Source organism: Argiope bruennichi, chromosome 5 (assembly GCF_947563725.1).
Source record: "Argiope bruennichi chromosome 5, qqArgBrue1.1, whole genome shotgun sequence".
Taxonomy (NCBI): domain Eukaryota; kingdom Metazoa; phylum Arthropoda; class Arachnida; order Araneae; family Araneidae; genus Argiope; species Argiope bruennichi.
In genome coordinates, this window is record NC_079155.1 from 37,002,852 (window position 1) to 37,062,021 (window position 59,170).

Below are 59,170 nucleotides of genomic sequence, written 5' to 3' on the forward strand. Positions count from 1 at the left end.
AGATTTTAACTGGGTAATGCAATCTGTTCACTCTTTCCTTATATTATGTGCCATAATGGAATTCGAAATATCCAATAAATGTGCCAACCTAAACCGAATTGTAATTAAATAGTTTCGAGCGCTCTAGCTGTATCTAATATCCTGTTGATTGTTAATTTACCCGCATGGTTAACAATATTAAGTTATTGAGTGTCAAGTTTTACAGTATAGAATCAAACATACATTGCAGACTTTCCATTTGACTAATTGGATTGAAAATTTAATATATGAAGTGATCTAAATTAAACAGGAATCGAGGAACACAACTAAAATTTATACTCTCTATAATAGACGGTACCGTTTTCAAAAGAAAAAGTATTTTGACAGATAAGAATAAAATGGTGCTAGTAATTTACATAATTATTTTCCTCGCTAACTTAAAACAATTAACAAATGTGCTAAACTATGTAGTTTAGAAATTGAATTATTTGGAGGGTTCTAGTTGCGTCTTCTTACTTGCTGACTGCCTTGCATAGTTACACAATATAGTGAATTTCGTAGCATAGAAAAAAGAATATAGTATTCATTACAAACATTTCTCTTTGACTGATTGGAATGAAAATTAAATATAAAAGGTGATCCCAAATTAAACAAAAGACGTTTAGGCGCTTCCTATTCAAAACTTACAGGTTGGATAATAACTCCATTTTGTACACATGTACTCCAGAGTATGCGTTTTTGATTTTGAAAAAAGAAAAATATTGCATATTTTGGCCTATAGGACGATCGTGATACAAAAGTACTAATAATTTATATATTACTTTCCTCAATTTTCCATAAAATATGCTCTAATATAGAACTTAAAACATTAATTATGAGCCAAACAAAGTAATATTGAAATTAAATCGTTAAGTATTTGGTTCATTTTTATACTAACAGTGCCATCTCTCAAGCTGATATTTTCATACAGTTATACAATATAGCCTTTTCTCGAAGAGAGCTTCATAGTATAGAGAAGAGAATAAAAGGTATTTGACCAACTTTTCACTTCGAATAATTGGATCGAAAATTTAATATAAAAGTAATCAAAATTATACAGTAGATATGTAGGCTACTTTTTTACATAACCACATATTGAATTACAGCAAACTTTGAGCTTATAATCTCATCGATTATAAGCTCAAAGAGTATTAGCAATCAGAAGAAAAACATTTCATATTTTGACCAATATTAATAAAATGATGTTACAACACCAATTACTTGCATATCCTCATTTTTTTGTATATTAGTGTCTGAAAAGTGTTTTAAAACCTCCAATAAGTAGCCAGGCTATACTGTGTAGACATTTATCATTTGAAGAATTCTGTGTTTCCCCTTTAGCTGACAATCTCGCTTAGTTATACAATATAACGAATATTCATAACGAACTTTGATGTACAGCAAAGGTATTAAAGCAGGCTTGCGGACTCTTCCCTCCAATTGATTGAATAGAAAATTTAATGTATAAGGTAGTCCAAATTAAATCGTAACTATTTAGATGTCTCCAAACTCTACAAGTTGGATCAGAATCAAATTTTGCACGTACTGTAGTCTCCTTAGTGTGCGGTTCCTATTTCAAAAGAAAAATAATATTTCATAAAATGGATTTAAAACGGAGTTTGTAATAATTATATAAAGTAGTTCAGGTGCTTACAATAATTTGTATAAAATTCAAAGTATTCGAAATTCTATATAACGAGTGCAAGAAGTTTCTATTAAACAATAATTCTTAATTTCTGCATGATTTTTATAAAAGTTATCAACATTTTTGGAACAAATAGAAGAATACAGATAAATAAAAGAAAAAAATATTATTAATAAAGAAAATAATGTGAACGGCACAACAAAAAAGCATAATTAAAATCTTTGTAACATTATAAATTGTAATTATCTTACATGCCTATTAGTTATTAATTAAATGAAGTTATTAATTACTTTTATTAGTTATTAATTACTTTTCTACAGAATTAATTTTTTATCATTCTTCTAAAAATATTTTGGCAGTGGATGTACCCCCTAAGAATATATATCCATTGGGGGGGAGGGGCTAGAAGGGACTAGTAATAATAACCATTAAAATTCAACATTAATTTCCGCCTCCGAGATATCAAAACGAGATCAATTAGCTTAAGGTGTACGTACACACTTGAAACTTCGAAATTCGTTCCAAATATCGAATATCTTTTATTCCTTCAAAATGTTCTTTGATCCTTTAGCTTTTAAACGATACCAAGATGTTGCCAATATTCGGAATATTTCTCGAGTTACAATTATTTTTCTTGAGGTAATTTCACTAAAAACTCTAGTTTCGTTTTTTTTATAAACTCATTTTATGAAGAATGATATTTTTCCACTATGTTGCTTCATTCAAACCATCATCACTCAACAAGAAATGAACCAAATACAATTATTTATATATCAATATAATCTGTATGAAACAGTGGATGTTTTGTGCCTCAATCAAACTTATATTTATAGAAATAAATTTGTAATAACTATTTAAATATTAAAATTACAGAAAAAATCTCGCTTTTTCTATTCAAAATTAATGAAACAAATGTTAAAAAAACTATATATTTTTATAACTTGATTGAGGCAGACAACATGAAGACTCATATTAGGCATCATTTCCAACTAGAATTGCGTGTCTGTACAAATTAGAATTTAGGATATCATGTTTCAAAAAATATTCTAATTAGCTCATTAAATATTATTCAATTAATTAATAATTAATTTAATATGGTTTTTTCTCACTGAAATGAGTTTAAAACATATATTAATGACCTACTGTGAAAAAACTGGATTTTTAAAGTTAAAATTTTCAAAAAAATCTTCTAGTGTGTACGTACTCCTTAAATGGCACTCTTTCAGATTACTTTAGAAGATAATAATGTTGCAGTTATCCCCACATCAGCATCGTTACCTTCTTTTGATTTTTAAGTACAATATTTAAGCAGAACTCTGGCTCGGAGAATGTAACAGAAAACAAATGAATCCACCTATGCATATAAAAAGATATATAATTAGAAGATTAATAAAAAATATCCGAAATAAAAAAATATCAAAATAAATTTCAATCGAAAATATCTCAAGAAAGTATATACCGATTAAACTTGATTTGTAGCTTACTTGATTTGTTAAACTTGATTTGTAGCTTACTTCATTTATAGCTCTTAAGAGAGATGATCATCGAGATTAAGGAGGGTTCATGTAAAATATATATTTATTCCTATATTCTTAGTACCGGAATTCGAATACACGGCTCACCTTTAACCTATGAGAAAGTAAATTTCCTTAAAGGAAAGAACCAAAGTGTGTTTCTATTTCTTTCTGATAGATACGCCACGAAACTCATGAATTTCAAATTCATCAATATCTAGATCCATCGCGTTTATAGGTCTGTTTCTTATCTCTTCCTTTTTACTCGATCCCTTTGGTCTGAAAGTTTCCGAGTCATATTAAGTTTCTTTTTCCATGAAAGAATGTCTGAATATTCTGCTTTGAGTACGCCCTTAAGGATCCAAGTTTTCGGGATTTTTTGATCTCGTTGGATGTCTTTTTATAAAAAATACATTTATTTTGAATTTACTTTTTAAGAATCAAGAGCATTATAAAAGCTTTATCCTCAATTTTTGCCTTCTATAAAGTAGTCCTAAATCTCCTTCTAATGACCTGTCCTCTGCCAAAAAGTCAATTTGTGTAATGTATTATATCCCAGATTTAATGATAAGAAAGATAAGGCTATCCTAAATGATGTTTGCACCAGAGAATATTAGGATACTGTTGGGATAATTTATATTTATATACACTTGACTAAAGTTACACGACTAACCTTGTGAAAGCCAACCAATATTTCAATTGAATAAGCTTTAATGAAAAGGACTTTATAATGTTATTTTATACTTTTGCAATATCTTCTGAAGATAAAATAAATCCATGGTGCACCTTGGAAAGAGGGACAAAAAGCAAAACAAATACTTATTTAAAAAGATAAAATATTTATTTTACCACTTCATTAATAGCTAAATACAATAATTTTTATTATCGTTTATAATTAAGTTTTTGACAATAGATTATATTAATTATTTTTCTTTTTCTTAATAAAATATTTAGGAATTTTTTTTAACCAACAGGAATAATCTCCTCGAAACTTTATCCCATACTTTGTAATAAAGAACTTATCTTCCTTCCTCAGAATAAAATCTGTGACCTTGGATATAGTCGCATATTAATTGCATCTCATTGGTGAATGATAGTGCAACAATATAGATCTTTAACAGGAATCTACCATTTTTACTAATCTATCATTAGTTACTTGGAGAATGTTTGTGATTATTTCCTGAAACTTAGCAATAGTTATCAGAAACGAATTTGTGTTTTAAATATGTTGTTTCTATCCGATCTGAATCGAAATTTGATACGAAACTACAATTGTGATCACAAATTCGCATACTAAATTTCACAAATTCGCATACTAGATTTCACATATTTAAGTACTAAATTTACTAAATTTCACATATTTAAGTACTAAATTTACTAAATTTCACGTATTTAAGTACTAAATTTACTAAATTTCACATATTGTTTTCACATATTTCACATTTCACATATCACTGTTGCATTTGAGTTATCTCGTTTATATGCTTGTGAAATTATTAACCGACTGAAAATCAACCTCTTGGTGGATTTGATTTCAAATTTGATCAGATTTAAAGTATAGATCTATCTATCTTTAGATCTGATCTAAGATCTAAAGCTAGATAGTATCTACATACTATAGTACTACATACTACATACATTCGTATATTAGTATTCGTGAAAAATGCATTAAATACTTTTCATTTGTGCATACTATCTATATATAGATATATACTATAGATCTATTTATCTCTAAAGATAGATAGTATCTACATACTATAGTACTACATACTACATATTACATACATTCGTATATTAGTATTCGTGAAAAATGCATTAAATACTTTTCATTTGTGCATATTATCTATATATAGATCTATACTATAGATCTATTTATCTCTAAAGATAGATAGTATCTACATACTATCTATATATATAGACCAAAATTAGAAATAAATATTAAGTTAATAGCCAAAGAATCGAAAAGAAAGATTAAATGAATCCGGCCCGAAGACTTTCTCAAGGGTCACCCTCAGGCAAGGATTCAAACCAGGGATTTTTTCTGTGAGGAGTCTGACTTTCGTCCAACAAACTGACCCCTCGTGACCCGAAAATCCCAGAAAATTGAGGTTTTGGAGATCAATTAGTATCACAAGATTAAAACAAGTAAAAACACTAGCAAAAAAAAAACAACAGCAAATCAAACCACAAAATACATGAAAAAGAGCCTAAAAAGTAATATAAACACAAGGCAAAATACTTACAAGTTGAAAGTACAAATCTGAAGAAAACTACTTGAGGTTAAAACGAGCTATTGTAGATGCATTTCGTTAAACTAAACTAAAAATTAATTTTTCCACGTTTAAAGCTATATCCGCCTACCACGTTTCGTCATAATGCATCAAACTTGAAGCGCCATCTATTGAATTAAAACTCAAAGCTAACCAACCGGAGGAAGTCAGAAATTAAACAGACCCTCTCTTATCAAAACTTCTATATTGCAAAAGTTTTGGGGAAATTCGTTAATAGTTAAATTTTTAATGAGATTGTTTGTTGCTAAAATATAAGAGCTTTTATTATTGCAAATTTTTTTAATCCTGTTAAATTGTGAAAATATCAAATTTTTGAAAATTTTAGTTTAAATTAAATTTACTAAATTTCACATATTGTTTTCACATATTTCACATTTCACATATCACTGTTGCATTTGAGTTATCTCGTTTATATGCTTGTGAAATTATTAACCGACTGAAAATCAACCTCTTGGTGGATTTGATTTCAAATTTAATCAGATTTAAAGTATAGATCTATCTATCTTTAGATCTGATCTAAGATCTAAAGCTAGATAGTATCTACATACTATAGTACTACATACTACATACATTCGTATATTAGTATTCGTGAAAAATGCATTAAATACTTTTCATTTGTGCATACTATCTATATATAGATATATAATATAGATCTATTTATCTCTAAAGATAGATAGTATCTACATACTATAGTACTACATACTACATATTACATACATTCGTATATTAGTATTCGTGAAAAATGCATTAAATACTTTTCATTTGTGCATATTATCTATATATAGATCTATACTATAGATCTATTTATCTCTAAAGATAGATAGTATCTACATACTATCTATATATATAGATATATACTATAGATCTATCTATAGATAGATAGATAGATCTATAGTATAGATCTGTCTATCTCTACTTTAGATGATAAATCTCTGTAGTAAATGTTATGGGTCTAGCTTTCTTCGTATTGTAATTATCATGTTCACTTATAAATGGAGGGCCAATAAAACAGACTTCCACCGAACAGATGTTCCTCAAAATTTAATAAAACTCTTCAAATTAAGTTAAAGAACATATACCAAATTTTATCAGTCTAGCTCAAAACTTTTTTGAGGTTATTTTTTTAAAGACAGACAGACATAATTCCAAAATAGTATTTTTTAAAATCGGACCAATCTAAATAATAAAGATATAAAGATCTCGCCAAAATCCCAAGTTCGAATTTGACATTACATTCTCTATATTTATCATAAGAGAAAATGAAAATAAAATTTTCTTTGTGGGCGTTGTGAAACCGAATATTCTTAATTAGGTCATTAAATATTCTACAAATGTGACTCTGTTGCAATTTGATCTACTAAATTTTCTAATTTCGAGTTTATCATTCTATGAAAAAGACTTTAGAGCCATTTTAAAATACACAAAACAGAAAAACATTATAAATCGTTTGATGCCAGTTTCATTATCATATTATTGCACAATTTTAAAATTTTTATTTTCACTTCCACCCATGGTAATTTCCAAACCTTTTCAATGCTATCAATAATTGAAACATTATATATCAATAATTGCATATATTATCAGCTTATTCTTAATAATTTAAGGTGTTTGTTGTATGTTCCTCGATTTGGGTTGGACTTCGGGCGAAATGGCGGAATACCATCGACGAGAAAATCTATAGGAAACCAGATCCGCCTTTATTAAAAGCTTTGCTCACGTAATCTTAGATATTGGATTTGAGTCCGGAATTGAAAGTAACCAGAAACGGTTGTAAAAATTATCACGTCCCAACAGATTCCTGGGATCTTAAAATGAAAAGGGCGTCTAAATCGATATTTCAGAAAATTCATTATTTGTCTGAAGTTCTGACGCCACTCGAATACGGATTGACAAATAATATTGATTTTCCGATAAGATAAAAATTTCAAATATTTTATCATTCAAATGCATTAACACATCTTTGATTTCTAAATAATTAATAGTTTATAATTTCTTTGCCAATTTAATTAATAAAAAGCAATATAATAAAATATGCACTAACAAAAGTGTATATTTTATGTCTAGTTCAAGTTTTTATATATTAATGTGGTTTTAAAAAAACTACACTAATATCTATGCAGTTTTTAAAAAACTGGACTAATATACACATAGTTTAAGAAACTACACTTTTATTAGTGTATCCAACAACCGAAATTATAATTCAAAATTTGCAATATTTTAATTCTTTTTATGGATTTTAGATGGCTCTACTAACACAAAATGAAAACTTAATTAACTTATATTTAACTTCTGGAAATAATAAAATGGTGCATTGTCATCAGGGGTATACAATTGCACAAAATCATAAAATTATAGCACATGAGCAAATGAATGAACAAATTTCGTTTTCTAAACTTGCAATTTCATCTTTATGAAAACATTTCAATGCAAAAATGTTTCTTCTATATTTGATGAAGATGAATATAACACGAAGGAAGAAATTAATTCATCTGTAGAATTTGTCCTTTGTTCGTTTTAACATCAATGACAGAACCTGTCATATATTATTGCTTTAAAATCAGGCTTTCTGTAATATAAAATGTGTTTAATAAAGCATTCGCAGGAGGGACTGGCCGTTCCTAGACGTAGTTTCTTTGGAAATAGTATTGTAGCTTTATTTCATTTGGACTTTTATGAGGCATTTGGACCGGCGCGTTCTCTTGGGTCTTGTTGAGAATAAAACAGATCCCATTCTCCAATATTGGCGAGTGCCGCCTAAGTCTTTCTTTTGGGTGGGGTAGATTTGCAGAGAAGTCATCTTGTATCCTTAGCCTTGGACAGAATTTATTTATCCTATTATACAATTAATCAGAAAACTCACAAGTGTGGGACTCTGAAAATAAAATGTTGAGCACTTGTGGTTTCATAGTCTTACCCAAAGTAGAGATGTATAATCCACGATTTCTTAAATAACAAATAATATTGCTATTGTTATTTTTAAATATGCGTTCCAAATGTCTGTTATTTCAATCATATTATTAATTAAAAATTATTACCTAATATTAAATATAAAATTTATTAATTGTAATTAATACTTAATTTACTAATTTAATTAACATGTGATTGAATTAATTTATCTGTTTCAGCTTACTTCTTAAATTTTACTTTTTTTCTGAAAACTATTTATTTAATTTATTTATTAGAGTGAACCATTTTCTGGAAAAGATGCGTTAAAAATATATGTCATTTCTTTAAAATGTTTACTTTAGTCCTATATTCTACCGATAGATGGCACCAGCAGTAAACAGAGTACATGTAATCAAAGTCAATCATGTCACGAGCAATTAAAAATGATCTGTATGAAATAGCGCATCATCAAATACGAATATCGGTCACTCCCGTAAAGTGGAGCGGTGACTTCGCACTTTCCAGTGAAGCCTCGCACTTTCCGGTGAAATCACCGCTCCGATAAATTTCATTGATATGCAATTCAATGATACGATACGATAATTCCAATAACCGGTCCGTTCACTTTTCAATCCAATCACAGATTTCTTTCGAGAGCTTCCATTGGACAGATCGTATCGTTTCTTACTTTCCAGTAAAGTCACCGCTCCGGCAAATTTCAGTGATATCGTATCGATTGTTACTTTCTATCGTGATCCAAAACTGTAATCGAAATATCATCAGTAAGATCGTATCAAGGATTTGAATCACACCCCTCTTTGAAAAGTATTGATCACTTGTATTTGTGACTTTTTGATATTGGTTACGTAATAACCGCTCTGAAAATATTCGTCATCCCTAACCCAAAGTTCAAATTATTATGCAAGGATAGAAGGATGTTATAGAATATGGAAGAAATATTTGGGATGATCACTGCCGCTTGATAAGTTGTTACTTCTGTACACATAAGGCGTGTAACGATATTAAACACATTTTTCTTTGTATTCACATTATGGTTTTTCGATAATTATGGATAAAAATTTAAAAATAATACAGATAGATGATTCAAGTCTAAAACATTATCATGTTACAATGTTCTAACTACAATTCGAATCTCAATTTTTTTTTTTTTTTTTTTTTTTTCTTTCTAATGTTGTGAATTTTAGTTTTTGAATGGTCATCTTTTATTAAATCTTATAAATGATTTCTTTATATATCTTAAATTAAAAGGATAAAATTCAGTTAAAGACGAAATTGTTTAGTACTTCCATATGATATACCAACCGTTGTCCTTTTACGTTTGTCTTCCGTGTGAAATATATTTTTCATTCAAGCAAAATATGAAATCTTAAAAAATATTCTATCCTTCTCAGATCTTATCCTATCTTTTCTATCCTTTCTGATAAAATGCCTATTAATAATTAGAGCTTATTTCATTCAAGGAACCGATTGTAAAAGAGAATACTAGAAAAAGATAAAAGTTAATTTATGAAGCAACAATAATAAATTTTAGGTTCTATTATCTATTTTTAAATTATCCCTAATCAAGTTTGTAATTTGATATAGCAAGTTGTTCGACAACGACAGATAATACTCTTTTAACTATCCTCGATAGATAATTAGTCAATGAAGAGAAAATTTATCACTTCCGGGCATAATAGCATGAAAAAAATAAGATAAGTTATTTACGTTTAATTTATTTTTCCGTATTCTTTTCTGAGGAAAAGTATTCAAATCAAATGAACGTAGTAAATCTGCGAGTTTCACAATGAATGAAGGAAAAAGAAATATTAAAAGAAATTAAATGATGGAGATAAATTATCTAGAAATATTGTGAACGATGAAGAAAGTAATGTCTACATTATTTTCTTCTGATAATAAAGATTATTTCAAACATGAAGTAAATATGCAAATAATTATTTCTGGTTACAAAATGGATGACAAAAAAATCTTCTGACATCGCAGAATTCCTTATTATTTAAAAAAAAATTATTTATTTATTTGTCTTTAGCTTTTCTCGAATTTGTTGTGATTCCTTTAAATTTATTAAAATAAAAACTATTAAAAATTAAATATTATATTTTTTATTTATTAAAATAAAAACTATTAAAAATTAAATATTATATTTTTTATTTATTAAAATAAAAACTATTAAAAATTAAATATTATATTTTTTATTTATTAAAATAAAAACTATTTATTAAATTTTTAAATTTATTAAAATAAAAACTATTTATTAACTTTTTTTAATTTATTAAATTAAAAACTATTTATTAACATTTCGTAAACTGATTTATTTTGACTTGACAATATTTTAAAAAATACTTCATAAAATCATGTAAGTAGAATACTTCCGATATCCTTCACACACTCTCCTCTCTTAAAAAGAGAATTCCATACAACTCAAAAAGTATTTTCTACGAGAAGATTCTTCATCAATTTTATATGCTTTTGCTTTTAAAAAAAGTAGAAAGTTCAGTACGTCAAATCTTGATCTATAATATACCAAATTCTTCAATATTAAATTTCATCGCAAATCAGTACACCTGTATGCCTATTATTACAAGCACAAAATTAACCTCCCTCTTGCATCTTCGATTATGTAAAATATCAAATGATTTTTATTTCCAAAACTAAAAATGGTTCTTTAACAATTTAAAATACGCCTATTTGCTTCCCAACGCAGGTGATAAAGATGGACAGGAACACAATTTCTGTCTTGAAAGCATTAATTTTAAAGGTTTTCTATTGGATTTTTGTTAAGTTCGCTTCACGAAATGTCACAAAATGTTTTGATTTTTATGCGTTTACTTACCTGTAGTGACAACCCTTGTTAGATTGCATTATTATCTTTTCTGAGTTTTAATTTATTGATATTTCATTTTTTTAATTTATTAAAAATTTATTTAAAATTTCATTTTGTTATTTGATAAAAATTATGAATTTAGCAAATAGTTAAATTAATAGTTTTATTAACAAATTACAAAAATAATTATTACAAAATTAAATCGGAAGTAAAAATCCTGTTTCGGAGTTAATATTTTTAAAAAAAGCAATTTTTTGTTTTAATTTTAGCACTGCAAAAGGTATGCGATTGATTTCCTGAATGGTTTAACACGAAAATGAAATTAAGTTGAAAGTCATCACAAATATAAAAATATTGTTACGGATTGTGTATCAGTTAAACACAATTGTGGTCAGAGTGTGTATCAGTTTAACAAATTTGTTTACGGATTGTGTATCAGTTTAACTTTATTTAAATATAGTTAAAATTGTATGGAAATATAAGTGGCATTATTAAAAAATTAATGTTTTGATTTTTATGATTGAATAAAAATACTTTTTGTGTGACAGTATTTTCTAATGATATAAGTAAAAAAAAAAACCTTGCTTAATTTTCAATAAATTTTTCAATAATATTTTAATTTATTTTCCAACTAAGAAATGCTGAAAGAAATCTTATGTTTTAATTGAAATATGAATATACCAATTTTCATGAAGATCAGACAAAAACTGTAGATATATATAATACTATAAAATATGAAAGACCATACAAATCAATATTCATCTTTATATACAGGGTGTCTCAAAAACCTTGACCGAGGTTTTTATTCCTGAAATATTGATCACAGACATATGCTGTAAATTACAAAGTTGCTTAAAAAAAGATGTGAAATGTTATGAAATCGATTAAAATTTTCAGGGGAATAAACTTTAAAAAATACAAAAATTAAATTTTTATACAGACCCCGTACAAAAATAATTTCCATTGAGAAGTTGGAGATGGATCAATCACAAATTAAAATGCAAATGTTTGCAGTTTCAGTGCTGATGACGCGACGCAGGAATGCATCATAAGGAAATAAAATATGTTTTAAATTTTAGTTTTAAATACAAATTTTAAAATCAAAGTTTCCTGAAAAGTACTTTAACATTATATATCATGAATTACAGAATATAACTTAAAAATAGAACAGTCAATGAACTTGTAAAAATTTATGTAATCTTTCCTTTAAGTAATGTTTTCTTATGCAATCTTTCCTTTAAGTTATTATTTCTAGAAATTTTTAATACTTTTGAATCAATAAAAAGCAAAATTATTATTTATTTATTCAATCATTATTTTCATTGTTAATTTGTGTACGACCCCTAAAACATGAACATCTGACATGATTTTTCTTCTTTGCGAACTCATATCCAGGCATCGAAAAGTGGTTTAAGTCAGCATTTATGCAATTTCAAACCTTTGAGACTTTTTGTGATAATTGATGAATTTTTGTGCATAACCTTATTAAAGAATGGGGCACATTTTACTGACTGGGAATTTTTTTTGTACGGGGTCCGTATTAAAATTAAAATTTTGTAATTTTTAAAGTTTAATCCGCTGAAAATTGTAATCGATTTCGTAACATTTTACACCTTTTTTTACGCAACTTTCTAATTTACAATATATGTCTATGATCAATATTTAAGGAATAAAAGCCGCTATCAAGGTTTTTGAGACACCCTGTATACTAACCACATCCTGTGGCCGGATATTCGCCGGCCTGTATTCTTAAAATAACAATCAAACATCTACTTTTTTAAGTTTATATTGAATTACTAGGCTATTATTCAACTTAATCACATTTACTAAACCAATATTGCTTTCATATAATTTTTTAGTTGTTTATAGTTAATTATGAGTAAGATTTTGATGCTTCAGCATTATATGACGTAAGAAATCGCTTGAATTTATAATGTCTATACACTAAATATGCATGCCTCTTAGATATTGAATGACATCTCTAAGATGTCATTCGACATTCTGAATGTCGTATAATATAGTATAGATATCGTAAAATGATTAGGCTCAGTATGAGCTAATAGAGCAAAATATAATAGATTATTTTTGGCCATTTTGGAAATAATAGTTATAGTTTGTGTAATACTTTTTAATAAATATATAGGAAATATTTTAATCATTATTTTTAATAACAAAAAAGAGTTTCTATCAATGCCAATCATATGCCATCAATGGTTCTAACTCATATCAAATTAAACATATCCATTTCTTTTGAATCTTTACTTCTTAAATCTTGATCTCAAACAGCAATAATTATTCCAAACTAGTTTCTAACATCCAAACTCTCAGCATTTCACTACAATATTTATCAAAACCTACTTTAAGACTCCTAATAACAAACAAATCTGTTCTTAATATAATTGTGTTTCAGTTTCTTTAAGTTATTTACATGGATTAAACATTAAGCGAGGTATTTTTTTAAATCTAATATTGGATTAATATTTATGCTTGTTTAATATTTACATAATACTTGTTAATATTTATATAAAATTACATTTCTACTAAAGCGTGTGTGTAACTTAAAATAATTTTGCTCTTATTTTTTTACAGGAACTTTTACAGAAAGTTTGTTGATTATCTCCTGGACATCTAGATTTCAGCTCATATCACGCAGAATATTAAATTATTTTAAAAACTAGTCTGCATATTTTATGCTTTCTTTAATTTTTAAAGAACATTTTTTTTTCATTCAAGCAACAAAAAGCAGCATTAAATAAGCGTAAATATTCGTAGAGTATAATTCGTGGGGAATAACCTAGCAATTTTAATTAAATGTTTACTTGCCAAGATTTCATTGAATTCAAATTTCCATAATTTTCTGGATAGACTGCAAAATGATTTACTTTAATTTTTTCACTTCTTCCATCATAAGAAGAAGTTAATTCGTTGCTTTTTTTATTATTCTTAAATAATTTTTCAACAGAATCTTAATTTCCTTTCTTAAAAATTTGTTATGGAAATACATATAGCAACTGTCTGTACTTGTTTTTGGTCAGTAGGCAAAACTACGAGTCACACTTTAAAATTGCCTCTGTTAACAATATAAATGCAATGGATATGACACAAAATATAAACTTCTGGTAATTTCCATACTATAATATTCCTAGTGATCGAATCAAATATTTTGAATGCAAAAAGTCTTAATTTCATAAACAGTTGACAGGCAACGTATATTCAAAATATATAAAAATTCTAATAAAAATTTTGCATGGATTAATTTATTCTAAAAAGAATTTTGATTTCACATCATGTCTCCTTTCGCATTTGAAATAAAAATTTTTATTCGATTTAATTTTTAAGCAAATGTCTTTCATGTCTCGAACTTGAACTATAAAATATTAAAATAATTCGATTCTCAACAATGAATACAACACTTGACCCATTAAACTTCACCGAAGTCTTCAAGCTGATGGTTTTAAAAAATCGAACCTACAACTGGAGTTCAGCTCTAAACACGGCTTCGAGTATCTCAAACCGAGAATCAGTCATCATCGCATTCTATAGCCTCATAATTATTATCAGCATCTTTGGAAATCTATTGGTATGCAACATTGTGGCCCGAAATGCCAGAATGAGAAGCTCAACTTACATTTTTATAGCGAATTTAGCTCTCTCTGACTTCATGATGACTGTACTCAACATACCGTTTAACGTCGCAAGGATCCTTCTCAATGATTGGCCATTTGGAAGCTTTATGTGTTCCTTTGTACCGTTGGTGCAAGTCACGTCTGTGTATGTCTCCACTTTCACAATGACCTGCATAGCGGTTGATAGATACAGAATCATCAGCAAACCTTTGGAGCCAAGACTAAGAAGAACTCAGGTAAAATGTATTCCGTCATATAAATATTTTGACATGCTTATAGTTTATGCGTCATCGACTATTTATAAAATGCCGGCATTCTAAAGAATAACGTTTCATAGAATTCCGGGCATTTTTATGTAAAGTAAGAAATAAGAGAGTTATGTTATACTATTTTCAGACACAGTATATAATATTTTGCGTAGCAGGGTCCCATTATACAGAATACCTAACTTCACTCGCCTCTTGAATTCTTGAATTCAATTAAAAAATGAAAAAAAATAAGTTTAGGATTCACTTTAACTTCCTTTTTTTAATAATAGTTTACAATTTAAATCAAACAGATACATAATTTTTAGCTGAAATACTCTATGTAAAAGCATGTTTTTCAAAGAATTTTGTCTAATTTTTCAAGTAAAAATTAATTCAAGTATTACGTTAGAAAAGGATTAGAATTTTTGGAAGTGGCTGACCTTGACGTTTGGTCTCTGAAATATAATGGACTTTTGTTTTTAATCAGTAGCCTTGGTCTCAGAATTGTGCTGATCTTTTCTTTTCCCTTGATTTTTATTTTCGCTAGCAATCGTTATATATATATATATATATATATATATATATATATATATATATATATATATATATATATATATATATATATATATATATATATATATATATATATATATATATATATATATATAGCTATTTTATTTATTGTATAAATATAGTTAATTTTTATGATAAGTTCTTTGTATTGGAAGTAACGCGGAGAAATCTATTAAAATTATTCTAGAATTGCCTTGGATAGCGAACTTGAGCAAGCCTTGGGTCATGCTAAATTTACAATTCAATATAGTATTTTCGAAGGTATATACAGGTACAGTTGAACACTGCCTTTTAGAATCTTGACTATTGCTGAAAGATTTGTACTTATCAATAATTTAATCTCTAAATTGTTTTCTAATTCATTAGAGATAGTCATGTTCTCCCAATTAGAACAGTGCTTCAAATAAGATAAGGTATGTCAAGTTTTAAAGGCTATTTACTTTTTTAAAATTGCGTCTAATAATTTTTAACTTTGTTTTCAATTTGATTGAAATTTTTAAGAAAACAGAACATTCTACCATTTATTTCGTATTATAACTTATAATTTAAAATTATATTTTCTCCTTCTAAATTAATATAATATTTAATTTTTATCCTTTTATCATTACATCCATGAAAGTCATGCTATTTTATCTCATTTGTTATTATATTTATTTAAAATTCTCTGTCAATCTAGTGCGTGTTTTAATCACATGCTTAGCACAATTTAGTCAAAAATGACCTTTGCGCCTAAAACACAGCAAATCAACCAATCAAATAAGGTAAAATATTATTTATTATGTTGTTTGAGTCAATAAACCAATGACTTAAAAAGTCACGAAGTCCAAATTTTTATACAGTCCCTCTGTCTTGTTGCCATATTTAATAAAATATGCATTCTTGACAAAATAATATTTAAAAAAAAAAGCTCCACTTTTCTTTAATCAAATTTGATAATATTATAAAATTTTGAATTTCATTATTTCAAAGGATTGAAAGACGTTTTGAGCAAGTATGGAGCAATGATTGGAAGATCTATCTAAAGACTTTTCTTAGAATGGTATAAAGCCACTTCTAAAATAATGATATTCAGATATGCATAACTAAACTAACCGTTTTAATTGCATAAGAGCGGGGGGGCGGAGATTTTATTATTTAAAATGTTAATAATATATTTGTAAACATAAATATAGATGGAATTAATAGAGCTGGAATACTATATAAAAACACATTCTTCGTCATTTTTTTCAGCACTCCATTTATTAACACAAATAGCATAAAATATAACTTTGTACTTCAGTTAGAGATTTTTTTTCTAATTTGAAGCACATACCTATTTCTATTGATTTAGAAGTTAACTTTTGGGTAATGATTAGACATCATCTATATCTTTACACCAAAATTAATATTTTGTTGTGATAGTTATGCCTTTATAGTAAAGAATAATACAGTATCATTTGAAGGAGGTCACAATGTCCCTTGTGAAAATTTTGAAATTCATAGATTGTGACTAATGGTGAAAAATGTCTTCAATAAAATTATATAGGTTCATTTATTTAGTATAAAATTATTGTTTTTACACACCAATAACTTGATTAAATGTGGCAAAATCGCTGATGACTCCAAGAACTTCGTACACATATTATTTTAACCACAGATTCAAATATTTCAGAGGCACTGTTTTGTGCTTTCTTCCTTACGTTCTACAATGGTAGACAATATCGCCCTTATCATCGATTTCACGGTTCAAAACTATCACGTATATCCCTAAATATCTCTCATGTCGCTTCAAAAACAGGACGTTAATCTAACTAAGCTAAACTAAATCAGCAATTGCATAATTTTATTGGGTGTTGGGTTGTTATTTTTTTAGATTAATTTGAACCCATCTGAAAATATTGCATTTCTTTACATATTTATTGAGAGTAATTGGATAATGCATTTTAGTTTGTTTTTTTTAAATTTATTTAGTTGTCTATGAATATAAAACATCATTTTGTACTAACTGATGATGCTGTAGACTTTTGAGGTTGGCTATTTGATGTTAATAAAAAGCTTTCCGGAATCTTAACTGTTAAGACCCACCATAATAAGTAGTGGTGAGTCTTAAAAACTAACTTTGATAGTGGGAAGCATTTCTTTAGCCTTCTATATAGCCTTTCAGTGAAGTCAATTAAGTGCTCTGAAGTCAAAATATCAGCTTTCATCATTCAAGCGGGCCTTTTTTACATTATGGATAGGCACATGTTGTATAATATTTGTTTATTAAGTGTTGCCTAAGAAGTCAAAACTTCAACTTTCTTCATTAAAGCACGCTTTTATTACATTAAAGTATAGGTTATATTCTGTTTTGTCTATTCAGAATTTTCTATGAAGTTTTCATCATTCAAGCGTACTTTTACTGCATTAGGGATCAGGTGTACATTCTATATAGCCTATAAAAATTGCCTTGGAAGTCAAAATTTAGCTTTCATTATTTAAGCATATTATTGTTGTATTAAGACATACAAGTAGTCTGCGCAATCTATCAAGATTTGTCCCTGTAGTCACAACTCCATCTGCGTTCATTCAAGTATATTATATATATATTTGTACTTGGGCATAGGTGTACTTTCTAAAATGTTTATAAAAGATTGTCTTGGAAGTAAAAACTTAACTTTCTTCATTCAAGCATATTTTTGTTATATTAAGATATAGGTACAGTTCTAAACAATCTTACTAAGGATTGCCTCAGAAGTCACAACTCCGTCTTCTTTCATTCAAGTATGATTTTTTGTATTGAAATTTAGGTGTAATTTCTATATAGTTTATCAAGGATTGATTCTGAAGACACACAAAAAAATTCTCCTGCATTACTAATAGCAAATTTTAGGGTGGAAATATGCAATGATTTTATGCAAAATCATGTGACACCAAATGAATACTCATTTACAGTTATCAAAATCATTAACGTTTATTCCCAACAACAATATCAATTATCTCAAAGACACATATCTAACAATAAGAATATATATCATTTTAATTATATTAATATGATCTTAATATTATGTTATTACTCTAGGTCAGGGATCTGCAACCTGCGGCTGTTTTGATGTAAAGTTGTGGCTATCCAGTTCCATAAGAAAAATTAATAATTTATTATCAAAACACTTAAAAATTAAGAAAATATATTTTTAAGTACCTAATATCTCAATAGTTCTGTTAACATAATTGTAAATTACATATCGTTACAATTAACATGACCGTATTGAGATAAATTTGAGCTATTGTTTTTTTCTTAGAGACTAGGTCACCATGTTTATCTTTCAGCCAATTGCATTTCATTTCTCTCTCACCCAAACAGCCGTATAGAGTCTAGACAATATGCCTAGACTCTAGACGTGTTGTCAGTCAGTTATCCTCGGATAACGCGGTCGACCTTATATTGCATGTTTGTTAATTTAATCGCTTGCGGTTTATTAGAAATTGAAAAAAGAGAAAAACCATTCACAGATGGTGAGTACGTCAAAGATTGTTTTGCACGTGTATCTGAAGAACTGTTTCGTGATTTAAAAAACAAAGCATAAATTATGAAAAAAATCAAAGATTTGCCATTATCTTCTAAACAGTACAAGATAGAACTATTAAAATGTCTTCAAATGTAACACACATTCAACTGGCTTCTGCCTTATCACTTACTATAGATGAGTCTTGCGAAATAAAAGACACGGTGCAAGTTATTCTTTTCATCAGGTATATGTCGTTTCAAGGTCCAAAAGAATAACTGCTAGGATTGCTACCACTCTTCAGGGCAAACTCGTGGAGAAAATATAGCAAATACTGTGCAAAAATGCCTGGAAGACAATGGAATCGATATAAATAAAATCGTTTCTATAGCAACTGATGGAGCCAGAAGTATGACAGGAATACATTGAGGGGTAACATCAATTCTTCAGAAAAAAAATAAACCAAAAAATTCTAACGTTTCACTGCTTAATTCATCGAGAAGCGCTTTGTGCCCAAACATGTCGGCCGAAATAGTTGAGGTCACGAACTTGGTAGTTAAGATTATTAACAGCATCTTGACAAAAGCACTCTACCATCGTCAGTTTAAAGATTTCCATGAAGAAATAAATAGCCAGCTTTCTGACCTTCTAGAGGTAACGTATTAAAACATTTTGTTTTGTGCTTGAGTGAAATAAAAATATTCTTCAATGAAAAAAACATTGAACATCCCGAATTGGAAGAAGACAAATGGCTGCAAAAATTCTACTTCATGATAGATAACACAATGGAACTAATTGAACTAAATCTAAAACTGCAAGGAAAGGGAAACCCAGCCTACGCTTTGCTTGAAGAAGTAGTTTGTTTTGAAAAAAAATTACTTCTTTTTGTTGAAAACACGGAGAGCGGAAAATTACTTCATTTTAATAATATTTTAATAATAATTCATTTTAATAATCTGAAGAAATATCGCGATCAGACCAATGAAACTATTGACTTAAATCACTTCAGCATAACTTTAAAAAACATGAAGGATCGATTCGCTGAGAGATTCGAGAAATTTAAAACAAACAAAAGTACTCTCGCGTTCACAGTAAATCCTCCCAACACAAATACAAATGACATCAACATTGAGCCCTTTGGAATTGATGCTGGATCGCTTCAAATGCAATTGCTAGATTTGAAAACCAAAAACTTGTGGAATGGCGCGTCCACAGAACTCAAGAACAAGTTGGAAGAGTTGGAGGTCCAGAAATGCCTGCACATCGTACAGCACAAGTGGACAGCTCTAAAAGAAATTCTGCGAGTTGAGGTCCTCATATTCGACGCATGGAATAGTCTTCCAGAATGCTACAGTGAGGTGAAGAAGTTGACATATGGATTGCTGATGATCTTCGGGTCGACATATTCTTGTGAGCAAGCGTTCTCTTGAATGAATATAATAAAAAGTAAATCTAGAAGTCATCTAACAAATAAAAATTTAGCGTCGTGCTTGAAACTTATAAACAAGCTATAAACCAGATTTAATCAAACTTTCAAAAGGCACATAAAGCCAATGCTCCCATTGATATAACTATCTATATTTGTGTTTTTATATGAATAAAGATTATTCCGTATTTAAAGGTATTTATTTTAAATCAAAAATAATATATATATAAGCAAATACTATAATATTAAATTAAATTAAAATTTTTAGTGGCTCTTTCAAAACTGGAAAATTTTGTAAATTGTAGCTTTTGGCTCTTCCGTTTCAATAGGTTGCCGAACCCTATTCTAGGTCACATCCAGTTGTTGGAATCAACTTTCCATTGCATGAGTATATTTGTCCGACGTTGTTAAGGTTACGAATATTGTATTATTCTAATTAAAGTCATATAAAGCAAAGAACTAATATAGAAAATGAGATTAGGTTAAAAAAATTGAAAAAAAAAATGTGCTTTTATATTTTTGTTTGTTTCTTATGGCACTTGCCACTGACAAGCCCACTGTTACGAAGACAGCGATTTAAGCCTGAGGGGAACGTCTCTTATTTTTTATAGCAGCGCCAACTAGGGCCAAGAGTACGACTTTGCCACTCACGCATCACTCATTCGCTTGCACAACCCCTTTTTACAGGAGGGCACATTCACACATCTCACAGATAGAACAACAGAAGAACAACCATGCCCAAACCGGGACTCGAACCCGGGACGCCCAGATCACGGGGAAGACGCGCTACCCCTATGCCAGGACGCCGGCTCTTTTATATTTTAATAATCGGATGTGCTTTTGACAAAGCAATTTTTATCAATTCAATAGCTTTAGCATCCATTTAACATTTTTTTCCAATGCACTGTTAGCCCAAAGGGACGCACACTGGATCTCATAAGCCCGAAGTCTGCCAAAATCTAATTCAGGTAATCATTAGATAGAACCAAGGGATGTCAAGCATGTCGAATAACTCGGACCAATGAAATGACGATCCTGATTACAAATCTCCATTACAAACTGAAGCGATGTTTGGTCATAAAAGCTAATTTTTTTAATATAAAAAAAGTTCCAGAGGCATCAGCTGATTTTGTTTGGATTCATTTCGAAGTCAGATTCTCTCCTGAACACTCAGTTCATGGTTGCAACGACTTCGTTTACCCTTTAATGGATTTATGAATTAAGTTTTGGTATGGCATGACAGGTCCGAAAAAAATGCTCTGAAAGAGAGCATTACGGACTCTTTCTCCTGGCTGTGCTATTACTGAGAGTGATTCAAAAGTTCATAATTCTATGTGCATTTGTTGCTACAGGCTTCTCTGGTTTTCCTTTAAGCGAAAGGCAAATGCGAAGAGTTCTTCCTGAAAAGCCCTTCCAAAATGCACTCTTTCCTACATATAGGAGTTAAATTTCTACTTCCAGTTCCCAGTTAGCTTTGACCAATAGAAGAAAATGTACTTCCCCTTTATCACAGGCAAAGGTATTTGGCTAGATATATTTGAATAAGTAGAATTGGGATCATACCGATATCTTAGGGAACTTAAAGATATGCAAAACATGACCTGAGGTTTGTAGTATTATTATTTCTAGTAATCATATTCCTATCTTATCATTGTTTCTTATCTTATAATGGCAAAACATAAGCTATGGGTTCAAATTAAATTAAATAAATTTTCTTATATAATCAAATAATAAATCAATTGTTTCAAAGTAAATTTATAGAGGAAAAAAGCATAAATATTATAAATTGAAATGTAGCTCAATTGAAACTGGTCGATTTACCCACTTCATATTAACTTCTTCATCCTCTTAAATATTAATTCGATTGTAGTCAACAATCGGATGACAAATCATATTCGAAAAAATGCAAATGAACTTATTGAAATAATGAAAAGAAAAGTAGTGAGTATTGATATTTTTCCTTCGATATAACTACCAAAATTATATTTTATTTCTTTTTTTATAAATTAAAATTAATTTATTTGTCTGATTTCTTTAAATTTAATTCTTAATTAGTCGCTTGGAATAAACGAAAAAATTAATTAACATACAGCATTAAAATTAAATCTTGGATTAATTCTTTAATAAGTGTTGATATATATTTTTTCTATTCCTATTATATTAATTGGTGTAACTTTCATTTAAAAGTTTGCTAAGCAGCTTTTCTTATTCGTCTGTGAATCAGTTAACAAAATACAAAAATTCCCTTTTCTCAGACGATTTTCCTCCTATAATTTTAAAATCGATTCGTCTGGTTCAAGAGTGCTCAGCTATCGTGAAATTGTTTCCCTTCTTTTAATACAGTAAAAGGAACTTCAATCAAAACTCCAATTTTCCTGTTTGTTATTTAAAACGAAGACACCCGTTAGAGAAATTTCTTTTGTTATACATTGCACGTCTGTTTTTTCCCCAACAAAGGTGACACCAAATCTACATAATCAATATAAAGGATGCAAAGAATAATAGGAAGAATTCATTTGAACATAACCTCTGAAGAAAATTAATTAGCGAAGTTATTAATTGTTTGATTAAAGTGTTATTACTAAAATTTTGTATCTCTTGTTAAAATTGCAATTATCAAATAATGTTGATGAATTTTTAATGTTGCAATTATCAATAATGTTGATGAATTTTTAAATTATTTAATAGTGACTGAAAAGGGATTATAGAAATGTTGCAAATAATCACCCTGAAAAAAATATTATGAAAAAAGGCTTTAAAAAACAGTGCTTGTTTATATAAGTCAATTTGGATCTTACAAAGCTTGATGATAATTAATGACAGGGTAGCATCAGCTATAGCTTTCATCAACTCCTTTTCCTCTGTGGTATCACTTCCTAAAGTTTTGTATATGCGCAATGGTTCCTAATTTCAGTTTGGATTTCACGGGTCCTGCTGTCAATTTGCTGCTGGTTAACTTGAGCAAAAGTTTTCATTTATTATTCAATGTAAACCACTTTGAGCCCATTGTAGTCCATTTTGCTTTGGGATTACCATGATTAGTAGACTGCTACTATGGTTGAATTATTTTTTGCTGGGCAACTGCAAGTTCAAACTACTCTGTAACCAAACGGAATATAGTGTTATAACTGATAATGCACATGGAGAAATCGTTCGAGACAAATGCCAGTACTTACTTTTCTTATATAAGTTAGTCATACAATACATAATTTTCAGCATCTCATAGATTCAACCTTACTTTGCCGAAACCGATAATCCGAATAGAAACGGATCCCAGTGAAATCCTTTTGAGTTTTTCCATCATCCCGTTCCATTTAGAATGAACACCGAAGATCCATTGCAAAAATGATAGTCAATGAGATGGGTGCAAAGAAAATTGCGCAGTGTAATCTATTAGGAAACATATCGAAGAAATTAGATAACACTGGAGGAATGAATCGAGGGTGTAGGCAATTGGACATACAGGAATAGACAGATTTGTATGCCATGAAATGTCCATGAATGACAATCTATGTTGGTTGTCTAAAACAGGAAATGGCTACATAAGTGGAACAACACTATTTGAAATTGGAGGGATTGACCTTAACAGGTAGGTTTCTTCTCGATGATTTAACAATAATAAATTTTACAATAATTGCTATCACTTCCGAGAACACTAGAATCTGTACTTTTATGATCGTCCTTCCAAGCATACCCTAAGACTTTCTATTTGTCCTCGTTTTCATTATTTCGTTTCCAAATTTGCTAATGAATACTGCACTCCTTAAAAGATAATTGACCTTTCCTTTATGACTGATATGCTCCCGTATATAAGATGTGTTGCATACAAGCGCACTTAGAGTATCGGCTCTTTGTAAATGATGATTTTGTAATAATGTTTCCTAACTGTTTATGAATCATTATATGTAGGGTCAATAATGATCAACCAGAATATAACTCCCTTATCTGTTCCAGGCCCTAAAAATTATATTATGCGTATGGATCTTGGCTATTCTATTATCCTTACCACACGCTGTTTTCAATAAAGTTGAGTCAGTCTTTACCTACAGACGTCTGGTTCGATGCCGAACAGCTTATCCTGTCAATTTGAGCCGATGGATCACACTTGTTGCCGTAGCCACACAGTATATCTTACCTCTTACTATCACGGGAGTTCTCTATTATCTGATCATTGTTCAAGTTTGGTCTAGAAATTCCTTAGGCGTTGTAACGGAAGGACAGCGAGTCAGTCAGGCAAAAGCTAAGAAAAAGGTAAGTGAAATTCATGTGTTTTTAAATTTTCAGACTGGTATTGGCTTTATGTTATTTGCCTGATAATTTGGGTAAGTAATGGCTGCTTTCATAAATTTTGCATCAGTGAAATTCCAGTGGGTGCAACTTAAGAACTCAGTGCTGCATTCGTTGAAAAGTTAAACAAAAGCTAGAATACAGACAAGGTCAAAACCTTGAAACTAAGCAATAAATAGAATTTATCTAGAGATACGAAACAAGGAAATTCATGCAATTATTTAAAAATAACACATTTTAAAAACTTGTTTATAGAAAGAATGACCAAATTGAACTAAATCAATTTAAGTTTTATTTCAAACAAAAACAAGGCCAGATAAACAAAATATTTGGGCCAGTTGCTTTTTATGTCTTTAATTTACATGTGAATCTAGTCTTTCAATCATATTGTTTAGATATAAGAATTAGCCTATTTTATTATTTTGTTGTAGAATTAGCTATTTTTAAAGTTGTAGGTAAGAAAATGTGTCCAGTTCTAGGCAATTTAAGAGTCCTAAAAATTAATTAATTAAATTGAATCAGCTTGATCAATTGAGACTAGATTCAACTAATACACAATAATAGAAAGATTAAATAAATCTTCCTGAACAACCACAAAGCATATACAGAGTGGCGATGCATAAAGAAAATTATTTTTCGTGAATTTTCTACAGTAGATCAGCGAATCTGCCATGTGATCAAGGAAGACTTATCCGAAGAAAATAGTCTCCGTGCATGTAATTTACTCATCTAGTCTCTTAGAAGATCCAATTTCAACACATGAGGAATCTGCGAAACATTCCAACTTGAAAGATCTAAATAGAAGATCAAACAACACCACTAAAGAAAGGCCAAGCATGAAATACAGTGTTGAAAATAATTAAAAAAATATTTCGACAAAAAAAATTTTGAAATCACGATCATGAAGGAAGACTAAATTTTCAATCATCACTCCCTTTTCAGCTAAAAGATTTGAAAACCTTAATTTTTTGTTTATGTATGTAATTTGGCAGTCTTAACTATTCATTTATATCTTGATCTTGAAAATTCGGTTCTTGAATGCAAATGTTATCCAATGCCATTAAAAAACTAAATGGATTTTCCATAGATCTCACTTTCTTAAAAAAAAAAAGGCTTTCTACATTTTAATTAAATGATGCTATGATTTCGTAAGTATAAATTTTTATATGCTGTCATATCAGTGCTCTGTTCAACTATTATTTATCGGACATCCAGTATGGGACAACAAACTTAGTCAAAAGTAAGTAAATTCTATCTAAACACATTGCAAAAGTTCGTAAATTGACCGCAAACATTTTTTTTAAGTTTACAGTGTCATTTAACAATGACATAGTAAACTAATTGTACTAAACAAATTATTTCATTTTTCATTTTTTTTCTAGCAAAAAAAATCTAATATGGTTATATCTGGGGTTCTTGTAACTACAAATGAGGAATTAATGACTCAGAAAACTAATGATAATCATTATTCACTGTTAGAAACCATTCAAAATCAAACATTTTGCTTGTTCTCAATCCAGTGAACCGATCACAAGAAAAAAACGTGAACAGTTTCATAAACTTTTCACAAAACTTTAACAATTTCATTTTTTTCCAGAATTCGGTCCAAAAAAATGTAACTTTTTTTTTTTTTGATAAAAATTCGTCTGATACAAAACATGCGAAAAACAAACTCGCGCTTTTGAACCAATCAGAATAGAAAACGCAATAGACTGCAAACTATCATGTAATGGACAACTATCGCCATCTATACGAATAATTTGTAACTAAAAATAGAAAAGATACGGGCGAAACAATGAAAGCGAAATGGGCTAAACATGGAAGAGGATAAGCACTTCTAAAGTCTTCAAGATAAATTCAGTCATAATTCCTGTCATTTATATTCTCTAAATATAAAAGATAGGAATACCCTGGATTATCTTCTCATTTTTAAAAATGAAATAACCCAGGAAAGTTGCTTTAGGTGTGACCAATACCACACTTCAATGGCTCAAATCAGAAGTAACAAGCAATTTTAAGGCACAGGATTACACAATAATAATAACTTAAAACTAGAAACTCGGAACAGATTAAAGCAATCAATAAAAGGCAAATTCCTTTAGAAGAAAGTGGACTATAGTCATAAGTAAGTCAATATATAGATTTGCGAGAACAGAAAATAAGAGGACATAGATCTTCTATGGTAAATGCTTTTATATCAAAAATCAGATTAGATGGAACAGAGTAAGATTTTCTTTCTTTAAGTGAACGAAGAGAATTGAAAAAGGTTTGCTGCTCAATAGATAAGACCTCAAACTGATCTTGCACTATTGGGTTTCTTATTATTGTGGCATATTGTTATGAGGGAGGATAGAACCTGGGACATTGTGATTCGCAGCCGAGTAACAAGATCACGAGACAAACTCGTGTTTCGTAGCTCTTATCTGGCTTATAAGGTTCACCACATTATGGAGAAACATGATGTGCGAAATTTGTATATTAGAACCTTACGTAATCAAAGAGCACGCATTTAAAGTAAATGTTTTAGAGCTATACTTTGGGGTGTATGTTAAAGTATATGTAGAAGTATATACATTGAATAAATTTTTCTACAAAATTCATAATAATTCTTCTACATTCATTAAATAAAAATTCTTCTGTTTTAAATTTAAAAATTTCAGCTTTTATATGCATAGAGTCACCATTAAGACTACCTGAGTGACAACTTTCATGAATTTAATTTGCATTGTCATTATTTGATTACATTATTATATTTATTACAATTATTTACTGTTTTTAGTGGCGAATATTGGCTGTGTTTGATTTCAATTAAATCTTTTATTTATAATTTATATTTTAGTCAAAATGCTCTCAAAAAAAGTAATAAATAAAGTAATAATTTTTAATTTTTAAATCCTGGTAGGCATTAGCGTCTTGTTAGTTTGATAATCCTGTATTTGTCCTGCAGATTAGGTAAATGGACCTGTTATGCCATGAAACTGTTCGGTCAATCGATGTTCTTTTATAAAATAATAAATAAGTTATCCTTTTAATTTTCAAGAAAAGAAGAAAATTATGTGAATTAATATTTCATGAAGCTAAAAAAAAGTTTGAATTCTTTGCACCAATAAAATATGTTGTTAAAAATAATATTAAAAATTCAAAATATTTAAATTCAGAGGGGAAGGGAATCATGCTATCAATAACTTGGTAACATTATATATATATATATATATATATATATATATATATATATATATATATATACACTCATGTCCAAAATTAAGATCACAAACATAAAATCTGCGAAAAATGAAAAACTATTCACTGTGCTGCCACAAAATTTGGCACAGAGGTACACTACAATGGAAAAAAGAGTATAGACACATAACAACATGGAAAAGATTTAAATTGGGAATTAAGAAACAGGGTATATCAAAAAGTGTTACATTATGAATCAGAGATAAAGCATTTATCTCGGGGAAAGCCTGTCTAATATGGAGTGTGACCACCGTGCACTGCTATACAGGCTTCACAACGAGCTTTCATACTGTTTATGAGGGTGTCAATAAATGCTTGGGGCAACAAAGAACATTCTTCCAAAAGCTCGGCTTTTAACTCTTGGAGGGTATTAGGAGGGGGGGAGGGGTTACGCTGTGCAGTGGCTCTTACGAGACCATTTCAAATATGTTCATTAGAATTAAGATCCGGAGACCTCGAAGACCAGTCCATACGTCGAATATCCTCTTCCTCAAGAAAATCATCAACGATCTGGGCTCTATGTGGACGCTCGTTATCATCCATAAACATGAAGTCTGGGCCAAACGCACCCCGGAACAACCTCACATAGGCTTCAAGGATCTCATCCCTATAGCGTGGCCATTGACAGTACCCGCATCGAAGCTGTGCAGTGGTTGCCCAACATTATGCCACCCCAGACAAGGATTCCTCTGCCACCAATTCTGTCGATTTCTTTTACGTAGGAGGGATGATAGTGAGCCCCTCCCTCTCTCCAGATGAAGATTCGACGAGTATCACTCTGTGTGGTAAATCTCGACTCATCACTGAAAAGAACACGTCCTCATTCTTGCTGTGCCCCACTGATGTGTTCGGCACCAAAACAACCGGGCTTTTCTGTTCAATGCAGTCAAAGGGACGCACTAATCTGGTTGCCAATTATAAAGGGCCCTCTCTGCTAGACATCTGTATACTGTTTATCTGGAAATTCTTATTCCAGACGCAGCAGCAAGGTCACGAGAAAAGTGAGGAGCCGTTGTTAGCCTATGCAGTCGTGCGCTTAATGCCAAATAGCGATCCTGTTCAGACGTCGTTGCTTTGTGACTGCCATGGCCGGCCTTCCTGGTTACAGTACCACTTGTTTGGAATCGATTCCACAACCTGGTTTGCACTTTCGGTGTCGCTTGTAACCATCGAGCCACCTCCGCTTGAGACTGCCCAACTTCAAGCTTGCTAACGACTCTCCATCTCAAAGAATCGTCTAAACGATTATGAGAACTCATTCTCACAGGAAACAGGTTAAATTTTTTGTTTTAATGCAAGATTCACAAAATTGCAGGCAAAACTCCCATATACCTAAACGGTCTAATTTCAATAGTTCCTCAAAAACTTATGCTAAACAACATTTTTTTCTCACAACAGATGTAATATCGTGTTACCGGTCCTTCACAATATATAAAATATAATTTGTTTAAATTTTACTGGTAGCCATTTAGAATTACTTTGAAAAACATTTTTGTAACCTTAATTTTGGTCATGTGTGTGTGTGTGTGTGTGTGTGTATAAATCAATGTAAAATTTATTTTCGTGCAATGATATTTTTCTATCTCAAAAAACACCAAAATCGCAATGCATTTATTAATTTAAATTTTGAAATTTTTGAAATTAACATTTTAAAAACTGAGAAAAAATACATACTCCTAAACACATATATTACAAATTTGTAAATAATTTGACAGCTCCAAGCCAAACGATTTGGCACGTAGAGCATCAACATATACAAATTCTCTTTCATTGCTAATAAAGATAGAAATTAGTTTTCTCGAAGTCTAATATTACACAATTATCTGATAAAATATATTTCCAAAGATTTAAAATTTTTAAAGTATTTCCAAATAAAATATCATAAACATCATATTAGGAGTCAACCAAGAATATCTTTATCTTATACAAATTCTCTTTCATTGCTAATAAAGATAGAAATTAGTTTTCTCGAAGTCTAATATTACACAATTATCTGATAAAATATATTTCCAAAGATTTAAAATTTTTAAAGTATTTCCAAATAAAATATCATAAACATCATATTAGGAGTCAACCAAGAATATCTTTATCTTATACAAATTCTCTTTCATTGCTAATAAAGATAGAAATTAGTTTTCTCGAAGTCTAATATTACACAATTATCTGATAAAATATATTTCCAAAGATTTAAAATTTTTAAAGTATTTCCAAATAAAATATCATAAACATCATATTAGGAGTCAACCAAGAATATCTTTATCTTATACAAATTCTCTTTCATTGCTAATAAAGATAGAAATTAGTTTTCTCGAAGTCTAATATTACACAATTATCTGATAAAATATATTTCCAAAGATTTAAAATTTTTAAAGTATTTCCAAATAAAATATCATAAACATCATATTAGGAGTCAACCAAGAATATCTTTATTGACTCCGAAGCAATATTATGACAAAGTGTTAGCAAGTTCAAACTGCTAATTCCAAATAATCTGTGAAGCAAACTATTGCAGTTCCATGCAAAGACAAATGGTTTGTTTAAGCAATCTTTCGGCTGAAAGCTATGGCTAAGTTCTTATCGCTCGCAACTTTCTCAAACGTAATAATTTACTTTAATTCAGCCCATTAATTCTTGAGTGTCCCTCCACTTAACCATAAGTCAAGATTTCTGCTTCTGATGTTTGGCTAGAACAAACATTAGATTATCCCGTTAAGTATACTAAACACATAGTCTGTGTCTCTAGATAATAAATGGGAATGTGAAATGGAATGGGAATAGGGGAAAATAAAAGAAAAATAAGAAATAAACGCATCGAAGAAAGAATTTATTTCATAATATTAATAAATAATAGATATGTTTTCAGCAAAATATAAGTGCTGGAAAAAATCTCAGTATCCATGATAGTGTTATAATGTGATTAAGATTTATTTCTTAAAACATTTATTTACAATGTGAATATTTTTAAATGTAATGAAAATTATAAATCTTGTTTTCTAATGTTTTTTCGGAAGGAAAAACAGAATATTAAATACATATATTCCTTTACAAAATTCATATAAAAATACAAAGTTTTAATATTGTTATTAAAGCATACGGCTTTCATAAATTAACTACAAGGCACTTAGCTTATCTTTATGATCATTTCATTGATCAATTAATCAAAACTGAGTTGTAAAAAATGGGTGTTGTATCCATTTTGATTCATCTTCACGTTTCAGAGCTTCCTGAATCCAAGAAATTCATTTTTGAAATATGTCTATCTCTCTGCCTGTTTGCTTGTGAAAACGACAACTCAAAAATTTCTTAACGTAGATGAAAGAAATTAGGTATATCGACTTTACAACTGACTTTGTAGATTTTTATCAAATTTTGAATGAAATCCATTCAGAAGCTGCCTGTCTGTCCAGCTATTAAGAGTACAAAAGAATATGATATTTCCAAAACATAAAAAGAGCCTAGATAAGTAAAGTTTGACCCACAGGTTAAGCATTTAAAATATAGATATACATCAAATTTAAAACCAAATCCATTAAAGAGTTCATGGTCTATCGGTTATTTACTTTCACTAGCATATGAGCACGATAAGTCCTAAACGTTATGACTTTAAATGCGTGAGTACCTAGAAGACAGAAAATTTCCCTCGACAACCTGTTTTTTTTTTTTTTTTTTTTTTTTGTGTAAAATTATGGTTTTTAGAGAAAATATTTAGAAACGAATCACATACTGTTTTTATATGAATATTTTTCAATCTTACCTACATATGAATAAGTCATTTAAATGAAAAAAAAAATCAAGAATGAACTTTGTTTAACATGTTATTTGAATTGGTTAACACAACAATTGCATTGTTGCTATTGCATGTGAGCCAAATATATTCGTACTGGGATAATGTCATATAGCGCCATCTCACAAAATGTTGAGGTACCAGTAGGGTATCATCCTATGGCAACAATGCAAGTACCACAAAAATTTACGAGATGGCGGTATATGACATTGTCAACATGCAAGCAGATGAAACAAGTAATATATTTTTAAAAAATTAAGTCAATTCCTACTTAAACCAACAAAAAAAATTATTTTAGTTACTTTTTATTAAATAATTACAATTAACATAAATTATACATATGACAGAATTTCAATATTAAGTGGCAAAATAGAGACGACAAACTTGACGACATGGCGACGGATTTGGCGACTTTGGCAACCAAATAGAAATGACAGGACAAATTTAATTAATTAATTAATATTTGAAAGAAACTGTATTAACGTCAAGTGTCATCCACTACAAGTTTAAAAAAGGATTGAACTTGAGTGGATGAATAAAAAGTATTTTATTAACGATTGAAAATTTGAACAATATATATGTAGAGAGAGTGTGAGCTAATAGTAGAAATTACAAAAAAGGCTAACGATTAGCTAAAAAAAAAATGTTTTTTTGTGTGCTTGTAAAATCTTGTTTTTACAGGAAAGACACCTATATAGATAAACTTAAAAAGCAAAACCTTATCTAAATATAAAATTTGATCCAAATCATTTCCGAGATACACGAAATAAATTTGTATATAAAGAAGAATTGTCTATTTAAAGTTACAAGATTTTATGTCTACAATTATAGATCAATGTCAAATTTTAGTTTTAATATGTCCGCAAAAAAAACTGCCCACAATTCACATTAGTTTTTTTTTTTTTTTTTTTTTGTGCTTAAATAACATCTCAGCGATTAATAGCAACAAAAAAATCGAAAAAGAGTGAACTCCAATAGGCTCTTTATTCCCCAATGGCATAAGGTATATTTATTATAGAATAAGTGTGAACGTTTCAATTAAAACATACCTCTGGTTTAACATCACTTGATTCTGCATCGTTTGAAAAAGATTGATTCAAAAGGCAATTTTTTCTATTTGTCACACATTACTGTCTTCTAATGCACCATTAAATTTTCTATTTATAAATGCATTCTGATATCCAGTAGTTCATAGACATGAAATAAATTGAACATAATCCGAGAAATTGCTATTTAAAATGGGAATGCATCATGAAATTTCCTGCTGTCCAGTATTTCATAGACATTATGCAAATCGGTTATAACCCGAAACACTACTGTTTTTCACTATTAGTCAATCTACTACACGTATGAGAAAAGAGAAAATCATTTGGGCCTAATCTCATCCCAACTAACATCTCTTCTGATTCTGAGAAATAAACTGTTGCAGAACTCTTTTATATACAGGATGTCTGTCCACTTTAATCCTGGCATCCAAATAGTTCATTTCTAAACCCTTACACATAAACATATTGGAAAAAATCATCCGGAAAAATGTTTTAAATAGTGTAAAGAATCGTATTTTATTTCATTTCAGTCAATAGAAATTGTTGAAAAATCAACAAAGTAATTTCTTATGCAGTTCGTCGGTCCTGTAGGTCATATTTAATGAAATATTTTGATGAATTGATAATTAATTGAATATAATAATTAAAATTGTCCGAGTTATAAAGATTTAAATATCATTAGTGCATTATTTTAATTTAACTGATAAAAGTTGGAAACTGTATCAAAATTAAGATTTCGTAATTTCTTTAACAGTGATGTTTGTTTATTCAAACCATAAAAAATGTCTTTCTTTTTTATATTTAGAGCATTTGATATCTAGAGTCTAACGTTAATGTTTAAAAATTAACTGTTGAACCAAGGATGAAATTAATTATTTGGCGCTCTATATATTAATTGTAAACCACGAATTCCCGTACTTTTTAACATCTCGATGCACTTTTTAGAAATTGAATCTATAGCAACCTTTTTCATCTTTACACTGTAATTTTTTAGACGAACAGCTCACGCTCTTTCCAGTCGAGTTTTTTTTAAACCTAAAGAATCATTTTGGAAAAAACATGTATTTTTAATTATAATAAATGTTTCACAAGTAATAAGGAACTGCTTAAAAGTTAATGAGCGCTTAAACTAAATTGTACGTTCGTTGTAGTTCATTATGTTCAATGTAGTTCATTAAACTACATTGTACGTAAGGAGCTTCTGAGTAGTGAATGGAACCTGAAGTGACATGAATCGCTCATTTGCGTATTGCGTTTTTTTTTCATTTTTTTGTCTTGTAGGTATAAATAAACTGACGCCGACTTCATATTTTTATAAATTGTTGAGACATATGTATACATTCAAGAAGTTGTCACGATCTATCAAAAATTGACTAGCATCTCCACTTTGTATGGCTTCTTCTTGCGTACAGCCGACCACCCCGCCACCACTGAACGTAGCAGTATCGACAGGATTTGTTGTGGCCGACTGCTATCTTGAGTATTGTCCATCCTTGCATTGACCGATTTGTCAAAGTGACATTCCCCTCGAGGTAATTGGCCACAAAGTGGTCAATTATTGTCCTTCTTCCTTATCTACAAACTCTCAAATAGTTGGTAAAAAACTGACAATTTTTGACATCATGTCTTTCAGAGTTTTAAGATTACCTGGTACCATCAGTACTGTACTTAAGTCATTATTTATAATTTTCAGATTTTTTCTTAACTTCGAGATTTCAATACATTCCTTTAAATAGTGGTAAACAGTACCGATTCCTCCACAAATGCATTTATTGTCCTGCATTCTTCCAAATCTTTGGAAATATGCAGGAAATCTCCCATGTCCTGATATAATTTGAATTATCAGTGGATGGTATCTTCTTATTTTTATTTCTGGATTAGGAATAAAATCGAAAGTTACTCTTCCGTTTTTGGACATATACCATCTGTCAAACCATTGCAGCTTTATTTCTTCTCTTAATTCCCATTTTAAGACACCATTTGATTTGGGGACAACCATATCAACACCCTCTTTCTGTGCCGCCAACTTTGCATAATGATCCGCCTTTTCATTACCATATATCCCAATATGGGCCACTTTGTATGGCTATCCACAATTTTGAAACTCTTATTCAAAGCTATCCCTTATAACATTTATAAATTACTTAGTTTTATTTTTTTTCTTTCAGACAATTAAAATGCTTGTGGTGGTGGTGATATTGTTCGCTCTCTGCTGGTTGCCGCTGAATACATTCAATCTCCTCCGAGAATTCAACCCAGAAACCTTTCTGCCCAAATCAGTCACTCATTCTACAGTCTTCTTTGTCTGTCACTGGCTTGCAATGAGCTCTGTTTGCTACAACCCATTCATATATTGTTGGCTCAACGACCGCTTCAGAGCTGGTGCACTGAACTGCTTGCTGTGCATGACAAACGCAGGTCGTCAATTGAACAGCTTCAAGTCAACCAAGGTTTTCAGACCTAACAGTGCTCCAAACACTCTTTCAGTTGAACTCGGATCTGATTCTAATCAAGATTCACCTAATGATAGCTGCTGTTCAAATGCAACTCAGATCACAAATAAAAAATCTAATTTTGGAAAATCGAAATCACGCCATTCTTATGAGTTCGACATTCCGCTGAAGTCACTTTCGACCAAAGCAACACAAGCATCTTTACAGAAAAGTGCAGATTCTTCAAGAAACAGTTTTAAAGTGTCAACAACGGTCGTTAATGAATCATTTATGGATGCTGATGGTAATGATAGTTTACAGATGTCTTAATGTTGAATTTCAAGAAAAAAAATTTGCCGAAATTTTTTTAAGGATTTAGCAAATATCGTGAATTAAATACTTTTTTTCTTTCTTAATTTGTTTTTATTTTTACTGCATTATTGAATAAGCTTAAGATGAAATATGCATAAGATCTTTGAAATTTCTCAAAAATCCTTTTAACACAAAATTTTTATATAAAGAAAGATGATTTTTTTAATTATTTTAAAATATACTTTTAAGAGAATTTTATTTCATGATTAATATTTACTTCCAGATAGCATCCAATTTCTGATTTTTAAATAATCAGTGAAAGAAGTTGCTTAACATCATTGCAACTTTAAGGGCCTTCGGATTTTTTTTGCAGTGTTTTAAGGATAATTAAATCCTGTGCTTTATTTTGATATATAATGGCTCGTGTACTCTAGTTAATTAAAATCAAAATAAATTTGAAGATGATGTCTTTTAGAGAAATGTATAAATTTCAAAACATTAGTGGTAAGATATTTTCCATGTCTTCAAATGTTTTCTTACAGAAGAAAATGGCACAATTTTTTTACTGTTTCCTAGCAGATTTATAAGTCAACATCCCTTATAAACTTTTTATTAGGCTGATTCGGAAAAAATTTGGTTATTGTTTTATCATATTGTATAAAATTCCTTTTGAATTTAAATTGAAAAATATTTTTAGTCAACTGGATATTAAAACTAGTTTATTTTTTAATGTAGCGGGCATTTAAATGTTTTATTTGAATTTAACCCAACAATTGTTACTAGTGCTAGAATGCTATTCATGTTTTAAAATTCACTTGCAGAAAAAAAATGGCGCAATTCTTTTTCTGTTTGCTAACTGATTTATAAGTCAACAATTCTGGTAAAATTTTTATTAGGTTGCATCCGAAAAGATTTTGTAATTGTTTTATTATATTGAATAAAATTCCATTTGAATTTAAATTGGAAAATGCTTTTAGTCAGGCTGTATACTAAAATAGCTTTTTTGAATATAGCAGGCATTTAAATGTTTTGTTTCAATTTATAGCAACAATTGTTACTAATTCTAGGATATTTTTCATGTTTTCAAATACACTTGCAGAAAAAAAAAATGGCACCAATTTTTTTTTTTTTTTTTTTGCTGTTTGCTGGTTTGTTTAATAAGTAAACGGTCCTAATAAAATTTTTATTAAGTTGTATCAAAAAAAATTTTATAATTGTTTTACCATATTGTATAAAAATGTTTTTTGAATTTAAATTCGAAAATATTTTTATTAAGCTAGATATGAAAATCAACTTTCTTGACGGTGGTAGGCATTTAAATGCTTTATTTCAATTTGTCGTAATATTTGTTACTTACACAGAAACTAAATTTAAATGATCTATAAGTGAACTTATCTTTGGAAGTTGGGACAGAAACAGAGGGCTTCTAAAGTTGCAATATCTGAAGACTTCCTTTAGAAAATTACATTATACCATAATTAACGTACTAATGTTATCATTATAGCTTGCATGATTATGTTTCTAAAAATGTGAAATCATTTAATGTTACATTTTATTATAAAATTCACTGTACATGTAAATATGTTATTTTTTGAACTGCTAAAGTCTTAATGAATCTGATTGCCAATGCACAGACCATGATTGATCCTCATTATCAGTGTAAAATTCAACCATTCTCTGTATGTTTTGTATCGTTTTCTGTATCAGTAAAAATGTTCAAATTTTGAAATGGCTTCAGTAATCTATTTCACTTGACGTTTCTTTGAAAGATAATGATGGATTAATCAACCACTGCAGACATGAACTATAAATTTTCCAATAGGCCAGTTTCTGAAGCAAACATCATCTTACAAATAACTTTTTATCGATTTGCATATTTTATATCCGGTAATAAAACTCAAATCGGTACGATCGGAGTTTAACCCCCTACTTGCGCAATTTTCAAAAACCGCCAACTCAACCACCACGGTCTTGCTCCGTGTTTTGAGAAATGTTCAAAAGTGAGGGAGCCGATGTCCAATCATAGCGCATAATAAAGGCGAAAGATAATAGGTTTGCCAGTCTGGAGATTGCCAGCTTTGGCGCATTATCGCAGTTTGGCGAAGAAGGGGGTTAAACTCCGGTTCAACCTAAAAATGGTAAAAATCATTATTACAAAGTATTTATGCTTTTTTTATTCCCAATTACCAGAATTTTTTCAATGAAAAGGAAATTAAATCTGCATTTTTAATATCATTATTTCCATACAATTACTTTTAAAGCATCAAGTTTAGAAAACAAAATTATATTTTATAATAAATGCTGCCATTCATGATATGATATGATAAAAATGATAATAAATTTCTGTTACGGTAAAAGAAGGTAATCTTCTATGGCGTTTTTAGGACTTAACTATGAAATAAGTTTATTAAGAAGTCCGCTTGCTTTCAACATAAGAAGGATTTCACATCCTCTTATTTCTCACTTCTAATAAGACTTTCTCTATATAATCCTTTTCGCGAAATCCATCAGCAAGCTTTTTTCTTGTTATTTTACTTCTGTACTTATTCCCTTGAAGGTAGGATTGATTTGGTAATACCAGAGAAGAACATTAAGCCGTTAGCTTAAAAGTTCTAAGATCTAACTTCTGGAAAGATTAAGCTTTTGATTTTTGCAGCTGATAACAAAAAATATGTAGTAAGCTGTAGAAGTGTGTAGAATTTGTTAATAGTAAAAGTGTTGTATGTAATAAGAACTAATATTCTCATATTAAATGTATATCTTCATTCAATGATTCAAAATACAAATATTTTTCTGAAATTCAAGATTGAATTTCTTTTCTCTTATGCCTTTTTTTTATATTGTCATTCAAATTTATTTGAAACATTTAATTTTTTAAGATGTAATAAAAGAATTGTAAGTGTTTTTATCCCCAACATTTCGTGTCCCTCATTGTTCACTGTGTAATAAAATTTGAAAGGGTTGCCCAAATGAAAAATGGACAAATTGAAGGAAAAGAATGCCTTTATTGGAAATCAAAAGAAGTTACCATGGACGTTGAAACGCAAGTCCCATCGTTTAGGTTGCGGGTCAATGCCTGAAGTCCTGCACTGCTTCCTTCACTTTGTCGTCCGAATGGAAACGTATCTCCTGTAATGCTCTCTTAAGTGCATAAAATTGTGGAAGTCACAAGGTGATAAATTCGGGCTGTACGGCGGGTGTTCCAACACTTTCAAACGGAAGGTTTTAAGGTCGTCTGGGTTTCACGGGAGACTTATGGGCTGGCATTGCTATGGTGAAGGATCTCTTGTTGTATGAAAAGGCCTGGCCTTTTGCTTTTGATTGCTTTCCGTAATTTCGTCAGAGTACTGCAGTATTGTGTTGACTTGATAGTGTTGCCTGGGGGCAGGAAATCAATCAAGAGTGGTCCACGGCAATCGATGAATCAAAAACCGTACTACTGTGCGCTCTTCCTATCTGGAAGCATCCATACTTTACTTTCGACCAGTTTCCTCTAATACGAACAGTTTTCACTGCTGAATGCCGTATGCAGTGCACAGCTTCTACCCCCTTTATATCCTTGTTCGGTAGTGCTGCTATAGCTGCAGTCATTCTGGTGCAATCGCAAGTGACCACTTTTCATTTGGGCAACCCTCATACAATTATGATTAAGTGCAATATAAAGAAGGCACAGCAATTTTTTTCAGTTCGAAATATTTTTCTTTAACTGATATAAACAGAATATTAGCAAGATTTTCTTTTGAGTAGATATTTTAATTACGGATATTCTTTTTAAAATTTCTTTTTATTTCGTTTAAAATTATATGTTGTTATGCGAGATGTTCGCTGTGTTAAAGAGAACATAATGTTTAAACAAATATAAATGTTTATCATTGAGCAGTGGAGCTCTTAATATACCATGTTTTTCCTCATGTAGTTAAATTTTATATTCTGCATGCAGTATGTTTACAATGCGCACAATTCATCTAATAGCAGGATACTGTAAATCTAAACAAATGCATAAATCATTCTTCAACTTTCAATATTGAGTGATTATGAGCTGCAAATACTGAATTTGCCATGACTATAAAAACCGAATGTTGCATATAAAACAAATACAAGAATGAATATATAGAATAAAGAATAAAACTCACAGAAAATTCGTGTTTTCATCAAAGCTCAGATCAATAACTTACAGTGACACATTGGACAACAAATAATGAATGCTATATTCATCAAAACAAAATGCTACATATAAAGTTAGTAAATTCGTGAATTCACAAATTAAAAATTAGCATTCTAAATATGTTAATGAATATATAAAAAATAAGTTTGAGCTTTGATCAAACGCAGAAAATCCGCGTTTTGACCAAAGCTCAACTAACACAGTTGGACAGAAAATAATGAATACTATGTTCATAATAACGGAATACTGCATATAAAGTTAGGGAATTCACGAATTTGCATATTAAAGGTTAGCATTCGCAGAAAATTTCTCTAAACATCCTTGTGGCCTTCTTTTTGCAAAAGTATCATCTTGTTATGACTTAGCTCTTTCTGGTTTTATTGTTTCTTTGTTAAAAGTTTTAAGAGGAGATAAAGCTTCAAGTTAGAATAAATATAGTTCGTTAAATGATATTTACAGATTCTATGGGAACTCCTGTTATAAAAATGTGATTATTTATGGAAAGATTTAAAAATTTTCGAAGAACCTGATGTCGTAAACCAGTCATATTGGCTGGATAAACGATATTTCAATCTACCTGTTTAATCTTTGTTTGTATGATAAAGGAATCAAAGAAGATATGTGACACGATGGTATTAAGTCTAGAAGTTTTAAAAGACTCCATGTTTTTTATTTATTTTTTTGTCATGTCTATAATGCCAAAGAAAAAAAAAATTGTTGCGTCTTTGAGCAAATCCATGCCTCCCCCCCCCCAAAAAAAGCAGCCCGTTGTTAGCAGTAATAGAAACAAACGTGAAAAAAAAATCTTACGCGAAGTTTTCAAATTTCTGACAAGAAAAATGCTAGATGCATTTCCAAAAAAAATTCTTGCAGATCTCAAGTAAGCAAACTGCTAAATGGATTTCCGGAAAAGAAGTTTTCAGAATTTAGCTAAGCAAATTGCTAGATGGATTTCCAAAAAAGAGGTTGTCAAATCTCCGATGAGCAAACTGTTAGATGTATTTCCAGAAAAAAATATTCTGAATTCTGGTAAGCAAATTAATAAATGTATTTCCAGAAAAAAAGCTTTCATATCTCAGGTAAGCCAACTCCTAGATGGAATTCCAGAAAAGAAGTTTTCAAATATCTAATGAGCAAACTGCTAGATGGATTTCCAGAAAAAATAGTTCTCAGATCTCCGATAAGCAAATTGTAAAGCCGATTTCTTTTTTAAAAAAAGTTTTCAGAATTTTGGGAAGTAAATTGCTAGATGTATTTCCAAAATAAAAATTTCTGTGTATTCATGACCTGGAAGCATAGAAGAACTGGACCATATGTCAGTTCTTCATGTATGAACAATTCAATTGCCAACAAGATTGTGCCAGGTAGACGCAATGTATCGCAAAAGTAGACTTTTTAAGCTTTCATTCGCTTTCTCATTTGGATGGATAGATCAGGCAGTTGCATAAAAATGAATGTTTAATATTGATTCACGATGTTTTGTTAAACTCTGCCTTGCTTGCATGTCTAGGAAGTACTAAGCTATATTTCCAAAAAATATATTTTTAACATATTTATCATTAATATATTTTTGTTGAATGCCTTACAGTGTTGTGTTTCTGGTGTTATGCTGAATAATTATCCTAATGTTTGTGGAAAATATATCAATTTCTCTCTGATCCAACGTTTTTTTGTATTAGTCGAAAACTCTTCATATATCCTACAGAAATCATATAATAAAGATACATAAAACATTTCAGTGTAAAAGCTTCAATGTGAAATTGCTATCTGCTTGCTAACTCGTGCTAATATTTTTTCATGACATTTTTTCCTTCATATTCAATTTAAACTGCAATAGAAAACCAGAAATTGTTCATTAAAATTATATCATAAAATTAGATCAATATGATATGTACTGTAAATAAGACAAACGATTTATTTTTTAAAGTAAATAATGTGCCCACAAAACTATTTTCTTGAGGGGTTTTCTTAAAATGCGACGTCATTTTTTATTATCATTTTGTTTTGCCCTTGATAAAAAATGTTTAAGATATTCAAGCTTGATGTAGTATAAATGTATTATTGACGTTTTTCTCTGCATTTTGTAATCTTGTTGTTAAAGAAAATAAAATGTTTATAAAATGTGTCAAATAATTTTATTGCGTAAAGACTATTTTTTTTTCAGTCCATTTATCTTTCTTAAACGCTTAACACTTTTATATCAAGGTATTGTACAATATAATGCTATGCAGTTTTTTTATTATTATTATTATTGTACGGTAATTCATTTGAAACAATTGCCGAGATATTAATAACATTAATTTAGTTTTGCCAATAAATTTTAAAATGATTCATTTTTTTTAAAGCCGAAAGTTTTAATTGCCACAAAATTTCTAGATATGAACAAAAAAAATGTTTAATAAAGCAATCTAAAGTAAATATATTAGTTTTCGAACTAAAGTTTTAAGTAACTAATAGCAACAGTTTAAAGTAACTTTAATTACGTTTAAGGAACATCAATTCGTTTAAATAAAGATTTCGATTTCTTTATTTAATACTGGTCGCTTAAGGCGATCAACTGGCTCGCCAAGAATATTGGTTATATTTGAATTCAGATAAATCGTTTATAAGTTCATATTCATGGTTCCGCCAAATTGTCTGATATTAAAGGCACGCTATTTTGTCTTAGTTAAGTTCCGTTTATCGTGTACATGAACCTTTCTGATGGAGACAGTCCAATAACATCAAACCGCTATTAAATTCGTAAATAACCGGTCCATCTATTTTCTAAGTATAAGGGTATAAAAAATGTAACCTCAAATTTTATGTGCCTCATAAACTACATCGATATTAAACAGAAAACCTTGTTCATTAACTTTCAAGAATGAAAAAAAACTATGCAATCAGATAGTTGATGAAAAATTGGAAAAGGTTTGAAATTCAAGGCAGAAATGTAATCTATTGTTAGAAATCATGCAAAATAAATAAATAAAAATAAAAAATATTTTTAAAGTTGTCAAATATTAGCAAAAGTTTTCCCGACTATTAAAATAATATCATGAAAAAGGCATTTTTTAAAATTTTGGAAACGGTGCAAAATTTACTTTTTTACGATAATATTTTAAGAATTTATCGCGAGAAAACACCAAAATTCAGCTTAATTTTTTAATTATTTAAAATTCTAATAAAAATTTCAAAAAAAAATCTTTTCAAACTGCGCATTCTCGACCCCCAAGACATTCATATGCTAAATTTGGTAGCTTTGTATGAAATAGTCTGGCCTGAGAGCAACAACACAAACACACATTCATCTTTATTATTAGTATAGAAAAAAAATAACTAACTTTGAATAAGTTATTTCATATTAAATTATAATTCTTAAAAAACTGAAATAATAAAACTGAATAACTTTTTCACTATTTCTAGTCCTTGTTTTCATTGCTGAATTCATAATTGAAACGTTAAACATATTTTACGTCCTAGACATCCAATATTTCAAACAAAATCAGTAGAAACAGTATTTTTGAAAAAAGTACTCAATCAAAATAATCCCAAGTAGCACACAACATCATTCAATATCGTAAAATTTAAGAAAATAATCTTATATATTATTAATAATTTATGATTTATAATATTTAAATTGTAACATTTATAATATTTAAATTGTAACATTTATAATATTTAAATTGTAACATTTATAATATTTAAATTGTAACATTTATAATAACGTATAATAACTATATATTTCTCTATATGGAAAAGTGTGTGTATGTGTGTGTGTGTGTGTGTGTGTGTGTGTGTGTGTGTGTGTGTGTGTATGTGTGTGTGTGTGTGTGTGTGTGTGTGTGTGTGTGTGTGTGTGTGTGTGTGTGTGTGTGTGTGTGTGTGTGTGTGTGTGTGATACTTAACCGGCTAAATGCTGAAATTATTTATTAAAGTCCCTCAAGTCCCCCTCTTTTAAAATCTAGCTATAATGCATATTTTTAGTCGATAGAAAATTGCATATCGACCGCTTCAAAGTGACGCTGACGCTTTGGATTTATGTGTATAAGCACAATGCAAATTATTGGTTAAATAACTCCATTATGAAATCGAAAGAAATTTGGCACACCAGTTCCTTAGCACTTATAATAATCGACATTAAAACGTTTCTACATTTATCAAAAGGGAGAAAAATAAGGTTAAAAAAAATTTATGATTTTTTTTTTTTTGCCATATCTTTGAAACAAATCCTTACATAACAACTATTTTTATTTCATTTTACAATTTTATTTTTCAGTGGCTTAAATTTTATTTCTCTACATTATATTTTATTTTGAATAATTTTTTTAATTACATGAAACAAAATGTGAAATAATTTCAAAGCTGCATTTAATTTCAAATAAAATTTTATTTTTATTTGAAAATAAATGCACCCTTTATTGCAATCTTAAACATATTCAACTGTTTAATAATATTGTAGAGGATCGGAAACAACAAAATCGAAAAACTCTTTTTTAATTATGAACTGTTTGATTGTACAGTTTTTATTTTCCAATTTTTCATTATTAACTGTAATATTATTTCTACTTAAATATCAGATTAACACCAGGTTTTTCAGTTATTAGACGGAAAGTAGGCAGCACATGCGTAGAAAAGCTGAAAAATGTGCGGTTGATGGGCAACTACAAGTCCCAACTGGACAACTACAAGTCGCTGTATTTTTTTTTTTTTTTTTTTTTTCTTATTTCGCATGCATTTGTAGAATTTGGCGGATTTTTTGGCTTAAAAAAATTGATCACTTATCATAGATTAATTCCTACATTTTTTGCTCTTTCTGATGTGAGGTTATGTTCTTTTTTCATTTTATTTGCCACTTTTTTTTCTAAAGTTTTCCAAATTTAAGTATATTAACCTTTTTCTTTATTTTACCATGTTTCTTTGGGATAAATATCCATTATTTTAATTCGATACGCAATGAAAAGGAAAAATTCAGGGTCGCCAAGACGGCAATTTATAGCCAATGAATGGAATGCTTCAATTTATGTTATAAAATAGTGGCAAACCTAAATCAGTCCCTTTCTGCGCATGCGCTGTCTACTTGCCGTCTTATAACTGGCCGAGTATAACCAGGCATTAATGTAAGTGTGAAGCAGAATGTTTTTCACTTTCTGCCGCTTCGTTTGTACTTTATTCTGATTCCGCGTAGCGTTCTTATAAGCTTAATGTTCTTCGGAGTTGATTAAACCAAATATTTCTGTAATTAAAACGATGGAAAAGCAATTTTCTTTTACAAGTTAATTCTTCATTAAGAACTGCATTTTAATATACTTTAGTATTGAGATATGTACTTAATATTAAATATGGAGATCATAAATATCAAACTCCATAGTGGTGGCTTTCAAGTGAATTTCGAACAAGTAATCTCTTGAAAAATATATCCATGCGAATTGTTCGTATACGTCGTCGTTTAATAAATCACTCAATTCAAATCACTCAATGCACTTTTTCCAGACATGAATGAAACTGAAGTGAGTAACATTAACTGCTAGATCGTGAATGTGGGAGTTAAGCCACCGCCATTCTGGAAAACAAACCCGGCACTATGGTTTCTCAGATTAGAGAGGCAGTTTTTCTAAGCAAAAATTAAATTACTTGCGAGTCCACTAAATTTAACCATGTCGTTGCAGCAATTGATGCTGATGTTTTAACTTCGGTAAATGAAATTATCGTCAATCCCTCTAATGATAAATAAATCGCATGCCTTTGGCCATTCCTTCATCTAAATAAATTTTTCTGTTTGATACAGGAGCTGTCATATCTGCGATCCCAGTCAATTCTTACAAACAGCCTGTCGTGAATGAGGATCTAGTTTTTTACGTCACAAATAGCACAAAAAAAATCAACGTTTGGTACTCAATGTCTGACTCTCAATCTAAATTAGTGCAGAACCTTCACTTGGTCCTTCATAATCGCCAAAGTTAGCCAACCTATCATAGACATCGATTTCTTGAAAAAATTTAATTTAATAGTTGATGCCAAAAATAATAATTGATGATGAGACTATGATTTCGTCACAAGGGAATATATTCCTAAAAGTAGCAGTATTGTAAGTGTTCTTATTGGCCCTTCCAGGGTCAATAAAATTGTGTCTGAATTTCCAGACCTCACTAACCCTTCGCATATTTCCAATGAGAAAACACAAAGATTCTTCACTATATTGAGATAAAAAAAAAAGCCACCGTTACTTTCTAAACCACGTCTCCTTCCCCCCAGAACTTCTCGGACTGCTCGGCAGGAATTTGATTTATAATGGCGTATTGTTTGGCCTTCAAAAATTGTATGGGCAAGTTCAGTTCATATGGCTAAGAAAGCAAACGTCTGATTTCGTCCCTGCGGTGATTATCGTCTCATTGGAATATTTGCGTTAGATATCAGTACTCATTGCCCCTTCTTAACCCCTTAAATCCTAAAATAGAGTCCGCCGTTATGAAAGCTGTAAATCGGCGCATGCATCAGATTATAACCGCATTATATTTTTTCTGTCGTCATGATTGAAAATCCTTCTCATATTGTTCCTGACCTCCCTTCATGTTCTTCTTAATTAATTGACAGTAATTTCTGTGTGCATGTGTGCTTCTCTTAATGCTTAACGTAAATGCTTTTGATGTTTAGCAATATTCGGTTTTTGGTCACAATCACAGCATGCTGTAAGATGATGTACGTGCAATAACCAACATTAATCGGATAATTTTACCCATTAGTTTCTTTGTAATACTTACATTCATTTCTATAATTTCAACCCATATGAAATGTCGAAAAGAGCGACGGAGTGAATTCCATGATGATAGTCGTATAATGTTCAGAGAACTCGTCCCCGCACCTCATGTGTAAATAAATATCCATTTATGGTTACTTGAGAGAAGAATTCGGAAAAAATCGGTAATGGAATTGTTCTTGTCACAACCATGTGACAGCGAAAACAGTTGATCGAAGTTTCTCAAATACACTATTATAATGTCCTATACCGTTTTTAAAATGCCATTATCTTTGAGAGGATTTTATCACAACAAATATTTAAGTACATATCCTATCAGCATAAGATATTGTACGATATCTTCACGATGTTGTTCTATATTATGAATGTCCGTCAATGCCATAAAGATATTGATACAATGTTGTTGAACATTTTGTGCTAATAGTGTACGTAAAAACGATTTAAAAAATATAATGGAGCCTCTTCAGATTTAAAAAGCATCATTGCTGGAATGAAAATTTTTCGAAACTATTTTATAAATTCAGTGACTTTTTTGGAAAGCATTCGATATGGAAAATTAGAATTAATATGTTTGATGAAAGTCAAGTGTAAAGAAAGTTACTACTTATAAGCATTAAAAACAATCAGAAATTTCTCTTGATCCAACAGTAATGGATCAAGGGATAAGAGTAGTAAAGATTTCCTTTACTATTCGTATTTCTGGTTTCAGTAATATTTATTGTTACTAAAAATTTGGCTAATGATATGTTTGCTCTTCCTTACTAAATAAAACTACCTTGGTAACATCACAATATTGTATTATATTTGGGAAATATTAAACAACATTTTGAATATCGAGGAATACTGAATATAGTAAAAATAATATCGTACAATATGTAACTGAATTCAAGAGACACTGAAATATTTAAAAGTATTGATACAGTAAAGCCTTGATCCAAAAATATTGCTCACTGCTTATTAATTAATTTAATTTCGGATTTTACTCCAAAGTAATAACCAGAATAATTTTTCATTAAAAGACGAAAAATATGCAGTGTTATATTATGTTATTAAAATGACATTGAAAATTTTACATTGAATATTGTTAAATATTTTGAAAGTTATATTGTAAATTCTATTTATCTGTGTTGAGTGATGATGCTATGGTGAATTATGTATTTAATAATACGTTATAAACTATTCTTCATTTTTCATTTAAGGAATCAACAATATGGATGCATTCTTTAATATTTCGTTTTTAATTAATATATTTATTTATAGTAAAGTAAATAATGTCAGAAAATGAAAGGAAAGTTAATAAAGAAAACTAGAATTAAAATTGAAAATAATAAATTACATAGTAAAAAAAAAATTATTTTTAACTTCTTCATTTAATTATTACTAAAAGTAGAGCATGCTGACATTATTGTGCTTAAATGAAGGATCGAAAATTTTTGTAATTATTCTTGAATACTTACAGAAAAATGTATTTTATCTTTTTTCTTCGTATTAAATTTTTAATTTTCATAAACAGTAAAAAAAAAAAAAAAAAAAAATGGTAAATTATGTAAAAGTGTGAAATCAACCCTCCACTTCAGGGGAGCGACTTTTGTGCGTGGTTTAACACGCATTGCCAAATTTACTTTAAATTAAAGTATTAAACATTTTTACTTAATAAAAACTGCCAGCCATTTAAATAACAAAAATATATTTTAATTAGAAATTAAATTAACAAATATATATCATGATACATTGGCCGTAATTCCATCTACCAGCACGAGGCAGAAGTTCTAAGCCATCTGGTGAAGGCAGGAAGTGAGTCACTCCGTATCCGCTGGAGAGCAAAGTTCATCTCCAAAGGTATGATTGACGCTTATCGCCAACTGGCGAAACAAACAGTCATTCATCGCCTGTTTGGCCGCTGCATGACCTTGATTTTCCGATATTCGTATTTGATGATGCACTATTTCACATAGATCATTTTTAATTGCTTGTGAAAGGACTTTGATTCCATATATTCTGTTTACTGCTGATGCCATCTATTGGTAGAATATAGAACTAAAGTAAACATTTGAAAGAAATAACATATATATTTAATTTAAATTTTTCAGAAAATGGTTTACTCCAATAAAGAAATTAAATAAATAGTTTTGAAAAAAAATCAAATTTAGGAAGTAAGCTGAAATAGAAAAATTAATTCAATCACGCGTTACTTAAATTAGTAAATTAAGTATTCATTTCAATTAATAAATTTTATATTTAATACTAATTAATAATATTTAATTAATATTATTTCATTAATAATATGATTGAAATAACAGATATTTAAAAGTAACAATAGCAAAATTATTTGTTATTCAAAAAATCGTGGATTATGCATCTCTAGTCGTACAATATTGCTTTTCCAAATTCATCAGTATTGTGTGCTACTAGCATGCACGACAAGATCAAACAGAAGTTTATGACAAACCAAACCGAAAAATAGAAGGGAGGGGGAGGGGACGCAGAAGTTTATAACTTTAAAGCGAAATCATTTTAGTTTAAGCTATTTTTGTTATTTTTATTTGATTTTTTAAAAAATCGATATTTGTGAATAATTAAAATATGTACGCCATGAAATCTTAAACAGCAGATTTTTTAAAAATTTCGGTGCAGAGCGAAATCATGTAAATTGCAAGAAAAAAGCTGTAAATGAGAATGCATAACATGTCACATCGTCAATTTATTTGAAACAATAACAAAATAGCAGTCATGTAGCTATTTAAAATAGATTTTCAAGTAATGAGAACTATATCGTTAATATAAAGTACGATATAGTAAGAAATAAAAACAATATTTCAAACACAGTGACTTATTTAATACATCACCAAATTACAACTCTCAAACATTTTCTTCGTTACAACGAATAGTTCGAAATCAAAGGTAATAAAGAATTCGTTTCTTACGCTGATATTTTCTAGCGAAATATTTCGCTAAAAACGAATAAAAAAATTGTAAATGGTATTTTACTTGCCAACAAAGTAGTGGCCCTATAGTGTTATATATAGAAACTAATTTTCGGTTATCTTTATTCTCGGAATGCTTTTTTATAAGTGATAACCATTAAAAAAAAAGAAAATTGTCTGAAAAATTGTTATAAAGATATCTTTAACTTTCAAGAAAACAATATAATTTATTCACTGATTTTAAAATATCAGAGTATATATATTTCGTTCATCTGATAGTTAACAACATCCGCAACCCACAGCTGATGTTTATATACTCAAACCCAAACATACATTTGACAATGACGTATGATCATGTTTTGTAGTCCTATCGAAAAAAAAAAAACCCTAAAAAGGAGAATTTTTGAAGTTACTCAGTTTTAAAAGTATTTATTTTTAAATATCGAATAAAAAATTACTTTATTAATTATCACGAAAATAGAATTTAACGGTTTTAGCGACGAGGCTTCTCCATTATGTAGACGACGCTCTGGTCTTTTTCTAAGGTGGTTGCTAAGCAACTATAGATTGAAAATGGCGATGTAATTTGTCACTTTCTGGTGCTGTGAGAAATCCTTTCATATTTCTTATCAATGCATTAAAATCCACTTTTTTTTTCTAAACTTACAACTCTCAAGCATTTTTTTCTTCTAAAATGAATGAAGAATCTTGATTTTGAATACAGACAACTAGAGACGACATCTGTCCTGACTCAAAGAAGGTAAATTGAATGACGCCTTATGGCAAATAAATAGAAGTAATCGTAAATAATTATAATAATGATAAAAACATTATCGAAGCGCTCAAACCTTAGGATATATAGGGATTATATGTAAAAAAGTTTGTATCTTATTTATTGTTATTTTTCATTAAGTTTAACTGCGCTTTCGTAATCTGAAACTGAAAGTAAATCGCAACCGTCTTTGTCTCTGATAATGGTTAGCTATGATTATAAACATAATTTTGAAGAGTATTGCTATTTCAGTTTTTAAATATTAATTGAAATGAATTATGTAAGATAAATGTCATAGTATTTGCGATAATTTGACTGCAAATTTTTTTTAAAAAAAGCATTTCGAAATTTTGTCGGTAGATGGCATTGTAAGTAATTCGAAGCATCATCTCTTGATTTTTAACAAATTATAATTTTTTCTCTTCTACAAAGAAAAATTCTTGAGTTAAGTAGTGATTCTGTCTATAAATCATTGTTTGAGGTTTTTATCTTACTATGGATGGTCGCCAAGTAGTAAAGTTTCTGTTGAAATTCAATTATCAGAAATGAAAATATGGCAAAGTATCAACGATGTATGAAAATGGCTAGCAAAGTACGAATTTGAAAAAAAGTAAGGAATATATTTTGTTTAAATCTTAATAACACAGGTTTACAAAATTGTAACTTTTTGGTTGGAATTTACGAAAAGTTATGTACATTTTTGATATTTGCTATGCCAAATTCTTAATATCTATTTTTCTGCTTTACATAAAGATTTTTATAATTGTGAAATTAAAAATTTCATATATTTTTAAAAACAATCTTGTATAACTATTCACCTTAGATAACCAGTTGGCACATCAGAATGGTTGCTAAAAATTTCAATTAAATATTTTCTGTAATTTTGTCTGAATAGTAATATTTTTAAGCTTCAATTTTTTATAGACATATAAACTCATACTATTTTAGAAGTTTTGCACCATTCTTTTCAATATATTATGCATTTCCCTAATTTTCTGTAAATAACTTTTACATCAGTTATATTACAGGAAAGAGCAGCAGTGTTTAGAAAGGCATGCACTTAAAATATTTTCATGAAATTAATCTATAAGTACAACAGAAATTTTAGAGTATACCTTTAGTGTAACCTACCTCAATGTGGAAAATCTTGTTTGCATTAACAATCTTATTTATCCATTTAAATTGCCCAATAAGTAAAAAATAAGCCAAATCTTCATATCTTGATCATCAATGATGGGGGGAGGGGAGGCAAGGTAAAATATTAGTAATAATGATGAAATGGATTCAATTTAACTTTAAAATGCATTGTATACCTGCATCTTATGCTAGGCCCAAAATGGTTACATTATATTTAATGGATATTTGTGTGATCTGATAATCTCCGAGTAAACCTGGAGGTCTCTTGTAAAATATATTTGAATCAATTTTCAAAAATCATTTTAAGAATAAAAATTATGTATTTAAAAATTGGCATTGTTGAAAAGATAATTTTTATGAATTTGCAGCAATGTAACAAACATTTTATGTCAAAATTAAAAGTCAATTTTCAGTTAATTAAAATTATATTTACTACTCACTTTTGATTGATTGAATTCTAATTAAATATTGCTCTGAAGCACAGATATCAACTTTAACAAGGTCAAACAGACTTTAGAATGTGATCAGACACGTATTCTCTTTATTAATAATAGAGATAGTATGTGTACATCAATTGCATGCAATATACTTGTACTAAGTGCATGCCACTGGGAAACGTCAAATTTATTTATGAAAGAATCTATCAGAGTGCCATCTTCAGTGAGTAATCACTAGATTTTTATTAATTTATAAGTACTATAGAGAATTTTTAAACATTTGTTACTTTAATGAAATTTACTTACAAGGCATTTGAAAAAAGTTAAATAATAAAATCAGATATATATCTAGAAAGAAATTAGAATATAAAGACTAGACAGATTTATTTAAATTTGTCTGCGAAAGAATACTTGTGCCCTTTAAATTTTTATTCTGGATTAACGTCACATTTTAATCATAATGTTATTTACACTCATATTCACTTTAAATTGATTGAGATTTAATTGTTACATGTTAAATCTTAGAAAAATGAAGTTTTATCTTTCAATAATCATCTTCAATATGGATTGATGAACACATCTTTAATTTTTGCTTTTCATTTAAAGTGAAAAAAAAAAACATTAATAAAATACTAAAAGCAATGCCATTTCTTTAACAAACTGTTGTTTTATAAAATCTGGTTTTATGTGCAAGGTGAAAAAAAAAAAAAAAATGTACATTGATGTTCCTATGTTTTGATGAAACATATTCTTTGATCCTGAGTTTTAGAATTTCCATACTTTTATTTTATATTGGCCTTCCAATTCTATTGTTCAACAATGAGATATATCCCAGAGATGGCTACATTATGTATATTATGACACTTGGTGACTTTTGTGGTTGTATCATCCATAAATTACTAAGTAATTTTTATGGCCACTATAATGTGCAAATTCCATTTTTCATTGAGAACTATCCATTCCTTATGCATTATTAGCTTTTAGATCTACCATCTTATTTATATCATAATCATCTTGCATATATATATTATTAGAATTTTAAAATCCCTATAAATATGTCATTCAAATCTTTGATGTTTCATGTTAATGAAGAAAAAAAAGTCTTTATATGATACTTTTAAAATTACTAAATTAGATATCAAATTGAAAACAAGAAAATTATCATTATTCAGTTACATCTTTTCAGTTTTTCTTAAAAGATGTAACTAGATTTTAAAAGATGTAAGATTCTGTACTAGAATCATCTCCATTGAATGAATCAATATTAGTGGTGTAAGATGAATGAACAGTAAGTTAAATATTTCCTTATTAGAACAGTCTACAGATTTAAAAACCTTATAATTACTTCCTTATTATAAGACAGTCTGTGTTTTGTGCTTTGTTGAGATTTCATCACCATCTTGTCTGTATGTTTTTCGATTGAATATTGTAATTCACTAGAGGAATAAAAAAGTGAAGATACAATATCATGAAATTTAGAATATAGATTAACGCAAATTTACATTTTTAACAGTGCTATGATCTTACACAACTGTTCTCCAATTAGAAAAGACTCATGTACACAATGAATAGAACTTATGAAAGATAATTAAAGTAACACAGCTATAATATCTGAAAATGTGGCAGCATCATGGACATGAAGTTGCATCTAAATTATATAACTGAAATATATTGAATAACCTTGGTGAACTAGCTGGTCTTCAAAAGTAATTAGTAGTATGAATATAATCTTTTAATGAAACTTATTTAATAAATTTAAATCTCACCAAATATTTTTTTTTTTACTAAGGTCAGTATTTATTATAATTTTAAGGTCTACACTGTTTACAAAAAAGACAACATCATTCTATTCTATACATGTTGCAACAATTGTTTAATTTTCATTGGTAAAATCGAGATGCTTTTATGTTATTGAATAATTCCAAAAATGAGTAAACCCTCTTACTCATTATTTTAAACTGCATTAAAAACTATCTTCTAAGAGTAAAGATTGTCTCGCATATTTAGGAGATCCAATTTTGTTTTACAAATAATAAGCATTTCTACAGCAAATAAAACTTTTTCTTTTATAACTATTAAAAAATGAGATAAATGAACAACTCTTTTATTTAATATGACTTCATTCCATTAGGATAATTCATATGCTCAGTAAATAAAACATACATAAAGAAGGAAGTAACAAGGTTTCAATATCTTTAAGAAAATCAAGTTAAGCGTAAAAAATGTAATTGAAATTCAATGGAACCAGTAGTCTTAACATGAAAGCTAGTTTGCTAATATATATAATCTGCATACTATCTAGGAAATAGGTACAGTAAGGGCAAAATTTTGAACTATTTTATCAGCATTTTTCATTGTTTTATGTATTGGTACTACTATTCATAACAGTTCTATATTTTGAATATAATTTTCTTTAAGGAGCACATGTATATACTGTTTACAGAATCTTCCCTGATTGCAAAAATTTATTTCGCAAAATCTATTGTATCTAGACATGTTGATTTTTGTAAATATTAGAGATGTTTATAATAAAATAAATTATCTTAATAAATTTCAATAACTTCCTCTTTAATGTTTTAAAAATATCAAGTTGTTTGTCAAGTTGTAAATAAACATAAGATATTTCAAGACACCAGATAGACTGTTGTTCTTTAGCTTTCTAAAGGCATGAAGAATTGATTCATTAGGGAAATTATGACAATTTAGATGACTGGTCAAGGTTGCCACGCCACCTGGAGAATCTGGAAAACACACGGAATTTGAAAATTGTCTAAAAAAAGTAGTAAAGATACTGAAAAATTTGAAAATTTTCATAAAAACCGGGAAATACAGAGAAATCTAAATTTCTTAGTTTTTTTTTCCCAACCAAAAAATTCTTGCCATTTCTAAAGATGGCAAGTATATAAGATTGTAGTCATTGCTTCCAAAAACAAAACAATACCTTATCTTTTTTCTTTGTCTAGAATTTTGCAATGTGCAGTGGTTTGTTGGATTTCTTGAACTGAAGGAATTTTAAATTCTTGACTATTGCTGAGGGAAAAAAATGGCATTGCAAAGACAATTATTTAAAAAGTATAAAATCTTAAGTTTGAATTACAATATCTGGGATAATGTTCTGCCTGCTGAGACTGAATAATCAGCAAAATCTACATTTGTATCATCTATTTTAAGCGTACTGTAATGTCTTGACATCAGGAGGATTGCATCCATAATATCCTAACTCCCTTTCACCAGAAGTTGTATATCTTGGAAGTATAAAACACAATGTGCTTTTTTCCTCATTGAGAATATATTGTTAAAAATAAATTTTAATTTACTACTTACATTTATTGGTTTGTAATACTGTCTATCCTACATTTTTTTTTTTTTTTTGATAAAACAGCTGTGCTATTTATTCAAGACCCCCCCCCCACACACTTTTTTTTTTGGTGAAAGGTTAAAAATGATGCCACTGCTAGTTTATCTCTTCAAGATCCTCAGAAATTTAGAAAGAAATAACTATATTTATACTTATGCTTCAGCAACATGATTTATGATATTGCAATGTTTATATCTATGCCTGATATTACAAATATGAGACAGATGTCCATTACTAGTTTATAATAATTGTAGTCAATCATGTTATACACTGATACACAATTTTAATTTTCATATATATAAACATTTTCTTAAGGAAGAAAAGATCGCAGTTTCAAAACATTAAAATATATTTGAAAATTTTTCTCTCCCAAATTATTTCTTTAATATATTCATATTTAAATAATAAAATATATATATTCATAAAATACATAGACTGAATTTTATCCTGAGGATCTATTAGTAAATAGGTGAATCCCAAACTGGGGTGAAGCTTTTTTGTTTTTATTTTCAGTTTATGTAAATACAAAATCTTTTTTATTTACTTATTATAATAAAGAAAATTCAGAATTAATTCCTATTTTTTAAGTCTTAACATTTTTTGGTGCATGTGTATTAACTGCATGCCACTGACAAACTTTAGGTTTATATGTATGTAATTGAAAAATTACCTATACACTAACATGGTGTCTTTGACTGGCATGTGGTTAATAAACAAGTAACTATTTTTTTTAAATTTTATTTATGCATTATCTATAATTTTTTTTTCTTTCTTTCTTACAGATTCCTGACCAATAAAAAAAAACAGCATCCAATCCCTTATACAATAAATAAATAATGGAAACAAATTTTTTACCATCTCTTTTACATCTTTCTTTAGCAAAAGTTGCTGTAAAAGTAGGCTATGACAAAGAAATACGGACTTTTACAGGAAGATTCAATGAAAGTTGGAAAGTATTTGTGAACAAAAAGATTGTTGCTTTGAAACTTCCAAAAGAATTAGAAGTAAAACTAATAGGTGCTCTACGACCTATAATATTAGAGATTGAAGAATGGATAGACGATCATGATTATCTCGCATATGAAGGCAGTAATCTTATATCATACATTTGTTGGAAATCAGAAGGAACTATTGATAGAAAAAATACTGCAATGAATCTGATTGGAAATAAAAACATAGAAACCAAGAAACGTTTCATCTTTGCATGTAATCATTGTTTAAAAAATGAAATTTGGGATCTATGGAATGCCTTGCCAGAAGATGAGCAAGAAGATTTTCATGACGAAACTTCTACAATTGTGAAATATTGGCTTACATGGGTTAGACAAGGATATGAACCTAATAAGTGTTGGTCAAAAATTTTTCATGATGCTGATACGCTCCCTTATTTTATGGAGAGAATGAAATCTTCAGATGATAGATGGAATTTAATGATTAATATGTTTCCAGAATTTATATTGACCGAGGAATTGAACTTTCGTGAACGTGTTTTATATGACTTAACTGGATGTGGTAGAATAAAATCTATACATCCCTTATGCTTAAACACAAATATCATTCGTTTGTTTCTCTCCCAAATGGACAGAGAGCAACAAATACAATTGTTTAAGCAATCACCTCTTCGTGTACTTGAATGTTATCTTAACTGGCCCTTGCAAAGTTCATTTATGACAGTATTAAGAGGTTTATGGGAGTATCTTTCTGAAGAATATTATCTTTGTTTGTTACAACTCATTCTGTATAAAAAAATTGCATTTGGATTTGAAGATTGTGATTATGTGCAACTTCTGAGAGAAGTGTGGCAAGAAAGTCCTGAGCATTTGAAAGCCTATATAAAGGAAGATGATCTTTATCAACCATTGATGAACACAATTGACTTTGGTGTTAGTTATCCTTATACAAGGCAAAAATTATGGCAAACTGCAATGTATGTTGCATTTAAATGGACATTCAACAAAAATCATTACATGAGTTTTTCTTTAAAACAGATGTTGTTTGCTGCAGGAATAAAGCATGATTTTTCTTCAGAATTCTCATCGAGAAGACCTGCAAATCGATAGACATATTTGTAGTCTACTATTCCACGCCCAAACTAGACTTTTTTTTTTCATATATGTTAGTGCATAATAAGGCCATTATAATGCCATTTTTTTATTTTTTATTTTAAACATTATTCACCATTTTTATTACATTGTATATAACTTATTTAACTAACTGATGCTAATAAAGCTTTAAAATGCATGGATATTAATTGATATATATATTTTCCTGTAGTAATTAATTTGGCAATTGCTTAAGTTTATAAATGTGGAATCGTTATAATGTAGTGGTTCAATTACCAGACAGACAACAGTCAAAATCAGTTATTTTTGGATGAGTTTTTATATATTATATGAACAAATTCAGATGATCATTAATGCATCATATCAGAAATATATACTGAATTAATAAAATTATTTCAAATACAAAATTATGGAGAAATTTTTATAGGATAGAATTTTGGAATGTGTCTGTTAGTCAATATGTAAGAATCAAGCATAAACATTGTAACAAAATATCTCTTATCTGTTAGTATATCAACAAAATTAAGGTCTGCGCCAAATGATAGAAAATTATTATATTTAATGTATATCTAAATAACTGTTATACGAGGAAAAGTGAGTAATTTAGTTTGCATTGCAGTTAGGTAAACAGAAAAATAAAATATTTTATACAATTTAACTACATTCTAATGCAAATTAATTTCATATAAAACAAAATATAAGTTTGGTATTGCTTTGTGGAAAAAAAACAAAACATTATGCTAATTTAATGAAATTTAGTGTGAATATAATTTTTATTTTATCTCGTAATAATAGCAGATTATCTTATAACAAAAGGGGAATTATCTCATAAAAAATAGTTTAAAATTATAAGTTAAGATATTTACTAAAGAAATAACAACCATTTCATTCAGCCTGATTGGGAAGGGGATGGTGACATAAATAAGATTTCTTTGGAACTGAATTTTCTGTTTCTCTGAAATCCAAATTATCTTAATTGTTCATACACAAAACTTGTCTTAACACGTTCGCTGCCACGACTCACACCTGATATTCGGTCAGTCTAGTTAGATGACCCCTTCTTTGCTATCTCTTAACTAATAGTAGAGAAGGACTCATTTAATAAGATGGATGGTTTGGTACAATTATGTTACAATAGCTGTAATGCACAGGCACATCATGTGGCAGTCAATGTGCTAAATAACAGGAATAGCAAAAATATGTAGAGATATTTTGAGATTGAGCAGCATGAAATAACTTGCTCTTTGCATAATTAAAGTATATATATTTTTATGGCAAACTTGATTGGATAAAATTACATTTCTGACAATTAGGTAAGAAAAATATTTTCGAAATTTTGCTAAAAATCTGTCAAATATGTAGGTAAGGATGAATTTCCAATAATTAAGACTTCTAATTTTCATTAATTAAAAAATGGTTTTGAAAAGATTAGACATTTTCTTTCATCCTGATCATCGCTAGAATGATTAGCAATTTTGTAATAACTCCTGCATGTTTATTGTATTATGTATGTGTTTTTTCTAATCATAACACAATAGCTAATTTTTTAATCATTACAGCCTTATATAAACTTTAAGTGAAAAAATGCCCAAAAAAACCATCGCCAATAAATGTACTATTAAAAGTAAATGAAAAAAAAAAAAAAATTATAGTCCTTTCATTCTATTAATTATGTTTAGAAAATATTCTTGATGTAATGATATTTCAAACAAAAAAAGGTTTCATTCTTTTAAACCAAAATTGGCATGAGTTTTGGATATCGCTATAGATTATTTCAAATGAGCTTTGATCTAAAATAAAGAAATTATAAGCTTTATAACTTGTTCAGTTTTTATTGCAGTAAAAAGATTACTTTTTAAATGTATGCCTACAATACTTTGCCATTATTATATTATAAGAAAGACAATTGCAAAATTATTTAGAATGTAATAATTTTTTGAG

At 29.1% G+C, this 59,170-nt stretch overlaps 2 protein-coding genes across 4 annotated transcripts; both read left to right on the forward strand.

Annotated features, from left to right (window-relative positions):
* The first annotated feature begins 14,599 nt into the window (after positions 1 to 14,599).
* LOC129968241 (G-protein coupled receptor 83-like) lies at positions 14,600 to 35,655 on the forward strand. Its single transcript, XM_056082094.1, has 3 exons — positions 14,600 to 15,061; positions 24,491 to 24,787; positions 35,062 to 35,655. Exons 1-3 carry the CDS (start codon positions 14,600 to 14,602, stop codon positions 35,653 to 35,655), a joined length of 1,353 nt encoding a protein of 450 aa, XP_055938069.1.
* A 14,315-nt stretch (positions 35,656 to 49,970) lies between these two features.
* Positions 49,971 to 57,413, forward strand: LOC129969418 (uncharacterized). Of its 3 annotated transcripts, none has more exons than XM_056083985.1 (2): positions 49,971 to 50,222; positions 55,949 to 57,413. In XM_056083985.1, the coding sequence occupies exon 2, from the start codon at positions 56,003 to 56,005 to the stop codon at positions 57,224 to 57,226; it is 1,224 nt and encodes a 407-aa protein (XP_055939960.1). In that variant the 5' UTR covers positions 49,971 to 50,222; positions 55,949 to 56,002; the 3' UTR covers positions 57,227 to 57,413. The 3 variants fall into 3 exon arrangements, with proteins under 3 accessions (XP_055939960.1, XP_055939962.1, XP_055939961.1); XM_056083987.1 differs by lacking the exon at positions 49,971 to 50,222 and adding an exon at positions 50,243 to 50,602; XM_056083986.1 differs by lacking the exon at positions 49,971 to 50,222 and adding an exon at positions 50,614 to 50,844.
* The last annotated feature ends 1,757 nt before the right edge of the window (positions 57,414 to 59,170 follow it).

Excerpts from the sequence above, each read along its gene's own strand:
- LOC129968241 (XM_056082094.1), top strand. The coding sequence starts at position 14,600 with ATGAATACAACACTTGACCCATTAAACTTCACCGAAGTCTTCAAGCTG. Across the intron at positions 15,062-24,490 it reads CAAGACTAAGAAGAACTCAG|GCCCTAAAAATTATATTATG; the intron begins GTAAAATGTATT and ends TATCTGTTCCAG. Across the intron at positions 24,788-35,061 it reads AGGCAAAAGCTAAGAAAAAG|ACAATTAAAATGCTTGTGGT; the intron begins GTAAGTGAAATT and ends TTTTTCTTTCAG.
- LOC129969418 (XM_056083985.1), top strand. The coding sequence starts at position 56,003 with ATGGAAACAAATTTTTTACCATCTCTTTTACATCTTTCTTTAGCAAAA.